The sequence below is a fragment of the Uloborus diversus genome, unplaced genomic scaffold (genome assembly GCF_026930045.1).
Source record: "Uloborus diversus isolate 005 unplaced genomic scaffold, Udiv.v.3.1 scaffold_1342, whole genome shotgun sequence".
NCBI classification, from domain to species: domain Eukaryota; kingdom Metazoa; phylum Arthropoda; class Arachnida; order Araneae; family Uloboridae; genus Uloborus; species Uloborus diversus.
Genome location: NW_026558035.1, coordinates 1 through 50481, shown reverse-complemented (window position 1 = coordinate 50481; position 50481 = coordinate 1). Strand labels below are relative to the sequence as shown.

The 50481-nt window shown below is 34.0% G+C and overlaps 1 protein-coding gene across 1 annotated transcript; it reads right to left on the bottom strand.

Annotated features, from left to right (window-relative positions):
* Window positions 1–4185: 4185 nt before the first annotated feature.
* On the bottom strand, window positions 4186–37122 carry LOC129232732 (ubiquilin-1-like). Its single transcript, XM_054866843.1, has 3 exons — window positions 36838–37122; window positions 9209–9311; window positions 4186–4325 (listed from the first exon to the last, which is right to left on the bottom strand). Exons 1-3 carry the CDS (start codon window positions 37111–37113, stop codon window positions 4264–4266), a joined length of 441 nt encoding a protein of 146 aa, XP_054722818.1. The 5' UTR covers window positions 37114–37122; the 3' UTR covers window positions 4186–4263.
* Window positions 37123–50481: the final 13359 nt, after the last annotated feature.

The following is a 50481-nucleotide window of genomic DNA, read 5'->3' as shown; positions in this document are numbered from 1 at the left end:
CATCGCTAACGGCTTAAATACACCGAAAAGAAATCTCTCAAATATTCCAGAAAATGCTACAACGTTCTACAACTACACTTCCATTGATAAAATCAGTGAATGAAATAAGAAAAAAAGAATAGGGGATTGTATACTTTAGCCATATGTTAAGGGGTTGTATATTCATTACGGGAAACTATTTACAGGTTACGTTGCTACAATAATTACTATTTACAGGATTTGTAACAATACAAAGATTTGAAAGCTACTGTTAATGTGATTTTATAAATTTTTGTTTGTTTGGCGAAATATTTATTATTGCCAAAGAAAAAACATCCGCTTCACTCGCAAAAGTGCTGGGTCCCTGTAGCGTGGTCGCTTGGCACGTTAGGCACTGAGCAGTTCAGTCTAGGATTATTGTTTTAAGGCAACCGTTAATGTAATTCATTGTTTCGGCGATTTGTTTTAAAAGAAAAGAAACTTTTGATTTGTTTTTATCCGAGTGAAATGTACGACATTTTCTTCCTTTCTTTTTTTTTTTTTTCTGACGACGATTTTTTTAATGTTCCACGGGATTTTTTTTTTTTTGTTAGACGAATCGATTATGATAGCGTGGTTGCTGGGCAAGTTTTGTGATAAACAATTGAGTTGCGGAATTATTTTTACATTTGAAAGATATTATTTGATGCATTTTTTTGTTTATTTGGCGAAATTTTTTAAACTGTAATAAAAATCGCTTCACTTGCAAAATAGAGTTTTAAAGCAACTGTAAATCTAATTTAATGATTTGACAAAAAGTTTCAAGTTCCACAGAAACTTAAATTTTTTTTTTTTTTTTGAAAAGGTGTGTACGCATTTTATACAAAGAAAAATGATCATTTCACATCAGAGGGGGAGGGGGCGCCAATTTTTTTTATTCAACGGACTTCTATTAAATTTTTAGCACGGGAATCGCTGTGAGGGTACTGCTAGTAGTTTATAATAGATCATATTTGCAACAAAAAAACAAAATCCTAGTTAGAAGAAAAAAAAGCTTTTCTCTTACTGCTTAAAAGACCTAGAATACATATCCATTTAAGTTCCTAAGTCTTAACATAGATTTAGTGTTAAAGTGAGGTTGAAAAATAAAAACAATGTAACTAAATTGTTTAATAAAGTAATGATTTTAACTTCCAAAACCATTATTACAAAAGGTCCATTTAGACCCAATTTGGGACCCCTTGCCTCCCTTTCACAAAATTCGGCATCGTAAAAGTAGCCCTTTACAAGTATGATAAAAGGGGTCTACTCAAAAAAAATTGCATCAGAAAGTTGGCCTTCTCAGAAATTCCTTTACTGAAAAATGTATACCAGCACCTGAGAGGAAGCCTAACCCTCCACCAGCTCCCCCACCTTATCTTACCATCTACTATGAGAAATGAGCATTTGCTCTCAACTGTCTGAGGGAGGGGGTGGGCAGAATCACCTACCTGCCAGTGCTTGATGACTAGAGAATTACTGTGAGGGTGCGAGATAGAAATGGGAGCTGAAATCAGTTCCACGGAGAGTGTGAAATGTTTAACCTTGAAGACTCATTTTACGCCCCGGCAGAATTTGCTGTCAATATTTTGACTAGTTATTTTGCTTCAATGATCGAATACTTCTAAATTAAATGTATGCTACGTGACCTGGAAAATAAAACCTGGATCCACCTCTGCAGCAGTGGTGGATACAAGGAAGGGGGTCATGGGGGTCATGACCCCCCCCCCCCCAAACCCACGACAATATATGAGTGCTTGCTTGAAAAGAAAAAATTTTGAATTAAATTTTTGGGGCATTGTACGAATGGGTGGATACAAAAAAGGGGAAGGGGGGTCATGGGGTTGTGACGTCCCCTCCCAATCTGCGACATTGCTTTGCAATATGTTATAAGGTTTATTGAATTTGAGTAGGTAAAATAACCGCTTGAAAAAAAAAAGGAAAGAAAACCTGACCGAGACAAATACCGAGTAAATAAATTTTGAATTCCTTTTTTTTGGGGGGTATTACATGTCACTTTTCTATTTACATATACATAAGTATAAAAGGTGTCGACAGTAAAATAGTATATTTGCTTGAGTCATTCTTTGCTTTGAGCCGTCCTCAGGCGCCAGTCAAATGAAAAAAAGTAGCAAAGTGTCTGGCGCCCGCCGATTGCTTTTTATACAACAAATTTAACCAACGACTGCTATTGTAAAACTATTTCCTGTGCTGTAGGCATCGATTCAATTGATAAATATTTGAGTGTGTAAATATTTTATGTAAAGTCTATGTAGATAACTACTCTCTTCTTTTGTGATTGTGATTTTTAGGTGTATCGTTTTTGTTCGTGCTGATTTTATTTTTTTAATGTCATGTAAATAGTTATTTAGTTTTAATCAGTGTTTTGGAATCAGTGTCGTGCAAGTAATGTAAAATTTTAGTTTCGTGTAGCGAAACCTCGTTATACGAGAGTTCTCGTAAATTCAGACGGAAACTGTGCTGAAGAAAGCTGCGTTTGTCAAGAAAGGACCACCCAAAAAGCAATAAAGCGTTCGGGTGACAAAACTTTGCTGTCTTTTTTTTGAAAAGTTACAAAAAACAGATAAACACGAAACCGATGGATCCGGAGTTCCTGCATCAGAATCGGGGGCTGCGACGTCTTCGTCCACCTCCGATTTTTCTGCTATTGAAAGAATCGGTCGGTGAGTATTTGTCAATGTTCATAAGATATTTAATTTTTAGTTTGATTTTCACCGCATTTTGTGTTATTATTTTATATTTTTCTGCACACAAAATGGATGTGTGGATTATCTGCAAATTTAAAATCTAATATGGATGTGTCGAGTATTACGCAAATATTTAATCCATTTATCATGTTCATAAAACATTTAACTTTTATTAGATTTTCGCTGTGTTTATTTATTGTGTTGGTTGATGGTGCGAATGCTGCTGCAATATGATATTTGAGTAAATAGAACGTATGTTTAATATTACCTTCTTGACCTGCGTTTTAATGAAATGTGTCTTCCCTGGGTTTTTTGAAACCTTGAACTTTTTTACTGTAGTAAAATACAAGTTAATTGTTATAATCAGATATATGAATGAAATGAACCTTTTTTACGGAGGTATCAGTACATAAAATATTAAAAAGAGCTGTGACCAGACCGACGTAAGAAGATATTATCTTGGTTTTATTTATTATAACTAATATGCTTACCAGAAAGTCAAAAACTAACCGTTTTTGATTAGTGTTTTATCAACTCGTATCCAAGATGCCCATCATATTCAAAGTCGCTATGTAAATTTAAACAGGATTAGAACTTTGTTTCAGTAAAAGTTTTAAGTTCTCCGTCAGATCAGGAAATTTCAATTACTTTTACTTCGCTGCTTTTCAAAGATTAATCCCAGAGGTCAAACCAAGTGATTTATTTCGACTATTTTTCTTGTTATTATTTATATTTTTGGAGATATTAAGTCTATTTGTTTATTGCTTGCAGACAATCGACGAATACCGCGAAATTGAAAGTATTTTAAAAGATGCGGAGGGGGGGGGGAATAGGTAATCTGCTAATCTACGGAAAGCAATAAGCGATTGATTTGATAACCGTCTCCTTTGCCTTACTGGAAAAATTGACATTTATCAATGCTTTGACAATCTTGTGTGCGACAAGAATTTGTATTATAAACTGTACAATACTTTTGTTTACTTTTGTACCTATATGTTTTTTTTTTTTTTTTTGTTTTTTTTTTTTTTGTTTTTTTTTTTTTTTTGTACGAAGACTATTGTTAAATTCACTTAGAGCAAAAGATATCAAAAACTAGTATTGTAAACTGTAATGTTTTTGCTAAATCATTATGATTTTTTTTGTGAAAAAAAAATCTTTAGAGCTCAAAACAGTGCTGGATTTTTTTTTTATATCTCTCTCTGTTAAGATTGCTAATATAACATGCTTACATATTTAATTTAAAAAAATGGATATGGTTTCTGTAATTTCTTAAATTCTATTGCAATTCAATTTAACTAGCAATTTGAAATAATACTTCTTAACTATTTTCCTACGAAATTAATTAAGTTGTCATCCAGCTAATGGCTCTTTTAGTGCTTTTTGTTGACACCAAAAGAAAAAACCTAAGTTCTAGGAAATTATCGTAAGAACATTCCTTGAACATGACCCCCCCCCCCCCTCCAAAAATGAAATCCTGTATCCGCCCTTGCTCTGCTGTACCATATGCATCTAGAGTAATATTAAAATCCATTATGTATCAAAATTTCAAGTAATAAATTTACTGAAAACATACCACATTTGTCTTGACAATTAGATGTAAAATGTGACCATCTTCAATGCCTAAAAAATATTCAAATATTGAAAACAATAATCAATGCATGTAATTAATTAACAATTAAAATATTATAAAATAAAGGTTTGCATATCATAGGAAATGGATGAATCACAAAGGAACATCCTTTTACTTCAGATATTTGTCTACACATCACATGCCTTAACAATTAGAGGACAGTAAATTAAGAATTGACAAAACAAAATGTTAGTTTTTTACAAATGGTATTTTGCATTTGAAATTATATAAAAGATGTTTCTAAACAGGCACCCTTTTCTTATACAAAGAAAGTTTTTACTAAGAAAGTACATTTAACCTTTATTCCCCCACAAAGGAGGAATCATAGCCCCAAAGGTTTCCAAGGAATAACCTAGTTACGGGGCATGAGCAAGTTTGTATGAGTTTTGGCCAGCCATCTATATGATGAGGGATAAAATGGCTTAAAACCAACCTGGATGAAAGCTGTTGCATTCAATTTTGGCGACTATGCATAAATGCAAAATTCGCCAAACCAGGCACGGCCCAAAAAAAAATATAAATAAAATAAATAAATAAATTTAAAAAAATAAAAATTAAAAAAAAAGTTTACTGATACAGTGGGTTTTTATGGGTGTGCTCACTTGAAAAACCCGTCTCAGTAAAGAGGGATTTTTTAGAATTTGCTGCACATACTGAAAACATTCACTCTGGAAACAAAGTAAGTACAGTGGCACCCAAAAGTGTGCGTACACTTTTAAATTTTTTAGTAAAACCAAAATAAAGCGAAACTGAATTCGAATATGAAGTCTAATATTTTTTCACATCATTCCTATGTCATTCTAAATACAACCCAGTAGTTTTTTCAAAATATTAATGGATCTTCTTTTTGAAATGGGTCAAAAAACGAAAGACAAAGAAATAACACGCCACAAAAGTCATCATACATTCAAATATTTTCGAATAAATTCATGATTAAAATTATCATTTTTGCATATTTTTTTATTATTCTTGCATTGTGTTGACCCTTAAAAGTCATTTGGCTTCAATGTTTTGTTTATTTTTCCTTTTTATTGTGCTTATTACTTTGAAATGGCTAGTATTGGTAAAAAACAACAAACACCATTCCAAATTTGAATTTTTTCCTCACAGTAGCGGTAAATTGGCTTGAAATGTCTCTAAATTAGATAATTTATTCTATTCTATAGTAAAATGCCTGATAAAATGCTTTAAAGAAAAGAATCGGACCAAAAACAAGGGAATAAAAGATCAACCAACAAAGTTGACAAAACGTGATCGGAGATTTAAAGTTAAAAAATTTATGAAAAATACACATTTGAGTGCTGTAAAAGTTTCTGCAGAGTTAAATGAAACATTTTACATTTAATTTTCACTTAACATTGTTCGCCAAGTTCTCTGGTTAGTTGGATTAAATGGGACCTTTTCCAGCAGAAATTTTCTTGGTTGTGCGAAAAACAGATAGCTTGCGCTTTTCGTCGCAGAATCAATGGTAAATAAGCTCAAAACGTATTGGAATTACGTCTTACTTACAGATAAATATGAATTCAACATTTTTGGTTAAATTGTTGTGTAATTGTAAATAGAAGAAAAAAATAGGAACTTAATCCTAAGAACGTAGTTGGATCAGTTAATCAGGACGGTGAAGGTGTTCTGGTGTGAGGGTGCATATCAGCATCAGGATTTGGTAGTTTGGAATTTTTTGATGAAATAATGAATCATGCTGTTCCTTTAATTATTTTAAAAACCAATTTTAAACTCAGCCTAAAATTTGGTTATCAGAAACAGGTTTGTTTTTATCAAGATAACGATAAGAAGCACATGTTGTTCAACGTTTGCGTCTAGGTCCTCGAAAATTGTCCTAAAGTTTAGAAAATACCCCCTCAATCTCCAGGTTTGAACTCAATGTAAAATATTTAGAGATATCTGGAGGCTAGATTACGAAAATACGGCTTTGAAACAAAAATAGAGGTAGAAACAGTAAGACTTTCAAAGTGGTGGTTGAACATTTACTTAGAAATTACGCAAAAAGAAAAGAAAGAAATCTATTCAAAGACATTTAAAAGGTGTTGTTGATACTGTATGATATTCCACTTATTCATAACTTAATAAAAAGTTAGATTATTCAATAATATATAGGCATTTTTCAAAGTGTAAGAAGACTTTTGTGAGATAAAATTTCCAACACTTTTTGGTTTTTGATTTTTAAAAAATTAAGTTTTAATATTTTTTTTTTTAATTTCATGTAGTTTTGTTAAAAATTGATCATAGATCTTATAATTAAATACCTATTCTGAAATATTAATTCTAACCAATGGATAGGGGTCTATTTCATTGAAAGTTGTAGGTGTACGAACACTTTTGGGAGCCACTGGATATTGATCAACTATATTGATCAATACAAAGTCCAGAAATAGCCATCTTCCTTTCTGGTCAATTCATTAAGTTTTTGTAATATGGGTTTCAATTTCTAAACATACTTAGCAAAACTCTACAAAAAAAGCAATAATTATTTCAATCTTTTTTTTTTTTTCATTGTTGAGTAAAACGTTTTGATAAAGACAGTATCTTTTTTTTTTCAAATAGCAGCTTACTACAAGGTCCCCAAGTGAAAAAGTTAGAATACAATGATCACATAAAATTTGTCGAAAAAAAGCCTGTGATTACTACATCATATTCTTAACTAACAATACCCCCTGAATATTTACAACATATTCCGGTATTATTGTAGATTTAAGATATTTTTATGTGATTTAATGATTACTAATTTCAATATTGTGCAAATATTTATTTCCAACTTCGTGAGTCATTGATTTTTAAAGTAATGGATGTTAAAACTTAATTATAGTTTGTGAGAACAAACTAAAAAATATACTATATAATGTATTTTGGGATGACAAGGAATTTTTTTTCAATGTTACTCACCAAATTTACTTTTGAATAGAGGTAAATAGTTCATATAAATATTAAACTACTTTGAAATTCAAGCAAGGGCATCCATATGGGGGGGCCAAGTGGGGGCTCATACCTCCCCCCCCCCCCTTGAAATTAGAACTTCCTTGATTTTAGTGCTATTTTCTTTGCAAAAACGTAAAAACATTTCTTCTCCAACAATTAATGAATAAATTATTAAAATGTCAAATTTTAATAACTCTAATCTGTACTGAAATTGGTTTCTACGGGGAAAATATCCTGCAAAACCATGGGGGAAATATCTGAGCTCCCCTCCCCCCCCCCCCCCCTCCTTAAAATTTTGCATATGGGCGCCCTTGAATTCAAGTATTTGTTTTCTTCAATTTTGATATTTTCACACTATATTTGAGTAAAATCAGCAGTTTGATACAATATTTAAATGGAGATTTTTATTAAAATGATTCTTTAAAAACAAGGGGTTTTTTTATTAAAACCCCCCCAAAAAAAACCAGCTGGGTTGGTCTTTTTCAAAAAAAATCCAAGTTTTTTGAAACCCTGTATGAATGCAGATGATAATTAAGGTTAAAAGGAAAATGTTAAAAGCAATTAAAAAATAGATGTAAGATTCTACAGACAATAATGAATTGTTATTTTAGAGAATAGTTAACTTTGAACAAACTGTAATTCTACAATTATTACATATTTGAAAAAGAAACTTCATGTGGCAAAAAAGTGGTGACATTTTTTAAAAAATGCATATCAAACATTGTAAGACAAGCTACAAGCTTGTTTAATAGTCTTAAACATGCAGATGGATTTTGAATTTTTTTTTTTTCATTTAACATTTAATTTGTTTGTTACAGTGGTTGATCTATTTGCAGTATATGTATAATCCGTAGACATATATTGTCTAGTCCGTTTGCAGTATTAAGTGATCATTTTCTAGCTTTAATAACATTCTGTACATACATTTATCGTTTCTAGTGCCAGTTTAAATGTATGAGTGAGTATCATTCTTTTTTTAAAACTAATAACGATCTTTGCACATTTTGTGCGAAATTTATCTGAAAAGTTCACTTAGACACAGTTACCATGTCACTTCATTCCACAAAGAGTTTACTGTACTAATACTAAGCCATCTTTAGGTGTTCATTCTTCTAGCGTTCATTTCCATATGTTTAAGCAAACACTAGGCCTATGTTCAGACCCAGATAATATAAACCAACACATAAATGCCGTTTGCAGACAATTTTGATATTTAACAAACTTTTGTACTTTTTTTTAATTGGAGAGTGACAAATGCCAGATGCTAGTTTCGACTAGTTAGCGATACTCAACAGGCATTGAACTTAGCATTTCAAGGTTGGCAGCTAAGCTATACAAGACTCGGAAGGGGCCCAGTGTTGTTCTTTTTTTCTTTTTATTTTTGGCAAAAAATGTTTTAGAAATTATTTCAGTTTTAGACAATCTTAAATTTTATCTAGATCTGCCTATGTTTCTATCTGGATTTAAGAGTCTTTAATAGTTTTTTATAGCAAAAATTCTTCCAAAATTCATTGCAGATTTTAAGGATTTGATCACATTTACAAAAATGATTAAATTAACAACCTATTCTCAACCAAGAGCCAATGTTGTGCTATATTGAGTAATCTTTCCATCCTTTATGTCATATCCTTATTATCAAAACAAGATGACAAAATGGATGAAAAGATTCTTTGTAAACAAACATGCAAGTATCTAGAGTACATTATACAAAATGTTATTATAATTATATTCATAAGGAAACTTTGTTGAACTAATAGCAGAAACGAAAAACAGTCACTTCTTTGCAAAGTGATAGTAAATTGTTAGTCACTTTTGTAAGAATGTTTAAATTCCTGAAGTAAACAAACTTTTTTGTTAAAATAATCAACTTTTTTTTAAGAAAATACTTATGTAAAAGTTCAACCTTAATATACAGTTTGATGAAAAAATATTAACTTACTAATTGCAGATAGTACATCGGAATCTTTCAAAACTTTCCCTGAATAAATCAAGCACACCTTCTCTACAGGCATTTTGAATGCTTTTGCTGCTTCATTTTTCAGCTGAAAATTAATATAACAAATATGTTACCTTTTAAAAATTCCATTAATTCGCAAAATATTTACAAATATTTTCAAACTATTTTTTAAAAGGCAACATTTTAAAGTTCCCATTAATTTAGATAGTTTGGTTCAGTATCAGTAGTCAACAAACTTATGAAGCCACAGACAGGGTTTGCTTTTTGCCGGCAGAAACTGGTTTTTGTCCTGCCAGTGACAGAAACTGGTTATAACCAGTAAAAACAGGGAGAAACTGGTAGAAACTGACAAAAACTAGAAAACATTTTTAATAGCTCTAGTAATTACTTAATGACAGGCAATTAAGTAAAATAAAAAATATAACTCCATTTCGTCATTGCAAAAACTTAATAATAGTTATTTAATTAGTGTAAAAACATGTTAAATAACAAGACTGACATTTCCAAAGCAAAGTAAAATTTATCATAGTTGAAATTACTATGCGTTAGAAATTTTAGCCTTGTAATGTTGTAAGTAACAAATTTTTCAGTTTGTTGTTTATAATTATTTTGTTTGCATTTAATATAATATTAAGTGTAATATATCAAATATTTAAATAAATGCAGATTTTTTTTATTTCATTTAACTCTAAAATTCAGGAACTTGTCATTTTACACTTAATATAACTGAATAAAGCTATTCTCAAAGAGTTCCCCCCCCCCCCTCCCCGTCTTGATTTTTATGGAAAGTTAATAATCCAATTATATAAGTACTAACACAGTCTTCAACTTTGCTGTATATAAGAAACAATATAATTGGTTAGATTCACTGACTCATAAATGTAGTTTCATTGGTTGAAACAGTTTTACATACACCTTTCATTTAACCAATCAAGGAAGCCGTTCTGTTTTTGTAAGCATTCTTCTATCAACCAAAAGAGCTATTTGCACAAAAAGATTTTGTTTTGCGTACAGTTTGCTCTATGCTGTGAAGCTTTTTTAATCATGAGTTCTAAAGGTGGTAGACCAATTCATCCTATATGGGAATTTTTCATTCAGAAAGAAATCAATCATAAATTAGTAGTTGAATGTAATAGCTGTAAAAAAACTGTGAGTGCAAAACCCTACAGAATGAAAGAACATCGTACAAAGTGTAATGGTGCTACTAGTGATGCGTACCAGCAAGCTTCTGATTCTAACATACAAGTTTCGATAGAATCAAGTGATAGTGATTTGGTGATTAACAAGATTATTCCTCTTCCTAAAAAACCAAGACAAGAAAATGAGTCTACAGAAGTTGGATTTTCTAGAATTCAAAGCTCTCTGAGTATTTTTATTATGAAAACAAACTCAAAAGAAAAAGGTGGTTTGGATGAGGCAATTGCCAAGTTCTTGTACAGAAGTAACATACCTTTTTTGGTGAGTGAAAATCCATCATTTATAAGCATGATCTACGAGACAAAATACATAGTCAGTTGCAACTACATCTTGAAAAGAAAATCAGTGGTAAAAAAGTTTCATTGATACGAGACGGATGGAGTAATATCCATAATGAACCCGTTGTTGCAAATTGTACTCACACTGGTTCTGAATGCATGTTTTGTGATTCTGTAAATACAGAAAGTGAAAAAAAAAACTGCAACTTACTATGCTGATTTAGCGAAAAACGCAATAATAGAGCTTGAAACGAAATATGACTGCAAACTATTATCTTTAGTAACTCATAATGAACACAAGATGGCGTTATTGAGGAAAATTATTGAAGAAGAAACGCCATCTGTTACACATCAGATTCTCTCATTAAACATGTGGTTTCAGTCCAGAAATATTTCAGAAACCATCACAGGCAAGGAGCTTGGCTAAAGGAGTACCCAAAAGCTGTAAAACCACACATACCTTGTAATACACGGTGGAATAGCCAGGTGGGCTACTTCGAGTCTTTCATGAAGAATCGCTCATATTATTTACAAATACTAGAAGAACATGAAGATAATATTTATGACAAAGGTATTGTTCCCATCATAAATAATCAGATGATTCACAAAGAAGTTAAACACTGTAACAAACACATGTTTGGGGATTCGTTTAACAAAAGAAGACGCTCTTGAGTGTGCTTTTGAGAAAGAAGTGATGCACAGATTTAATCAAGCAGTTACTGATAATCATTTACTCGCCTATATGCTCCAGCCAAAGTATTTGGGAGTAAATTTATCATGTAATCAAGAAGAAAGTGCCCGTACTTTACTCAAAAATATTAACCCTGATTATGTACCTTATACCATAGCTTTACAAAACAAATCGGCCCCTTTTCCCGAAACCTATTTTTCCAATCAAGTTGTAACAACTACTCCAGCTACCGCATTGTGGTCCAGTTTGAAAAAATGTGCTATACATGAAAGTTTTGTGAATCTTGCTTGTTCTTTGATGATAATGCCAGCTAGTTCTGCTGGGATTGAAAGAATCTTTTCAAATTTTTCCTTTGTGCACAACAAATTGAGAAAATTTTTAGGTTTAGAAACAGCGTCAAAACTTGTATTTTGTTACAGGCTGCTGCAGTGTGAAAACAATGTAAAATTTGATTTTGAATGATGATAGTGTTGTAAATAAATTGTATTTGGGTTAATATTTAATTATTTTTCGTATACATTTTCTATTGTATGTCAGAAATTGCATTTATGTCATTTTTTGAGTTTTTGCCAATTTCTACCATAAATGTCAGCAGAAACCTGTCTGCAGATGGCTTATGGAATTCAACATTTTTCGCGAGCTTTCCGAAAATCTGCAGAAACTGCAGATTTTCTGCAGAAATTTCACAGAAAATTTGAGTTTTCCTCTCACATTTGAACATTGTTCTGCAACTTGGGCCATTTGTTCTGCGACGTATGTCGCAAATTTAGTAGTATTCTGACTTGAGGCTTCATGGCATAATACAGATTACTAGGAAGTTTTTCTTTTTATCTAGGTAGGGGGATCAGTAATTTGATACTGTTCTTACATTAGAATTCAGAAGATTTTGATATGCCTCGAGTTTTTACTCTTATGAAATAAGTAGTCAAATTTATAACTTAAAAGGATATTGACAAACACCCAAAAGCCAAATTTCTGCATTACCTATATGCTCCTCAGGAGAGTGGAAAATGTGCTTAGAATAGATAGCATTTGGGGTCAAGCAACCCCTTTTCTAAAGACAAAGGACTCGGGATGGGGGGCTCATGGTGTAGACTACGGAACTAATGTCACATTCCCCACCCTTGGCGACTTTTTCCTGTTGGTGGCAAGAAAGTGTCGCCAAGAAAACGATGTATGATGACATATGTCATTCATTGTTCTTAGCGATGCTTTTTTTTGTGCCAACAGGAAAAATTCAGATAAAAAAACCGCAATCAAAGCACTTCAGAACACAATATATATATATATATATATATATATATATATATATATATATATATATATATATATATATATATATATATATATATATATAAACAACATAAAACCACAACAAAAAACATTGCTAATGTACGCTTAAAAAATACCAGAAACTAGAAAGTTTTTGTACACAAAAAAGAATTACTAGAAAGTATTTATAATGCTTAAATTAACAAGTAACTATAACATCTCACAAATGAAATATGTCCCAATAGAAATAAAAGCTATTCTCCAACGTGCATTTTATCGAACATAAACTTTTCTCATACTCTGCTAAAAAAGAGCAAAGCGATTCAAATTGCTATGTTTAAAGCGGAACACATCCCCAAAATCAATAACTATTTCAGCCAAAAAAAACGTTTAGTTACTCAAATTTTGATGTATGAAAAGTAAAAATGTCTCAACAAAACCATCCTTAGCATAAACAATACAAAAATACCATACATTAATTTGCTATTCAGACATGCTTTCAATATACCTATTATATTTTACATAAAATAATACCTTCATATTTTTATAAAATGCTAGAGTCAACTTATTTTCAAAAATTCAGTGCCTAAAGGAGGCACGTTTATAGAATATGTCTAAATAATACGTGGCATCGATAAGAATTAACTTTTAGAATAAAATAACCGTACTATTTTTGTAAAGTTAATTTACATACAGTAAAAATAAAGTTAAAAACTACAAGAAACCCTCAAGATTTTGTGAAAACAAAGCGTTTCAGAAGTGAGAGTTTTATTTATTTATTCTTTTTAATTCTAAAAAAAAGAACTTACCTTTTTATGGTATAAATCCTCACAGTCTGAAACAAAACATCATATGACAATGGCACCTTACAGATACACACAAAGTTGGAGTTTCTTTTAATTAAAGTTCAAATTTGAATGAGGCCCTTTTTATGAGAACAGTGCCCTTTTTTTCTTCCAGAGTGAACACTAGTCAGTAACTACCCAATCCAGTGATGCCAAAGGACAGGCCTCAAAGCGACCAAGGATGAAAAATACATCTTGCAGTTCTTAAGGTGCCGCGGTACTGAGATCTATTTTGGAACTCGACCAAGGTTTTAAAGGAAATCATTTTACGGAATAGCAAAAAGGCATGGGCTAGGCAGACTTGATTGACAGACGAGTATCCAATCAGAGACGAAATTTAGGAGAAAGTACTGAACTACACAAGTGATTTATAGTCGTCATTGAGGATCTTCGCCTGCGCCTAGTGGCTTGTGGTTGGTGTTGTCTGCGTCTGCCCTTACGCATTCACTACTCGGTCAACCACATGCTGACTTCCCGCTATTTCGCTAGAAGCTGGTACATCAAATCTTGGGACAGTATCATTGGTAGCTGTACCGGGCAAACTCGAAGTGCGCACTGAGCAACCCTAAAACAGGGTTGGCAAAAGAGAAAAGTTATCGCTAAGCATGAACTGCGCTTTTTCCTCCCCTTGAATGTCGAACAATCTCAATTTCACCGGGGTGGACATCTCTGCCGCTTTATCAGTAAAAGTTTTGTTGGCGAAAAGAAATGAAACATAAGTGGAATTTATTTTTAGGTCGTTATCTTGCAATACATGCACCTAGGATGTCACAAAATTCGCAAGGTGTCTGGTGACGTATAAACGGTATCAGCAGTGACGATTTATTAAAATTTCGTAGTCTAGGAGAAGACTGTTCGTACTTTAACTATACAGTATTAATTTAGACTAAAAAAAAAACAGTAAATGCGCATATTTCAGTATTTGAGAATAAATCAGTTAAAAGTAGCATTACGTACAACCTTATTGGTTTTCTCCCCTAAGCTGATCTCCCCCCCCCCCCCCCCCCCATTATGTCAATTTGTTTTCGGAAAGCGATATAAGTAAAACTAATGAATGTTTGTGTATAACTATAACATTTTTTCCCCCTTGATCTTTACAATATTGAAGGAACATGTGGTTACTAATCCAGTTCTGAATAATACAGCATAGGACAAGCAAGTTGAATTAGAAACAATTATGATGGAGCAGGTGGTGCATCTAATTCCCCTGATTCTTTATTCTTTAAAAGGTTTTTCGAGTAGGAAAAAGGTTTGTGCTCGGAAACTATACGTTGCTTCCTGGAAATGTTTTTACAAAGAGCTTCATGCATTTTCATCTGTCTTTTAGAAGCATTCCAGCTTAATCTCTAAGTAGGACTATTGAATAAAGCTACCTCCCCTTTGGTGGAGAAGATAAGGTTAGCCTGTTAACAACAAAAATGTGAAAGTATAGGTGACTTTTCTGACCTTTGAATATCTAGAGGTCACAGATACGATCACTAGTACACTAAAAGCACAGCAAATATCATAATCAGTGTCGAGAAAAAGAGCTGTATTTTTTAAAAATTGTTTTATTTATTTATTTTTTTTTTATTATTATTATTATTTTTTTTTGTTTAATTTGAGCTTAAAACCTTTCTATACCCCCCCCCCCCCCCCTTCAGCTTCAGCCGTCCTGATGACAAAACAGCGCTCGAGCGAAAATTACCTGCCGTCCGCTTCCAGAAAAAAATCTTATAATATGCAAAATATTTAGACAATTTTTAATTAACCATTGAGCGCTGTTCAACTTAGTTTTTAGCCTACTTTCCCAGTAAAACTTGAAAAGATGAAAAAAGGCATGAAAGAAGGCTGGCTTAAACATCTACAAAATATCGCAAAAAACAAAAAAAAAAAAAAAGTCAAAAAAAAAATTAATAAATAAATAAATAAATAAAATAATTAAATAAATATTAAAAATTGAAAAGTAGGGTACTGAGACGGGGAAATATCTGTCGGTCCGTCTGCCCCCCCCCCCCTAATAACTTTTGAAGGAATCTGTCTGTCTCCCCCTAATAACTTTTGAGGGAATAATCCGATTCAAACAATTTTTTTTTTTGTTCGAAAGATCTCGGCGAAGAGACCTCTTTCCCATGTTTCATTTTTTGATTTGAACAGTTTTTCGTTCAATTTTAAACAGTTCAATAAAACTTAACATTAGCGCCTAGGGGAAATTCAAAGCAAATATAAATTCCGAACTTAGAGGCAAATTTGCTTCAAACAAACTTCGCAGGAAAAAGTTTTTGAAGAGGAGCATGTATAGATAATATCTTTTTGATTTGAACAATTTTACGTTCAATTTTGAACAGTTCAAATCCTTTTGCATTAGCACCTACAGTGAAACTAAAAGTCAATATAGATCCCAAACTTAAAGGCGGATTTACTTCAAACAAATTTTGTTGGAAATGTCTCTTGATGAACTACTCCCGACTCCGACTCCTAGAATTTTAAGGCAGTCGACTCCGAATCCGACTCCTGCACTCGAAAATTAGTCGAACTCTGACTCCACGACTCCAACTCCGTGGCTTTGGTAAAAATTTTTATACGGAGGGAAAATTTGGAAATTTAAAGTCTTCCGAAAAAACCGCCCCGAATAGACTATAATAAAGACTTCGAATTTTGGAAATTTAAAGTCTTCCACATCGTCTCCGACTCCTTTATCAAAAAAAAAGTCCGACTCCACAAACGATGGCAGAGTTGCGGACTTTAAAGGAGAATGACCGATTCCGAGTCTGAATTGAAAACCTTCGACTCCGGAATCTGACTCTTATCCCAAAATGAGATTGACTCCGACTCTGCAGCCATGGTTTTCACTTTGAAATAATTATTGTAGATAAGATTTGTTTTCATTTTCACACAAAAGTTAAAAAGTGTTTGGAGGAGAAATTCAGAGTCTTTTAAGTTTCTACATAAAAATATGCGCAGACGATTTTATTTATAAGTACATTTACTCATTTGTCTAAAAAAAAATCTTTGGCGACTGGGGAAAAACAAACGATTTTTCCTTTTTTTGTTTCCATAATATATTTATTTAAATGTTGCCGGAATAATGCCGTTTTTATGTATTTATATTTATTAACGACAAAAAGAGTAAAAATGTGCGACTGCATATGCACATGTGCATATGCATTAACGTATAATCCGTCTTTCGAGTTTATGACCAAATAAAAAAAAATCATGAATATGACAGATGTAGGTTTATGTGTCTAATATTTTAATGTAGGTAACATTAAAATATTAGGTGTGATTAATTAAAATTTACTCATACAAATAGGGAAAATTTCCAAGTACACCAGAGTGTTACTTAATTGCCGTTGCGCACGGAAATGGCATTTTTGCATATAATACGTGCATTTTTCTTCGGAGCATTGTCGTAAATTGTAATTATTAGTACCAGATTTTGCCTACTATCAGTATATAATTGGTATCTTAAGTTTAGTTTACAATAATTTGTAAGAAAATGAGAGAATGACGGGTCAGTTATTGTAGTCATTGTCAGTTAAATAATATTTTGAAAATTTGTTCTTTAATCTTTAACGATGTATGTATGTTTATAGAAGACTTTCTCTGTTTTAGAAAATTTCGTATGCAATAGTTATTAATAATAATCCTTACACATATATTCTTTTAGCTTCTAATATTATGAAATTGTTGAAACGAACATTTGTTAAATTTTCTTATTCAAAAATATGTATGCTTGTATTGTCATTTTTGTCTTTTATTTTTTAGCTTAATTTGCAATTTTATTGATCTTTCTCCACAAAACAAGAACACCATTAGAATCATTCGTTTTTTCAGCAATTCAAAAATATAACTGTAGGTATCAATTTAATTTTAAATTTCTGACTTTTATCCTTCGAAGTAAAAGTAATAAGAAAAACGTAACACACTCCTACGAGATTTTATCTTTAAAATAGCTCTTTTTTCAAACTGTCTCACCAATGTATTTAAATTTATAAGTAATTTATAAATAGACATAAACTAACATTTTTTTATACTTTAAAGTGGCAAAATTAATTAAACGAGTTTTAAAAAATCTTGTATTTTGGCTGAACTAATTCTCAAATCATATTGGCAACTTTTTTTCTGTCCAAGTCATTCGGTCAAGAAATCCTCGCCAAACAGGGAAAGGGTTACAAAAACGTTCCATGCAGATTGAAGCTCCGACGGGGGGAAACCAATTTTCTGCTTCGCTGATCTTGGTTAGGGAAGGGCTTCCTCCCCCACTGGTGCGCATCTCAGGAGAGCCCGCTGTACCTAGAGTTTTGTAAGCGGAATTCTAATTATTGAAGACAAAAAAATCGCAACTTTGTAATGTGTTTTTCATAACTTTTTTCCAAAATATTGATTTTTTTTTTCTTTCAAAAAAATGGTCGACCAATAATTTTTCTTTTTAAACTTAAGAAATGAATTAATTGATTTAAATCGACAATTTTAATCATGCTATGTAGCTAAGACACTTCTAAATTTTACTACTTCAGCCTTTTTAAAGTCTGTACAGCCTTCGTCCTTATTTTTGATTCTGTTAATATAGGGTTTGCCTCCAGGCCCGTAATTTCAAATTTTATAGGGCGGAGGGGGGGGGGGGTATGTGCTTAGTGTAAATTATCCCAAAAACAGCAAAAACCACGCCGACTTACAAAAAACAGGGAAGTAAATTTATTTTTGTATTACTCAACCTGAAAATTCAAATGGTTAGTAGCCAAAGGCCAGATTTTCTATCACTGGAAGCCACATTTTTCAGAACCTAACTTTTTTAACTGAAAAAATCAGGCAATCTTCAAGTGTTGCACTTAAAGGTGGATCTGAAAAAAAAAATGTATTGGGAAAGTATCCTTGTCGCTACATTGTATGCATATTTGTAAAAGTGGAGAAAAGGAAACGTAAAAATTAATCTTGCTTCAATCATTATTTCCAGTTGAAAATTTAAAGAGTGTATGAATAAAAATGCAAGATTTATTTTGAAAACATTTCTTATAGATGAAAAAGAAGTTTTAAAATGTAAACTTCAAGTGCAAGTAGGACTCGACCGATGCATCGGCGCCGATGGTTCAACAATTTAGCCATCGGCATCGGCGGCCGATGCTAACTTGCAGGAAACATCGGCCCATTGGCCTTAAAAAACATCGGAAAGCCGATGGAATTGGCCGATGTTTTGGAAAAATAAGGACCTTAGTTGTTTTACTTTTTAATACAAAGTAAAGGGAGTTATTGTTTTCATATAAAATTGTTTACTTAAATTTCAGTATGAATTTCTATTTTAGTCACCCCTGAAAGAGTTTTTAATACTGCATTCAGGTACCCAACATGTTAATTATTGCGTTGTTTCTTGAGGCTGGATGTACGTATGTATCTCACATAAGTCATAACTCAAAAATTTTAATTTGTAGAAGGCTAAATTTTCGCATATGGGGTGTGCGTACGTTCCAGTTGTGCACTTCCCTTTCTGTTTTCGATTGGGTGTTCTAAAAAGCCTATTTACTCATTTTTTGTGGCTATTAACTACTTATTTCAATGGAAAACTGATATAGCGTCTCAGACTGACGATCATTTGGTGATATATTGCCGAATTTGAGACGATGGAAACAAATATGAGATGGCGAAACCGGTTTTGTTTCATTTTGTTAGATTCCCGTTAAACCGGCGGTAATTTTTAATTTTTCGATATTAGTAACATTAATCACAGTAATGCAGTCTTTTCTGTATTGCTTCGGCGGAGCTACAAGTTTGGGGCCCGTCGAAATATCTTTTTGGGGCCCTATTTCTCTATCACAGAAGTTCTAAAACATTTATCATAAGCATTTTTGTAACTTCTACGGTGCCCCTATGGTTATGAGCCTCTCGCGCAATTGCAACATTTGCTAAATTTTAAATCCGCCACTGCACGTCAAAACAAACTCGGGTGCAAGTTTTAAAAGGGTTTTTCTGCTCAATGTTTATGATTGTTTTGAACTCCATTTTTTACGACTATTTTATGTATTTCCGAGAACACTTGCGTGCCCCTCCTCCCACTCCCTCAATTCCTGAAATTAAACTCTAGTTGTACTTCTTAGTTGTTTAAAACTAACACCATTCCTGAAATTAGAGATTTTTTTTCTCAAGCTTTATCTATTGTTAAGGAAGAATTTAGAGCATTAATGTAAGAAATTGATTAAAGACGTTTTGAATGGTGACATAATTCGGAAATCAAAGGGACTTTTGAATTTTTTCTTCGGAAGTGCTGAAGTAGATTCAGAAACTCTTCCGAGGCGTTGGTGGTAGCGGTTCTGTACTAAAAAAATGATCTTTCAAATCCCTGACAATCTTATCAATTTATTTCTGTTAGATATTTTTGAGCAATCGCGATTGCTTATTGTTCTCATTTGACTGTCCTTGACGTTACGCTGATTTTATTTCCCCCTCCCCCGCTTCCCTCCCGCCCATCGTCCTCCACAGGCGCGGCTCCTCCGGTCCTGAGCAATGTCCCCCGAAATCCGCTTCTCCTGGTCGGTGGCGTCCATGTCCTACACATGCTCATACACACACACGCCTATATCCATACACAAGTCTATGCACACACAAGCTTACGCATGCACAAGCACCCACACACACAGAGACATACACACCTACGTGTGTGCACAGATCTACGTACGCACACACACACAACTATACACACGTAAACGCCCAGGAGAAGGGCAGGTTTGGGGGGTAAGGAGCAGTTTCTAGAAACAATAACTCCAATGAGTAGGGTCCTGTCGCAACTCGTGATTGCGAAAAACATAATTTGAATTAAAAATATTAGAACTCAAATTTTTTTTTTTTTAACTTTTTTTTTGCCATCGGCCAACGGCATCGGCCATCGGCAATCGACCATTTGGAAGAAAACTATCGGCCATCGGCCATCTTTGAACAATCGGCCAACAATCGGCATCGGCCCATCGGCCAAAAAATGCCATCGGTCGAGCCCTAAGTGCAAGTATAAACAATAAATATTTATATACTTTTGCCAGAAATGGGGGAAAATAAAAATGGACTGACGTCTAAAAGATATCAGCTCTCGACATAAAGAGTACTTATTATTTTTTTTATTAATAAAATTTTTTAATCTGGTTCAAAAAAGTCGAATTAAAATGCAATATACATGGGTCGTTCCATGTCAAGTGACCTAGGGGTTCCCAATCGACCCTCTCCAATTTTTATGAAAATTTTAATGGATGTTCATAGAAGACGAATATGAAGCTATGCCAAATATCCATAAATCGTATGAATCTGCCGATATCCATAGTTTGGCCCCTTTTTTCGCGTTGCGATTAAAACGACAAAATCATCAAGTTTGTGCTTTCCTTGCTCACGGCCTGAGATGGCCTACTGGTATTGGTGATCCTGAACAACTTTTGCGGTTAGAAGAGCCTAGTTATATAGCAACAGATCGATGCATGGTAGATTTTTCACAATTTGCTGCGAAAGCAGGATTCCAACCATACACATCGGCTTGTACCTGCTGAGAGATTAGTTTTCTGAAGCTGATTATTTCCTCGTTTGTAGCCTGTTTTTATGCAAGTGGCATCTTGATAGCCCAAATAATTGCTGAATTTTTTCCAGTTCAGTCAAAAAAGTTTTTGTCAATATTGTCTCAATTAAAAAGAGCAATCTCAAAATGGTCCTCTTTAATTTGATTTTTCTTCATATCATTAAAAGGAGCACACTTTTAATTATGCAACATTATTACTTACAACATAAATTACTTTTTCAATTACTTACAAATTCATGTCAAGCAATTCTAATAAAATTTACAGGATCTATTGCACCTGTGTTTTGAAAGGAAAAAAAAATGAGATATTTTAGACCGTTTGTTTTTGTGGGAGAGCGCTTCCCAGGAAAACTCGAAAAATGTAAAAAGTTTCGGTGCTTTTTTCTCAGCTTTATGAGGGCGAGAGTGTCCGACTAGGTATTTTCTTAAAGCTCTCCGGAGGGGGGGGGGGGGGAATATGATTTAAAATTACATGTCACTTCACAAGATTATGCGACACTAATATTTCAAAGTCATAAAAAACATTGCTTGATATTTTCAAAAAAAGAGAAAAAAAGAATTTGAATTCTGAAATTTTTGATTCAAATTATGTTTTTCGCTATCACGAGTTGTGACAGGACCCTACTCCCCCAAAGCAGAATACTTTACGATGTTCTGCAACGTAAAATCATTTGACCAAAATTGTTCTGCAGTACTTCAAGCATTGTACACGAAAAAACGTGACATTTCCCACAAATTGGGTGTCAAAAATCAAAATCGTTTCACGTGGGAGGTTTTTTTTTTTTTTTAACTGGACTGTTGCTATTTATTTCTGCGGAAATTGAATATTTCCGGAAACATCACAGCTTTCAACCAAATGACTAACTAAAAAGGACTGAATTTAGAAAATTAGTTGATCGTGAAAGCTATAAAATCAAAAAAAAAAAAAAACTTTAAAAAGGTGTCAAACCTGACTCGATTGAGATTCTCCGAAAATAGTTAATATGCTTTCGAAAATGCACAGAAAGAGCAAAGATACAAAATTTTATAAAAATCCGAACCTAAGTGGTAAACCACATTTTTTTTTGGTTAATTTTACATGGCATGAAGGAGCAATTAAAATAATGTTACTAAATAAAGAAATTACTGAAATAATAAATAAAATGAGTCGAGTTTGGGTTGCATATAATAAAACACTTCAAAACTTTCTAAATAATTGAAATGTTTTCTGGATGCAAAGGGATTGAAATCTCAAACAAGACACGCAATTTCCGGCGATGGACATGTTTCAATGTTGGCATGTTTCCAAAACATACGTGCATGGTGTAAATTACAGTGGATGAAGATCGATTGGGAAAGTCCTACAAAGTACTTATTGAATTCAACATGGCGAGCTTTCCGCCAAATTATCGTAATTTGCGAGAATTTTAGATTTTCTTCTAGTTTTAAGAAATCTGCATAATTTCTGCAAAATTCTATCTTGAGTTGGAAGATATTTGTAGAAAATCTGCTGTTTCTACAGATTTTCTGCAACGTAGTTTCTGCAGATTTTCGGCACTGCAGTTTTTGCAGATTTTAGGCACCGCTGTTTCTGCAGATTTTCTGCACCATGGTTTCTGCAGATTTTCTGCAGAATTCACTGAAATTTGCAGCTTTTCTGCAGAAAATGTGTCAGTTTTCCTCTCACACTTGAACAGAATTGTTCTGCAGCTCAGGCATCTGTTCTGCGACGTACGTGGCAAATTTAGCAGTATTCTGCTTTGGGGCCCTACTCATTGGAGTTAATGTTTCTAGAAACGGCTCCTGTCCCCCCAAGCCTGTCCCTCCTCTTGGGTGGTTACGGGTGTATAGTTGTGTGTGTGCGTAGGCGCGCATGCGTGAATGTGTAGACTAGTGTGTGTGCGTTGACCTGTGTGTATGCACGTAGGCGTGTGTATGTGTAAGGGCGTGTGTGTGAGAGAGAGAGAGCGTGCGTGTGTGTAGGACATGGACGCCACAGCCCAGGAGAAGCGGATTCCGGGAAACAGTGCTCAGGACCAGAGGAGCCGTGCCTGCAGAGGACGGTGGTGCGGCATAGGCCCCTGGTTCAAGCTGAAAAATCAAAGGATCTCAACAGCGGTTAAATAAGGACAATAAGGAACTCGGATTGCTCAATAAATGTGGTGCATAAGTGGTAAAAAATTTCAGAATGGTACTGTAAAGGGTTCTTTCCAAAAAGTAATAATGAAACTGTGAGAAAGAGATTTACAGATGTTTTTAGATGTTGCAATTTCTTCGCCATGTAATTGTTAATTGAAAATGTGAAAAGCGGTAACTGAAAATCATGTGCTTTGACTGCCGTAGTTGTGAATGAAAATTCTGACTGGGATTGTAATGAGCTCATAATGGGAAAAAAATGGCTTTTCAACCGTTCCACCATTTAATTTACTGAAGTGAAGTAGTGAGCCATAGACATTGGTGACTTCTGAAGATATTTACAAAAAAAAAAAATGCCTAGGGCAAAATACTCTTAATATCATATGGCAGTAGCAGATCCGGGGGGGGGGGGCGCTAAGGAGCTTCTACTCTCCCCCCTCCTCCTTCCTCAATGAGGTCTGAACTTACACTACATAAAAATGAAGTTTCAGAGATTTTTAGTGCTGCAATAATTTTTCGAATTTAAATGGGCCCATAAATATTGTTACAAATCCTGTAAATAGTAAATATTGTAGGAACGTAACCTGTAAATAGTTTCCCGTAATGAATATACAACCCCTTTTTCATTCGGCTAAAGTATACGACCCCTATTTTCTTTCTTTTCATTGATAACGGTCAACGCATTTCGAGAAGCGTGTGGAATATTTGAGAAAATTCTTTTCGGTGTATTTAAGCCGTTAGCGATGGATAAACAGTTAGTTTGGATTGATTTTTCGAGCTGAGGGCATTTTGCTCTGTTTATAGCGAGGCATTTCGCTGTGTTGTTTTCGTATTTGGAAGTAAATACGTGTGTAAACGTTGAGTTTACGGTGTTGTGTGATAATTGCTTAATTGCTGATGAATAATTTAGCAGTGGTTGAAGATCTTTCCTGTACATAGTGTAAATAAATTTCCTGTGTTTTTATCAAGAACTGTGTCTTCATTTCAAGAAAGTGGAAGTCGCACCGAATCCGTTACAATTTGGCGCCCAACGTGGGGCTACTTCAGGACTTTCTTGCAGTAAGTGTGACTTTGGACATTTTTTCATAAAGACTTTTTAAATTTGGACTTTATTTTTATGGTGATTACTCGCGCAATGGATGACCAATTAAAACAACTTCTGGAAGCAATTAATGCTGTGAAAAGTGACTTGACCGAAAGTTTGTTGGCAAATCAAGACCAGTTAAAAAGCGATTTAACGGTGCTGAAAAAGGACTTAACGTCTAACCAAGAAGAAATTAAAAACGACCTTATTTCGGTAAAGACTGTGATGGAAAATAAATTTAATGACATAGAGCATCGAGTTGATGCAATTGAAGAAAAATTTGATACCGTTGAAAGCCGATTCAATGCTGTAGAAAATAAATTTGAAGATGAAGATAGACGATTTCATCTACTTAAAGAAGAGATCTTTAAGGACGTGGAAAGGAGATTGGCTACCGCGGAAAGCAGCTCTGTACAGTTTGGCGCTCCCACATCGGTTGCTCGACCGTCCATTAAACTTGCCACATTTGATGGGAAAACTTCGTGGCAGGTTTACAAAACTCAATTCATGATAGTGGCGGAAGCGAACGGATGGGACTCTGCTACCAAGGCCTGTCATCTTGCAGCATCCCTGAGAGGTGACGCAGCGGACATTCTCCAGACCCTTCCGGACAGCCAGCGCCTGGATTTCGCCGCCCTCACATCTGCGTTGGAGCTTCGCTTCGGTGAGAAGTGCCAGAAAGATTTCAGCCGACTCCAGTTGAAATCCCGTTTCCAGAAAACCGGGGAAACCCTGCAAGAGCTAGCGGCGGACGTCGAGAGATTGTCTCATCTTGCTTTTTGTGACTGTCCTGCGGATGTTCGAGACAACCTGGCACTCAACTACTACATCGACGGGGTTCGAGATCCGGAAATCCAGAAAGCTCTACGGATGGCGGATGTCAAAGACCTGCCAAAGAGCAGCATAACAACCCAAAAGAAACAAGAGCAGAAGTGCTGGAAATGCGGTAGTGAAGGACACCTGCGAAGGAGTTGTCCGGCTCGCCAAGCTACGCGAGGGAAGGAAATCACCACCACTAAAGCTCTGCAGATTTCCTCTTCTAGTAGTGGCAGTGATGGACTTTTCATTTACGCACATGTAAATGGGAACCCCTGCAGACTGATTGTTGACACTGGAGCCAATGTGACAATCATTAGGACAGATATGGCTCGTGAATTTGGATTGAAACTGCTGTGGACATCGCCACGCGTAAGTCTCCAGACTGTGACAGGCGACAAAATTGAGATTGACGGTAAAGTGGACTTGGAAATAGTGTTTGGGAATGCCACCTACCATCATACGGCATTCGTCGCTAATATCACGGACCCCTTCATTCTCGGATTGGACTTTTTGAAGAAATATGACTTCACTCTCGACTTCAAGACTAATGAGCTGCACTCGATGAGAGAAGACATAGCCGTTTTCCCTGCAGAAAGTGATGTAAAATCCGCTCATCAAATAATAGCCCAAACGGATATATCGATTCCCTCAAGGTCAGAATCATTAATACCTGGCTCCCTTGCAGAAAGCAATAGTTTTCGATTTGGACTCATTGAATACCCTAACCTAAGCAATAACCTAAAAGGAGTGCTGGTAGCATCTACGCTTGTGGACCTTTACAAGGATGTAATTCCTGTAAGAGTCGCCAACGTGAGTGAAAGGCCAAGGAATATTCGGAAAGGTGAAGTGTTAGCAACTTGTACTCCAGTAAACTGCATCATTAGAAGAATCAATTCCCCCGAAACTGTGTCTTCTGAGTCCTTGACATCGAAGTTAATTGGGAGTGCACCCTTATCGAAAGATCAAAGAACTGCTGCGGAACAATTGGTGGATGACTTTAAGCATCTGTTTTCATCTACATCGGAGGATGTTGGCCGTACGAATTTAACGCAGCATAGGATCTACACTGGAGAACACCCACCTATTAAACAGCATCCAAGACGACTACCGTTCGCCAAGCAGGAAGAGGTTGAGACCCTCCTGAAAGAGATGAAGGAGAATGATGTTATCGAACCTTCATCCAGTCCTTGGGCTTCTCCCATCGTCTTAGTCCGAAAGAAAGATGGCTCCACCAGATTTTGTGTCGATTACCGACGGCTGAATGAAATCACCAAGAAAGACAGTTACCCTCTTCCACGGATAGACGACACCTTGGACACTCTTTCCGGACACAAGTGGTTTTCGACCCTGGACTTGAAGAGCGGCTACTGGCAGGTTGAGATACACCCTGATGACCGAGAGAAGACAGCGTTTACAACTGGACAAGGCTTATGGCAGTTTAAAGTAATGCCCTTCGGCCTCTGCAATGCACCAGCTACGTTCGAGCGTCTTATGGAGACAGTGTTAAGAGGACTCTCTTACGAATCCTGTCTGGTCTACTTGGACGATATCATCATCGTGGGACGCAGCTTTGGAGAACATCTGGCAAATCTTAGGAAGGTGCTGCAAAGGCTTAAGGAAGCCAATCTGAAGTTAAGTCCGTCCAAATGTAATTTGTTCCGCCGGGAAGTGAACTATCTTGGTCACATCATCTCTTCTGAGGGTGTGCAAACCGATCCAGAGAAGGTATCTGCGGTCAAGAGTTGGAGTCGTCCCGAAAACATCCATCAGCTGCGAAGTTTCCTGGGGCTCTGCACGTACTATAGGAAGTTTGTGAAGGGTTTTTCCAACATTGCACGACCTTTGCATAAGCTGACGGAGATCAAGCAAAAGTTTGAATGGTCCAAAGAATGCGAAGATGCATTTCTACGACTGAAGGAGGCTTTAACATCAACGCCTATCCTCGCCTATCCTCAGCCTGAAAAACCCTTCATCCTGGACACTGATGCGAGCAACGAGGGCATCGGAGCTGTTTTATCCCAAGAAATTGACCGAAATGAACATGTCATCGCTTACTGGAGCAAATGCTTATCCAAGTCGGAGCGAAATTACTGCGTCACCAGAAAGGAGTTACTGGCCATAGTGAAAGCTGTAGAACACTTCCATCATTACCTCTACGGCCGAAAATTTCTGCTTCGGACAGATCATGCCTCGTTAACTTGGCTTTTGAACTTCAAGAATCCAGAAGGCCAGATAGCCAGATGGATACAGCGGCTCCAGGAATATGACATGGAGATCAAGCATCGAAAAGGGTTATCTAACGGGAATGCTGACGCTTTATCAAGGAGACCCTGTCCTGAGAACTGCCACTATTGTTCCCGAATCGAGAAACAGTATGGAACGACTAGCCCTACCGCCTATCAGGTGACAGTGACTCCAACATCATCAGAACCTGATCCATGGAGTGATGACCAAGTTCGAAAAGATCAACTTGAAGACCCCGACATAAAACCAATTTTAGAGTTCATGGAAAGTGACAGTCGACGCCCTAGCTGGCAGGACGTTTCCATCTTCAGTCCTGCAACAAAAAGATACTGGGCTTTATGGAACTCACTCCATTTACGGAACGGCGTGCTACACCGGAAATGGGAATCTGACGACGGCAAGACATCTAGGTGGCAGTTACTACTTCCTCGATCCAGGATTTCAGATGTTCTGAAAGAAATACATAGTAGTGCGACTGGAGGACATTTTGGTGTCTTGAAAACTCTCAATAAAGTTCGGGAGCGCTTCTTCTGGAGCAAGGCGAAGGATGACGTGGAGAAGTGGTGCCATTCTTGTGACGCCTGTGCTGCTCGTAAAGGACCGAAGAAGAGAAGCAGAGGGAAGCTACATCTGTACAACGTTGGAGCTCCTTTCGAACGAATTGGGATCGACATCCTGGGTCCTCTACCAAGAACTGCTGATGGGAACAAATACATTCTTGTTTCCATCGACTACTTCACCAAATGGCCGGAAGCATATCCCATTCCAGATCAAGAGGCTACTACCGTAGCAGAGACTCTAGTCCAACATTGGATCTCGAGATACGGAACACCTTTGCAGATTCATTCCGATCAAGGGAGGAATTTCATCTCTGCTGTGTTTAAGGGCCTATGTCAAATTTTCGGAATTGAGAAAACTAGGACAACATCACTACACCCACAATCGGACGGCATGGTGGAGAGATTTAACCGCACAATCCTGAATAATCTCTCACTTATGGTATCCAGAAATCAACAGGATTGGGACAAGAAGCTACCTTTGTTCCTGCTGGCCTACCGCAGTGCTGTCCACGAGACTACCGGATATGCCCCATCTCAGATGCTCTTCGGACGAGAGCTTCGGCTACCTTGTGATCTCGTCTTCGGTCGTCCTCCGGATGCGCCTTCATCGCCTGAGGAGTACATCCAGGATCTCCAGGCCCGGTTGGAAGACGTTCATAACGTCGCACGAGAGCGAATCAACATTGCGGCGGAGAAGATGAAGACCCGATACGACACAAGGTCTACTGGACATGAATTCAACGAAGGCGACAAGGTTTGGTTATGGAATCCCATCCGACGGAAAGGTCTTTCACCCAAATTGCAGTCGCATTGGGATGGACCCTACAAAGTCGTTAACCGACTGAATGACGTCGTAGTGAGGATCCAAAAATCACCTAATGCAAAACCTAGGGTTGTACATTATGATCAGTTAGCCCCATACTATGGCCATAGTTCATGAGTATTACGTAAACAACCATGGTTGATAACATAAAAGTTGTAGATAATTTTTGCTTTTAATGTTTAGTAATATTTCTTGTTATTATTGTGTTTTCTGTATCTGTTAGTTATTAATTCATGTGTATATTTGTAAACTTGTGATAGAAGTTTGGCACCCTTTCTGGGGATTGTACTGCCCGGGACGTCAAGTCTTAGGAAGGGGGCAATGTTACAAATCCTGTAAATAGTAAATATTGTAGGAACGTAACCTGTAAATAGTTTCCCGTAATGAATATACAACCCCTTTTTCATTCGGCTAAAGTATACGACCCCTATTTTCTTTCTTTTCATTGATAACGGTCAACGCATTTCGAGAAGCGTGTGGAATATTTGAGAAAATTCTTTTCGGTGTATTTAAGCCGTTAGCGATGGATAAACAGTTAGTTTGGATTGATATTTCGAGCTGAGGGCATTTTGCTCTGTTTATAGCGAGGCATTTCGCTGTGTTGTTTTCGTATTTGGAAGTAAATACGTGTGTAAACGTTGAGTTTACGGTGTTGTGTGATAATTGCTTAATTGCTGATGAATAATTTAGCAGTGGTTGAAGATCTTTCCTGTACATAGTGTAAATAAATTTCCTGTGTTTTTATCAAGAACTGTGTCTTCATTTCAAGAAAGTGGAAGTCGCACCGAATCCGTTACAATATGTAAACTATATATGTAGTAACGTAGTAATGGGGATGAGGGGGAGGGGGTAGAAGACTGTAATTCCTGTTCCAACTTGGGCAAAATTTAATAGCAGATTAAATTGTGATCTGCAATGGTATGGAAAGGCTTGGGGGTAGTTCTTAAAAGGTGGGAGCAAACACAAACCTCAACTTTGAAGCTTCAACACCAAATAACTTTCATTTTAATTAACTCAAAAATTTTTGAGTTAAATTATAATACTGTATAGAGACAAGAATTGACATAAATTATGGAAAAAATGCTCTTTAAATGCCCTTAAAAAAATATTTTCTTTGCTAAAAGGCGCAATTTTGGACATACCAAAACGTTAACTGAGCAAATGTACCATTAAAGAAAAATTTTTTAAAATTATTTCCATACGTTTCAAAAAAAAATTAAAGGTATGAATCTTACACTGAATAATTTTTTGTCAATATTTTACACAAATAACAAAAGTAAAGACAGATTATTCACTTTGTAAACGATTTTAGAAAATAGTAAGTTTGAAATTTGATGCATGTCCAAAATTTACGATCTTTACAATGCTATTTTTTGAGAACTAAGTATATGATGTTTTCATTTTAGGTGTTAATCGAGCCTCGGAATCAATTTTTAATTGTTTAAAAGTGTTTTCATAAGCTTTTATGCAATATCTTAGAAGAAAAATAATTTTTTTTAAACGTACATGTGAGATGTCCAAATGGCGTTACGATCTTGACGCCGATAATTCTGTCCATTTATTCATAATTTTTGATGATCTACTGTCTTCTAACCTCAATAAAAAACGTTATTATAATGTTATCTTCTTTAATCCATTGGTATTCTGCATAATTAATATGTTACACATTGAACAATACATAAATTACAGTAGAAACATGGCTGCTTATGATCGAACCGAAAGTCATTTTGCGGTAAAATCGCCAAGCAAACCTCCGCTGGCGACAACACAGTATACGATAAGCTAAAGGTTACCAGAGGGGAATTAAAAATTGGACAAATGTAGTTTATCGTCAGCTGTACCAGTTTTGGCGACTTTATCACCTGCGCTAGCAATTTTTTTTTTTTTTTCCGCTTTTATTATTTCAGAATTCTTTTTCTCTTCTTTCTTTTGGAAACATAATTTAACGATCTCCAAATAGAAATACGAATTTCTTTCTTCAATAATTTTTTTAGACATTTTAATTCTTATGACATTAGAAAAAATATTCATTATTAAAACTGATGTCACTTTTTACAATTGTATTATTTTTAATTTGAAGCTTTTTTTTAACCTTGCATCAATTTCTTCAAAATCATTCCAAAACTCTATTAAATGTAAGGAGCAGCATGTATAGCCATTCAAGTATTTCATTTTAATATCCTCTTTATTATTAAATTGCAAAATTTAAAAAGTAGTAAATAAAATTTTCATTGGAAAAGTTAAAAATCAGATTAACAATTGTCAAAAATGGTGAAACTTACGTTATGATGATGTCCAAAATCCGTTACCTACAGGAAAACAATGTCCGAAATCTGTTACCTACAGATTGCCGATTTAATTTGCTAATCAACAATTTTTATAAATACCTGTTGTCTTTTCATGTTCATATATTGTGTTCTAGGTATGCATACTATAGAATAAAATCAAAATTGATGTCAAATTCGAAAATTTTTGAAATTGCTCAAAGTTAACTTTTTTGTTCCCACCTTTTGAGAACTGCCCTTGGAAGAAATAGTTTCGTTCTGCAATTGGGGTTTTTATTCTGAAAATTTATTACTTTCAGATTAAACCAATTATATGTATTTACTTCATTTCTTGGATGAGAGGGCTGTGGCCATGCTCCTGTCCCCTCATGTGATTTGTAATACCATGGAAAATATTTGAGGAAATGGCTTCGTCCTGTTATCGAGTTTTTTTTACCTGAAGTTACTACTTTCAAATTAACACATATATTTTACTTCGTTTCCAGGAACCGGAATGTCACTTTTTACCATTTCTCGGGCTGTTGGAGGGACGCTCACACAAAAAGTAACGGTCTAAAATATTTAAAACAGATTTTATTTCCTGTCAAAACTCAGCAACAGTAGATCCCCCTCCCCCTTTTTTTTTTCTTTTCTTCTTCAGTAGATCCAGTATTATATATATATATTGCCCTTTTGAGATATTGCTTTTTGAAATTGAGACAAAATTGACGAAATCAATTTTTGGCTGGTTTTTCAGCTAAGATAATTCAGCAATTATTTGAGCTATCGAAATGCCACTTGCATACCTTTTGGACAAAGCAACAGGCTACAAACGAGGAAAAATTAACTTCAGAAAACTATTCTCTCAGCAGATAACAAGCCGGTGATGTACGGTTGGAATTTGTAAAAATGCGATTTGTAACCTACTTTGGCAGTGAGGCATCCAAATATGAGTATTGCAAACATCTCAGATCGCGAGCAATGAAAGCACAAACTTGGTGATTTTGTCATTTTAATCGCGACGCAGAAAAAAAAAAAAAAGCTTTTACAAAACTGGATATTGGCAGAACCGTACGGCTTATGGAGCAGAGCTTTATGCAAGAAATCACATGCTCTCCTAGAAATTTTTCTTGCCTTGGACCTCTTGCCGATTCCTAGTGCACTGCAAATAATCAAACTCTTTTTGAACACTTTTTGCGCATGGACACTTGTCCCCTGTTTGAGAACACATTTTTTGAAATAGGTATTTCAACCATCCTGAGAACACTTTTCAAAATACTTTTTAAGTATGGACACTTGTCCCCCTTTTTAGAACGTTTTTGAATAATTTTGAGAACACTTCCGATAACGCTTTTTGGAACATGTATTTTGTTCAGCATACATTTTAAAGCACTTTTTTAACACGTCGTGGCGCACGTATTGGTACAGTTTTTAGGATATATTTTTAAATAATTACGGAGCACTAAAATATCCCCCCGGCATACCTGCTACACAAGTTATACAAAAAGATTTTAGAAAAAGAAAAAAAAAAGTTACATTCGCCTATGTTGAAACTGCAGGCTTAATGATGGGTTTAGGCTTTGTCTATATCTGATTATTAATCAGATTAAATCGTTCAAATGTAGATTCATTCATCATTCAGATCATAGGTTCATTCAAAATGAATGAATCTATGAAAGTTTTAAATTTAAAACGCAATAGGTACCTCAAAAACAATTGAATAGCTTACAGCAAAATTACAAACAAACAATATGTATTAAAAAGATGGAGCAGAGGAAAATTGTACACAATCATTCTTACTATGAAAACTACATTTAAATTAAAAATATTAATTTCCTCAAATGGGGTCGTTTCCAAAATGTTAAAAGTATTTTTTCCCAAAAGAGTATGCTTAAAAACATGGGATCTGACCATTTTTTAAAGGATTTGACTAAGTTTATATTTTTAAAAAGATATTTTAATCGGCGCCCTTTCATTGTTTACGCTTCTGCCGATGATATCACAAATGATGAAATGCCATTCACTGTTGCCATTCACAGAGCAAAATATTTAATTCGCATCTCTACTCACGTGTGCTGGCAACGATATGGTTGAGAGCAAACGTAGAGCGCAATATTTAATTCGCTTCTTGATTAGCATAACGTGGAAACGCGGTAGACAGATGCGCCAAAGTACATCATTTGTGACGCCATAAAGACCATGCCTTACTTTGAAAATTGGATATTTAAAATAATTAATTAAAAATTAAACGTTGGATAATGAAAGTTTTTTTTCTTGCTCCATGTTATTATTTTTTTTTTTTTTTTTGCTTATTCTATCAATTTCAGTAACTAAAAGTAGTACATACTTTTGACTGAAGGAAACAACCCTATTATGTTTTTAAAACCAATAAATTATTTAAAAAGTTTTTTTAAAAAATATTTCAAAAGCAAATTATTTATAAATTTAAAAAAAAAATAGTTTTTCAAGCACAAACAGTTTTTTGGTTCACTATCAAAAAGTCTTATTTCGTGTTCAAGCTGGTTACTGGTAACAACACTGAAAAGGTATGGCCAATTGCAATGGCCAACGATGGAATAATTTCTCGAAAATGAAGATTTGATTGTCTTACATTCTATAATTCCCATTTTCTTATCATCTAGTGTCTTATTGGATGTTTTTTTTTTCAATTTGTGATGCATCAAACGTTATTTTATAAAAAAAATTATCGTTATAACTAGCTTTTAGTCTTGTAATGTTTTGTGTAACATTTACTATATATCAGGGTTGGGTTTTGGACTGTCCAAAACCGGTTTAGGACAGGACAGGTGGTTTTTACTGTCCAAAAGTGTCTAAAACTGTCCAAAACTGTCCGAAACTGTCTTAAACTGTCCAAAACTATGCTAAAGCTAAAGGGGTGTAACCTAATCAATTTGTATTTACTACAGTATTTGTAATGCATAAATATAAATATTAATGAGGTTTAATTAATAAGTATTTGGTAATACTTTTCTCCAAAATGTTCATTTAAAAAATATTTTACTTAAAATAAAATGCCAATAACTCTCACATAAAAACTTCCTTTTGTAACAGTTGGTAGAGCCATGAAAGGAAATTCACATTGCTAACAAGACAACTAATTTCAGTTACATTTATAACTCAAAAGAATGTTATTAAATGTACAATATTTTTTTAAATGCTTCATTTTTTTTAATGGTTTTTGCAAATAAATTTTGTGTGATGTTTTAATGAAAATTATTTTTTAATTCATAGATTAAAGAACAAGAAATTAATGATTAAACACAACTTATATTTTAAAAGTTGTGTTCTTTTTTTTGTTCATATTTTTAATATAACACATTCTGTATTTACAAAAAATTGTCATTTATTGCATTTAAGTCAATTATTGCACTATACTTTGAACACTTTCTTTCAGCACATGCATAAATGTCCAAAAATTTGGTTTATGGAAACAAAAAAGAGAAACTCAGGCATACAAATTGAAACATTTAATGAGGAATTTAATTTCTATGTAACTAGATTAAAATCTGCTGTATATATAAGCTATATACATATTTATGCTTAAATGTTCATATTAAATAAATATATTAAGTAGTCAAAAAAAAAATTTGACACATTTTGTTCTGTTTTTGATATTTTCTCACAAAATATAGTTTTTTAAAAAAATAGTTTTGGACACTTTTGGAAACAAGGGTTTTGAACTGGATGGTAAAAACCTGACCAACCCCGCTTTCATTTGCACACATGCACAAGCATAAGTAAATTTGGTTACCATTATCAAAAAATAATAATACTAATAATAACAATAAATAAATAATTAAATAAACTCATGCATACAAATTTAAATTAAGAATTCAACTTCTATAACTAGATTAAAATCGGCGGCATAAATCACTAGTATGTTCACATTGAATAAATGTTCAATATAAAACTTTACTTTGATGCATTTTATTCTGTTTTTTGTTTTTTCTCAAAAATACAATTTCTCTAAAAATATAGTTTTGGACACAAGGGTTTTGGACAGGACGGTAAAAACCAGGGTTTTTACCGTGGTTTTTACCATAGTGTCCAAAACCTTGCCAACCCTGCTATATATTAACCTGTATTCAATATTTATAATATAGTGTCATAATATAACTGATTATGAGCCTTCTCAATGTCGTATTGTACCTCACTTCGAATCGCTCTGTGCTCCCACGCGGGGCACCTCAGTTTCCTAATTGCTGTCTCCTCCCCCCTAGCCATATTTCGGTAGTGAGAGACCCAAACTAGAGAAAAAAAGTATGACTATAAGCACTTAGTAGTGCATTAATTCCCGAATAGAACTTTTTAAATAGCATAAGGCTCCTTTCGAACCATGAAGTTAGATTTTCAGCACGCGAAAATTAGTTCATTATAGATCAATAGTGATTCTGGATAACGTATTTATATGATGACTTTGAGTACTCTTCTAAAAGCACTTATTTTCGCGAGGCTTTCATTTTCGCAATTCTCCAGAGCTCGACGTAATCACGAAAATTTAAACCTCGTCAAATAATTTTTTTATAGAATTATTCTGTTTATATAAAATTCAAAAAATTTGCAACTCACAAATTCGTAGATTTTTTTAATTTCGCTAAAATGTAGGTTCGTAAGAATAAGTGCTTTCACAGTATTTCATCCTAGTTAATGCAACTGTTTATTTGTATAAACGATTGTTGATGCTTTTCTTAAAAGGGGGTTCATTGTAATCACTTTCACTGGACACAGAATTATGACATGTTTTATTTTATCTGCATATTACACTTTTGATAAATTTTTTCTGAAAGGAAGTTTTTGTTTTGTATTAAAATATAGTTGATAATATGGCAATTACGCAAAGTTAAAATGCAAACCTATTGCTACATAGTGTAATATTTTCGCTAAAAAAAGTTTCAAATTTTGAATTACTTGGGGGCTTCCCCCTGCTAGGATATGTATTTCCAAATTTGTATGTAAGCAAGGAAAAAGTTACGTAGCGAAGCTCAAAAAATTGTCTACTCCAAGTTTAGACCCGAAGGAAATAAATGCTCTCGCTCACTCAACCCTTAATTGCTGTCATCCCCTCCCCCTAAACACATGTTTCTTATTACCCTGAAGACGATCTCCATGCCCCACCCCAACAGGGGATAAAGAAGCTGTCCCCTCTTTCTCTATTGTCACCGGCGGGAGGCGTGGTTAACACGGAAATTCGTCAATTTTTGCAAAATTTTCCAGTTTTCCCCTCCCAATTACTCTTATCCTAATTTAAGTATGATTAAAAGAAAGGTATCCCTGAAAAGCACAAACTTTCAAGAATAACGAGTAGTTTTTCAATATGAGCAAATGTTAGATCTTGAGTATTTATGAAGCGTTTAAACAGAAAGCACCTCTTATTTTGTCAACTCATAAATTTAACAGCCATTTAATATTAAATTTTAACGGAAAATGAAAAATTAAAAAAGGCGCGTCATTTGTACTGCTGTGAAGAATGTTATGCAGAAAAAAATGTCTCAAAATATTTAAATGCGAATTAGCAATCGGGAGGAAACTTGTCCGTAGACTTAACATTGACTTCGAAACTTCGGAGGCTCTCTCCAGCGGCACCTTAAGAATGAATTTATTTTGGGGGGCATAACCTTTTAGGAGCATTAAGGCAAGCCCATCATATCAGATTTATCCGAGAGAGTGGAGGCAAAGGATATGTAATCCGAAAAACAAAAACCACACCCACCTGCATGTTTTTAAATTTAGTTTTCAGTTTTAAAATGTTTCCAAATTTTTCGGGAATGGCAATCCAAATTTTTCGGAAATTTCGGATCACAAAAACCCCTGAGACAGCAAGACCCGAAAATTCAATTGCTTTGCCGAATAAACATATCTAAAAAACTTACTTCTTTTACAGTAGAATCTTTATTAATTTTAACCGTGTGTTTTTCCTTGGTGGCTTTAATAGCAATTTTAATTTTCGCTGCTGAACTCTTTGTAGGCGCCGGTACTTCATCTCTAGGTTCCGTCTTGACGACACATTCACTCAGACTGAGATTGTCAGATCTTTTTGGACTTTTAGCAACAGGCTCACATATCACTTCATCATCATCGGATAATGGTTCTTCTTTAACTTTAGTCAAAATTGCTCGCTTACCATTATTCATTACTTCTTCCGCCATACTTTTACAAAAACCCAAACAACACACAAACAACTGAACTGAAGAAGAAAGCAAAAGGATGATGAGTTGAGTAGTTTTAACAAGGAGGACAGAAGAAAGGGGAGACGCTCAACGCAACAAAACCTGAAGCTAAAATCGTAACCGGTTTTAACTGGCGCGGGGAAAAAGTCTACGAAGTCTACCCAAAACATTCGGCTTTGAAGGGCTTTATCTATTTTATTACCTAGAATGCTGTGTTTAATAGTGAATATTTTCTGTTGATCTAACTAAAATGCCCGCTTGTGTTGCGTACGGGTGTACAAACAGACCGGGAAACAAGATTCGAGGGATATCGTTCGTGCCATTTTAAAAGAATATTTAAATGTAAGATTTAGGTATTGGAGAAAAAATATTAAAAAAAAAGCAATACGCTTAGACAATTATATTCAAAATTATTGCACTTGAAAGGGCATTAGTGGGCAACACAAAGGGTTAGACATTTTGCAGGCAAGAAGTCATTTATGCCAGAGCAGTGGAAAAAATTGCAAAAACAGAATTCGAGAAAAGAATGAAATTTTTTTAGCTATCAATTTTATTATTTATTATATTTATTCATAATTTGCAAAATTTGCGTTTAGTAACAAAAGTAATCCTTTTAAACCTACACCACAACAAGTTGCAATATAATGCAGTAAAAATTTTCTATGGGCCTAATTCTTTTAAACATAAAATTTCAGAGTAGTAATTTTTTTTAAAAAATTAGGTTTGGCACATTTCTGTCAAAGGTAGGGGGGAAATCTTAAAGTGCCCTGGCAAAACTATTTTTTGCCCATATTTGCCAAAGTGGCAAAACTAGATTTGCTTCAATTATGGGGATTGGATATAACGTGTTTAATATCATAGTAATTTTAACTGCATTCTAATAATTTTCATGTTTTTGTGCCTATTAAATTGCATCAGTGGAACAGTAATCCATTGTTTTAGTGAAATGCTTTTCTTTTTTATTTTATGAATGCAGAAAGAAAGTGGAGAATAAAAAGCAATAAAAATCAACTCACTGACTTTGGTATAAAATATTAATCTGTCCAAACTGTTAAATAAGAAATTCTCATCTTTTAATTTTTAGCAGGGAAGTAATGCAAATTTTGCAATGTCAACAGAGTAATAAAAATTATATTGTAAGAGGTCAACTATGATTATATAGTGTGAAATAAATGCGATAAAAATGTATAATTCATGAAAAATGAAATTTTATTATTGATAATTACTCCTAAAAATAGTCAAAGCTCATTCAAATTCAGTTGGATCCGGTACATCCGGTCTAGGAAGATTGGGCGCCGCAGATTGGGAGCCGTAAATTGGGCGCCGCAGATTGGGCGCCGCCATAGACTAATAATAAGAGCTTTCTCAGACTTGCTGATGAAAAAAATTGGTTCATGGATACATCACGTGACTAGTGGAAAGGCTTGGCAAAAACTTTGGCAGCATGGTTGCTAGATGGCAACATTATCTATAGTTTGGCACTCGACATGTATTTTAAGACGTAATGTGTTTTCATTATAATTTTTTTTTCCAGGTGCAGAGATTGAACTGTTTCTCTTTAGTTATGTATTATTTTGACATTCGTAATTAGTTTTTGATCACAGTTTTCAGTAACTTTTATTTCATTTGGAAATCTTACGTCAGCGTTGGCGTGAACGGAATGGCGTAAACGTTTTGCGTTAACGCAAAAAATGTACTAATCGGTATCTTAAATTGAAATTGTATGTAAGAATCTTACCGTTTGCCTTACATTACAGTTATGAAAAAGATATTTAAAGTATGCTGCAAAAAAAAGTCAGCTTTAGTTGTTACTAACTAAAGTTGATGAACAGATACGTATAAAATTTTTAGCTTTTTTTTTTTTTTTTTTCTTTTTGACAAGTATGAATAATGTGCTGCACAAGTTGGTTTTAGCCATATAAAAAAAACCTCACCTTGAGTACAATCTATTGAACCTAACAACTGTTAATAAAACCTATTTATTTCATATTGTTACTTTTATAGGCTCTAATTTTTGAGAGTAGTGAGATCATACGAGTTAATCTTTTTCATTTCCAATTTCTTGTTCTCCTAATCTCTGTTTACGAAACGCATTTTCACAAACAGTAATTGGTTTAAATAATACTGCTTTTATTTTGCAATTTAAATTCAAAATTCCCTAAGTATTATTCAGTTGTGAGAAAATAATTGAAAAATCTTTGACCCTTGTCAGATTCATTCTCAACGGATGATTGTCAAATTGTCTGCTTTCCTTTAAACATTATGCGTTTCATTCAAAATAAATACAATATGTATGTAGAAAATAAGACGCATTTCTTAAACGGCAACATTTTTATATTGAATTTGCTTTCTTTTCCAATTGTAGAGCTAAAAGTTGAAAAAAACATATCCATTACACGAGAGAACATGATTTTATCAACAAAAACAAATATTGCATCACGATTTTCACCCCTCTGCTATCTCTCTCAAACCACAGCCTTCTATATATCAGGCCTACGCGCTGTATTGCGCAATCGATGTCACGTGACCTCAAGGAGGCTTTGAGCGGGAAAACCCCTTTAGTTCAAACAGTGTTGTGGTCTTCAAGTAGCTGCTCGTTGCGGATGCAATATTGTGTTTCATCTTACAACTTTAGTATCAAATAGCAAAGTAATATTTATTCCAAATGTGTGAATACGTTATCAACTGTCTTTATGGAGACTTGAAATGATGTTTTCTTTTTTGCTCTTTGTATTTGACTGTGCGTTTCGTCAAGTTTACATTATAAGCCGTTGGGATACTTTGGTGGTGAAAATTTAACGTATCAAATGTTTAACATCTCCAAATATGTTTGAAGCTACTATTGTTGGATTAAAAAATGTTAAGAAGGTAAGTGTGGTTACCAATGGTTATTTTTAAGCAGAATTGATAATAAAAATAAATACAGTAAAATCCCTCCTAACGGATACCCCTCCTATGTGGACAGTATTTAATTCCTCGATTCTAAGGTAAAATTAAAAGGTATTAAACCTTTGTCATGCGGACACCCCTCTATTGCGAACAAAGAATTTTGTCTTGTTAGTGTCCGTATTAGAGGAGTTTTACTGTACTTGTTAAATAATATTTTATGGATTTTTTACTTGTAAGGGACGAATTTTTATGTATGTTTTTTCATGCTACATATTTTTATCACTTTCGATTTTAATGACAAAGCTTTTTTGCCCTCAATTTGTGTAATGATTATTTTTTGTAACTATTGTTTCAAGGAACTTTTTAACATGAATTGGCTGAAGAGTGCTGTTTAATATATACATTAGATCGCGGTTCATTAAAAAGAGCAACTGTTTCAACTTTTAAAGCAGTTTCTATTTCTGTAAGGTACTGTACTCTATTATTGAAAGGTACACATTTTAATTTATGTTTTTTTTCATGTAATACACATTTATTACTTTCGATTTTAATGACGAAGCTTTTTGCCCTCACTTTGGTAAATGATTATTTTTTGTAACTAAAATTTCAAGGAGCTTTTTAATATGAATTCTCTGAAGAGTGCAGTTTAATAGATACATGAAATCGTGACTTTTGAAAAACACCAACTTTTTCTTTTAAACGCAACTTCTATTTGTATAAATGTATTTTAAAATGTTGTGGAATTTTTTTTTTTTTTTTTTTTGAGGAATTCATAGCAAATGAAAATGAATTAAAGCTTTTAACAACTATTAGCGAGCCATGCATTAGAAATGTGGTACATGACCATTACAAGCTTTGCTCTCACACCATTTTCTTGATTTTGAGAAATATTATGCAAACGATTTATAACATACTGTTAAATAACTTCTCCAAAAAAAAAAAAAAAAAAAATCTCACAGATAACTCATGATAAATCTAATTATATTTTTTACTCTGAAATATATGCATCAGTATTGTCCTTTATACCAATTGTTTAGTTTGTTTCAATTGTTCAGATGTTTTGTAATTATTATTGGGTATTGGAGTGATTTTTCTCTCAAAAATGTATACTGTTTCTTTTGTTTGTAACAGTTAGAAATATGGCTAAATATTGGTTTATTTTATTCCATCTTTTTTTTCTTTTTTTTTTTCATTTGTCTGTATTTTTGTCAAAAGAAATCTATACTACTGTAAATCATTCGTGTGAAAAATGCAAAATATTTATTAGTTTATGAATAAGAAATATGCACTTCCCGTTTATCTTCCCCGTCAGTCTTAATCATTTTACAATTTACATTAAGCAAAATTTATTTCGTACTTTCTTTTGCATTATGATTTGAAGTTGAAGTGTATTTTCTTTTTACCCATTAAAATTTTCATTTTTATTCATTATCCATATATTTATTACGAATATAATATGTAATGTGTCATGCATGAATTTTAATTTAGTTTACTATTTAAGAACTATTTGTGTCGATATTAAAACTCGAACGATATAAATTTTTAATTTAGAGATGTATCGGAGTATTTCATGTAAAAATTAACTGTTTTTTTTAATGGATTATAAAAAAATCTAAATTTTTATTCACGGTAGAGCTATTATGAAATGTAAACAAACCGCCTTCACTGGCGGCCATGTTGAATGAGCGCGCAGGCCTTGTGTTAAGATGGCTGTGCTCAAACCCAGGGAACTCAAATCTCATTGGTTGATATCAATTAGTCGCTTCAAGTACATACGATCTCGACTTCCCACTCAAGCGGGTTTTCACATTCACGATGCGATGGAACGGTCGAAAATCGGCGCGGTGCGATGGATTTCAGCTCGGCTGGATATCCAGCGAGCCGCGCCACGCCAGGCGTTCGGCATTCACGACCGGATTTTGGAGTGGTGCCGCGCCATTCGGATGGATTAGAGTCCCTATATGAAAACGTAGTTTTCAGAGTTGCGACAACAGCTACGCTCGGATAGCGCAACCGGTTACAGGGGGGAAGATAGGGTTGCCGCCAAGCTGCAAGATTGGCTCCTTGTTCGCTTTCGAGTTTCATTTAAAAAAATAGTCGCGAACGGGAGCGGAAAGAGTAGCTGAAACGGGTTCTGAAGGATGTAAGCACGCGGATTCGAAAATGCATGCTGTTCAATAAGTGAAACGCTCGATTTTGATTCAAACATTAAAAAAAGACAAAATGGCCCTGTGTTAGCAGAATTAAAAGCAGATTTTTTTTCTTAAACCTTATTCTCTTCAATACGATCAATTTTAAATTAATCAAAAGATTCCGAGACAACGAAAATTATATTATAATTTTAATTGATTCAAAATGAATGAAAGAATGAAGACTGATTAAGAAAATGAAAATAAACAAATAACAAATAACGAACATAAAAAAAACTGCTTGTTTTTGCTACATTAAATTAAGCTTTATAAAGATTTTTGAACAAAGAAATATTTCTTATATTGATATCAAAAGCATTATTTATTTTTTTTCTATAAAAGGAAAAATATACAATTTTCTGATTTAAATGGAACAAAGTTTAGCATTAGCTTAAAAATTCCGGAAGGAAATATATGCCTGGGATGCCCACATACGGGGGGGGGGGGTGCTGTTAGGGGTGTGGCACCCATGTATATGCAAAGGAAAGTTTGAAAGAGTAATACTAGAAATATGTAGAAGCTTAAAACAAGGTATCCTATCCAATCCGGGATCGATACATTTTAGGCCTCCCTGCAACAAAATCTGTATAGCCCCTCCCCAGAGGCCATCAGTGTATATTTGTAACGTTAAATAAGTCTTAGTGCTAGGTTTTTTTCAATTTTTTTCTTTAATTTTAGAGGCCGTTGGACTCCTTAAGACGTGGGGCACCCCACACTGCGGGGATCCTATCTCGCCTCCCCCCCACTCTAAAAAAGAGATTAAGAACCTCTGAATATTTTAATGGTTTAGTGGGCACACCTAATTAATAGATTAATTTGTATAAAGTTGAAAACTGAAATTATATTAATCAGAGGTCATTTTTATTTGAAACTAGATGCAGATAGAAATATTCAGAAATAAATTGGGAAGTTAAGGAGGGGGGGGGGGTGTATTTTGACACATTATATATTTCAACATTCTTATATGCATAAGAAACAGATGTCTCCATTAGTTTATATTTATTTCTTGAAAGTACACTATCTATTATTTAAAATTTTCAACATTTTTATACCAAAACAATACTAGAATGAAAAGTAGTTAGATAGTAGACATTTTTTTAATGAAACAAAATTAAAACAACTCAGAGCACCAAAAAAGGACTTGTACTTATTTTGAATTTTTATGACAAAGCAAAAACTAAAAATTGAAAACAATTTAGCATGAGGAAAACTCATTTATTTCATGCTAAGTTTTCAGATCAATAGCATGATCTTATAGTTGTAATCTTGTTGTTGTAAACATCATAGATCTCTGTTGTTCAATTTACTTTTTGGTGTTATTGTATCTATAAACTTTATTTAAAACACAAAATTTTCAGCATTTTCATCAGAAAAAGAAAACATTAGTTCAATTAAAGACTTCAGTCACTAATGGGCTAATCTTCAAAAAGTGCAACTTTGCTGTCACATGCCTTTTACAGTGAAAACTAAGGAATTATTTATTATTTTTTAATTTCAGCAAAAATATATCCATTTAAATCTGCCGACAGTTTTTTTTTTTTTTTTTGTAATAATTTTTATTTTTATTTTTTTGGTTCGCAGCATGTGAATTCTCACCTCCATGTGTTAGAATTTAATTGATTCAAAATAAATAAAGAGATAAAAAAAGGTAAGAAGTTGAAAATAAATAAATGAATGACAGATAATGCACATTAGAAATTGCTTGTTTTTGTTTCGGAAAGGCAAACGTTGTAAAGAGTTTTAAATCTAAAAATATTTCCTGTAACCATCTAAAAAGCAATATCACTAATTAAAATGGTTTCCTATTTAAAAAAATGCTAATTAAAACTGCATGTTTAAGTTTACCCTGTACAATTTTCTGATTTAAATGTGATTAAGTTAAACATTAAATTACAAATTTGAAAGATAAATATGCAAAGGAAAATTTGAAAGATAAATATGCAAAGGAAAATTTGAAAGTTCAATACTAGAAATAGGTAGATGGTCAAAACGAGGTAACCCCCTCCCCCCCCCCCCCCCCCCCCCCCCCCCATAAAAAGAAAGAAAAGATACCAAGAACATCTAAATATTTTAGTGGTTCAGTAGGCACTCCTGGTTAAAATATTAATTTGAATAAAGTTCAAAATTATTACTTTAATTTGATGTAGATAGAAACATTTAGAAATAAATTGATGAGTTGAAGAGGTGTAATTTTAAACACTACATATTTTCAACTCATATGAATAAGAAACAAATGTATCTATTGTTCTTTATTTATTCATCTGCATCATACATATATTACTTAAATTTTGAACAATATTTTCACATGAAAACAACATTACAAAGAAAGGAAAGTAGACACTTTCTTAAGGAAACAAAGAAAAAAATCATTCACAGCAACAGTAGAGGACTTGTACTTATTTTCAATGTTCATGGAAAAGCAATGTTTACATTTAATTTTGACAGAGGTTTTAAATACAACTTAGCATGAAGAAAACTCATTCATTCCATACTACCATTCTTCAAGTCATTACAACATAAAGATTACAACATAAGTCTCTAATGATCTTTTTTTTTTTGTTGTTGTTGTTGTTACATCTGTAAACTTTATTTCAAATATAGAACTTCTAACATTTTTACACAAAAAAAAAGGAGAAAACAAAGACATTTTTCTCCATTAGGCAATTAAAATCAAATTCAGGGTACCAAAACAGAATTTGTAGTTTTTATAGATTTTGGGGGAAACTATTATTGTCAATAACTGCTTAAGTAACAAAATAAGCAAAGATTAATCCTTTGTGTTTTCTGAAATGCAACGTAACTTTAAAATATTCACATGTTCAAAATGTGGTTATTATTACCAAATTTTTAAAAATTCTTAAATTAGCCTTGCATTGAATACCCGAAAAATGTATTAAAAATCTAAATTGAAAACAATATTTTTACATGACAAACGAGCATAAACCTTAAAGCATTTGTTTTACAAAACAAATTCAAAACTCTAAATTTAGAGAATCAAAACAGAATTCCAGCTATTTCTCAATTTCTGTTGCAAAATTATTGTTTGTTTTACCTCTTTACATTTCAATATTATTATACAAATGAATGATAATAAATATGATGATAAGAGTGACAAATCAGAAATACAGCACTGTTTGTATGAAGAGGATCAAAATTTCATTTAATTACACTATTTAGCATTTAAGCACAAAATTTTTGTTGGTTTGTATGTCATTGTTGAAAGTCCAAAGTCCATTTTGGCAACAAATTTCCTGAAGTCATCAGCATAATAAGAAGCATAACAAACATGAATGGCATATTATGTATGGAAGTTTATTATTTTTTTTAAACAACTTCATTAGTTTTGATAAAGCTGTCAAGCTAATAAAACTTGGAAAATGATTTCTGGACATCCTTGTAAACTAAATATTGGAGATCATTCTATTACACAATTCTTTAAGCGAACAGTACAATACTATCATGAGTTTTCTAGAACATCTGCATCAGGACTATAATTCAGCTGGTAGTTGAGCTTTCTTCAAGTTGCAGAATATCTGGAAGAAACTTAGAAAACATTAAGGGCAAATAAATTTAAAAGCAGAAGTAAAACTCTTCAAATGTGCTAACTCATCAATACGGCTGAACACAATTGGCAAGAATGTTTTTTTAAACTAGTTCATAAAATTATAAATGGAAAATAAATAAACACACTTAAATTGAAATAGAGCTGTATTTCAACTACTTTGCATTAAGTGTGTTGTAAAATTTAATTTCAAATAACAGGATGTGTTTTAAAAACACTTGAAAAAGTAAAACACATATTACAGGGGAATATTTTACCTAATTCATCAATCTCTTTTGACTAGCATAGATTGTTTTTCATTTAATTATGTACATAAAATTATGTACATATTTGTTACTGTACATCATCTTTGCTCTTAAGAAGAGAAATCATCAGTTTATGATGACTAAAATAAGTAATGAACGTTCGTGATTCTAAATTTTTTAGGAACCGTGAGAAAACTTGCTTGTTTTTTCTGCACCTCACTTAGGAATATCCACAACAAAATTGTAGGGGAAGGTGAGGCACGCAGGGCCCGATCAAGACAAACTGGTGCCCAGGTCCTGAGTAAAAATTGGTGCCCCCCCCCCCCCCCCCCGCGAAAATCAGCACAATTTCAAAGTCAATGTTTTATACTAGAAACCTAATACACTAGAAACCTACACATTACTGCAGAAACCTGGGATTTGAATACCAAACACTTGATAGTCACCATACTAATCATAGTTAAATTGCCGTACCTTAAGGTAACAATGAATTAAAAAACAATTTAAAACTGAAAAAATAGCAACAAAAAAAAAAGAAAGAAAAAAACTAACTAATTCTGACATTAAGTTTTAAAAAGGCTTCTTTCTGGCTTTAACAGATGCAAATGTGTCGATCACATCATCGAAATCTAATTTTGATGTCACGGAATTTTCAATGGTCAATAAGAAAAACGCCTGTAAATTATCCTGAGAAGCGCATCTTCTCAAAAGATTTTTGATTATTTTCAAAGCTGAGAAGGAACTTTCCCTTTAACAGAGAAAAAAGGAAGTAATTTAATTTAGTCTATTTTAGTGCCACTAAATTTGTGGTGCCCAGGTCCACGGACCCGCCGGACCGTGCGTTAATCAGGCCCTGGAGGCACGTTGGACAGTGGGGCATGTTGTACGGGTTCCAATTATTTGAATAATATTAATATTTTTTATTTTATTTTTTGACCAACAAATAGCTCCTATGGTCCTACAAATCCTATAATGAAATCACATGGTATAGTTATATTGAACAAATTTTATTCCAGAAAGTGTTATTTCAGCAGTCCTGAGTACTTTTCAGAAAACTATGAATTAATTTTTTCAATGGTTTTAGTCAAGATTGCGGGGGAAAAAATTGAACTCCTGTCTTAAACTTTTACGCGAATGCTACTACCTCATCAAAGCGCTTACTTGTGATTGTGATTGAAAAAATGTGAGTGCATACTAAAGAAATTAATTATAAACTGTTTTTGTTTGTTTTTAATATATAAATTTAAGTGAAGTAAAAATACAGAGAATGCAATATACTGATGCTTGAATTTAAACTTTAAAATAAAGCCACATTTTTTAGTAAATTCATTTATCTATACCTGATATTTCAGCTGGCCACATGAATCGGTTTTGAAAGCCGTATGTTGGGCACCACTGTTTTAGAGCATTTGAATTCCCCTTTATTTCAATGTTCTATTTCCTGACAAAAGTACTGATTTTCTAAAGACTTCAACAAATTAAGATAAGCTCTGATAAATTGAATATTTATTTATTTATATATTTATTTTTATGAGTGGTTGAAATGAACTCGAATGCAATTGAATTACTTTTTGAGTGGGTGAGGCAAAATCATGAACATGTAATAAATGAATATAAATAATGAAAGAAAAATTACTTTTAAAGTTGATGCATTATAATAATAATATAAGAAAATAAATAACTCTGATTTAAGGAAAGAGTTACTAAACACTTTATTTTGCATTGGTTGAAAACATCGGATAAATATCAAAATATCCAATATACAGTCGACTCCCGCTACAAAGCGATCCGCTTACGCAAAATGGCTATAACCCGATTTTTTCAACAGTAAAGAATTTTTGAGCTAGCGCGAATTCTTCGCCCGCAACATGTCGGAAAGGCACTGCGGTGAGTAAGTTGTTTTTCGTGAACAGACCTTCATCCCTTTAGAATCACTGAGAGCAGAAGTACCCACACTGTACTAGTCTTTTATCGCTTATATAAATACCTACTTCTCATTTTCCATTATTTTTTTTTCATTCTAAATGCGAAAGTTAACGAAATATAACAACACCTAGGAGTGCTGCTTTGTCTAAAGTTCGTGAAGATAGAAAGAAAAAGAGAACGTTTCTGACAATTAAAGAAAAGGTAAAGCTTCTTGAAAAGCTGAAGCTGAACCAAAAAATGCTTCGAAGGGTAGCACAACAATTAGGTATGGCGGTATGAGTGAATCTTCCATACGTACAATTAAAAGTCAAGAAAAGGAAATCCATAAAAGTTCACCGAGTAATAGTATCCAAGCAAAATGCAAAAATTATGAAAATGGAAACTGTTTTTTATTGTAAATTAAAGAAACCAGGAAGAGGGGTAATGCCATGGATGGAAACTTTATAAAAGAACCTATGAAGCAACTGTATTTAAAAATATATTAGAATAACTGCAGCATAAATCATCATTTTCACTTTTTTTAAGTTACAAATATCATTACTGAATCAAATGTACAGTACAACTATAGGGCATTTGTTCTCCTTACTACATGCCGTACGTACAGTACTGGTTTATTTTATGTCTTTCTTTCCCATTGATCATTGTTTTTGTGCATCATAGCAGTATTTTATGTCGACATGTATTTTAAGACGTAATGTGTTTTCATTATAATTTTTTTTTTTCCAGGTGCAGAGATTGAACTGTTTCTCTTTTAGTTATGTATTATTTTGACATTCGTAATTAGTTTTTGATCACAGTTTTCAGTAACTTTTATTTCATTTGGAAATCTTACGTCAGCGTTGGCGTGAACGGAATGGCGTAAACGTTTTGCGTTAACGCAAAAAATGTACTAATCGGTATCTTAAATTGAAATTGTATGTAAGAATCTTACCGTTTGCCGATTTTTTTTGGGCGTTTACATCTTTAATTACTTAGAGAGTTATTGAAAAATTGACTAAAGAAAATGCACAGTACCATCCAAACGAAAAACTCACTATATTAACAAAATATTTACAACTTAGAATAACAAATTTACAAATAGGATTTCATAAAAGCTCATTCTTCCGTATTCCATCAATTCTATTTATTTTATTTCTCGCTCGCGTTGATCGTCTGCTGCGATCAACGCAAGCTGTTGCTAGGATATCCACCAGTCACATGGTTTGGTTTATGAGCAGCAAAAGGGTTGCCATAGCTCGGTCTACTCTTATTATTAGTCTATGGGCGCCGCAGATTGGGCGCCGTAAATTGGGCGCCGCATATTGGGCGCCGGGAACTTTGGGCGCCGAGTATTTTGGGCGCCGGAAATTTTGGGCGCCGGAAATTTTGGGCGCCGGGAACTTTGGCGCCGAGTATATTTTGCCCAGTATTCCCGGTGCCTAATATGTTTCTGGCGTCCAAAATGTTCGGTGCCCAATGTTCCCGGCGGCGAATTTTGAAACGCTCTCAATGCTTACGTTACGGTAGCTACCGGTTAATTAATCACGTGACAGCTAATGATCACGTGCTCCAATCAACTGCTTAGGTAACCGGTTGATCATAGAACGCTGCGGTTAGTAACCAGTCGACCGGTAAGGTTCGTCGAACGCAAGGAATGCTTGCGTTCGACGAGCTCAACTGGTAGCTACCGGTTAACCGATCACGTGACATCTAATGATCACGTACTTCAATCAACTAATCAACATATTAATATGGCAGAGCCGTGTCCAAGGGGAGGGTTTTAGGGGTTAAACCCCTCCCATTGGAGAAAAATAATAAATCAAATGAAGAATATGTATGTTTAACTTTTATTTAATTTTTCTGTGAAAATTAGTGTGCACCGCTTCTTTATAATTCGTACTGAAGTTTTTCTGATATTTGCGAGTGTTAGAGCTTTACCAACTAGAAGAATATTTTTACACTATGGTGGAAGAACCGCTCAGTGATTTGTCAAGACAAAGCCTTAACTGCGTTAATATTGCTAAAGGATGATGTAATGATGAGTTTGGCTTATGTTGCAGCTATGAAAGTCCATTAGTGATTGAGTTTGGAAACGTAATTTGCATCTGCAATAAGCTCTTTATTCTTTAGTTTATTAAGAACTAGCAGTACCCGCACAGCGATGCCCGCGCTAAAAAATTAAGGGAAGTCCGTTGAATAAAAAAATAATCGACGATCCCCCCCCCCCCCCCCCCGATGATGTGAAATCATCATTTCTCTTTAACAAAATGCGTACACCTTTTTAAAAGTACAATTCTTTGAAATTTAAAATAGTTTACCAAATAAATAAAAATTCCATCAAAATTACATTTGCAGTAAAATAGTTTGCAACTCAAAATTCATCGCCAAATTCGCCAAGCGACTTTCTAATTTAAAAGAAAATCGATTAACATACGCAAAATGAATTTAAGATAAAGCAATAACAGTAAATTATTCATAAGCAAAAAAGGCAACTTTCCCCAAAATGTTCAAAAAGAAAGTAATTGAAAATTGTCTGGAAAATGAACCTAGTGTTATA

Excerpts from the sequence above, each read along its gene's own strand:
- LOC129232732 (XM_054866843.1), bottom strand. The coding sequence starts at position 37,113 with ATGGCGGAAGAAGTAATGAATAATGGTAAGCGAGCAATTTTGACTAAA. Across the intron at positions 9,312-36,837 it reads AAGATTCTACTGTAAAAGAA|CTGAAAAATGAAGCAGCAAA; the intron begins GTAAGTTTTTTA and ends ATTAATTTTCAG. Across the intron at positions 4,326-9,208 it reads CGATGTACTATCTGCAATTA|GCATTGAAGATGGTCACATT; the intron begins GTAAGTTAATAT and ends AATATTTTTTAG.